The sequence below is a fragment of the Heptranchias perlo genome, chromosome 12 (assembly GCF_035084215.1).
Source record: "Heptranchias perlo isolate sHepPer1 chromosome 12, sHepPer1.hap1, whole genome shotgun sequence".
Taxonomy (NCBI): Eukaryota; Metazoa; Chordata; class Chondrichthyes; order Hexanchiformes; family Hexanchidae; genus Heptranchias; species Heptranchias perlo.
In genome coordinates, this window is record NC_090336.1 from 10,064,776 (window position 1) to 10,136,864 (window position 72,089).

A 72,089-nucleotide genomic window follows, 5' to 3' on the forward strand; every position below is an offset into this window, starting at 1 on the left:
CGGTGGTGGTGTTGGGGGGAAAAAGACTGCTTCACAGACCACAAATGGATTGGCTTCAATCTTGTGCTTTGACTGGCGAATTCGGTTCTACCAACTGGGCTCCTCGCTCACTTCCCGCTTTCCCACATGACCGTTTGGAAACCTGAAAAGTACTACACAGTAACTGGTAAAACCCGAGCTGTCCCCTTCACCAGCTCCAGTATTTACTATTCAGACCTTACGCTAACCACATTTAGATAAAAGAACAAAAGGATTTTGATGTGTTATTAATTATTTTTCTTTTCCGGTCGGACGAACGATTTCAGCAGAAGCGAGCTCCGGGGGCGGGGGCGGGGAGGGAGGGAGGGGGGGTGGGGGGGACTCATGGGTGATGGGACTGGGTGCCTCTCTCTCTCTCCTCAGCTCGCAAGGTTCCATGCTTCCTCCTCACCAATTGTGTAGTCGGCAGCTGTGCCATTGTTGGCCATAGTCACCTGGAAGTAATTATGAGGGAAATCTAACTCAAAGGAGCAAGGCACTTGGGAAAGAAAGAAATATAAGAAAGTGAGAGAGTGAGAACAAACTCGAATTGTGTGCAGAAGGCCCCATTCCGATTGAGGATACTATATATTCAGCCATCATTGGAGTCTTGAGCTAAAGTGGTAATATTGCAGAGAGGACATAAAGACCCTCAATGTTGGGTCTATGGGGGTCATTTTGACCTTGGTTGATAGTGTTAAACAGGCGATAATCAGATCAGCTGCCCATTATACACCTCTCCCGATTTTCAGTTAGGAATGAAAATTGGGAGAGGTCTATAACGGGCCGCTGAATCCCTATAGCCCGTTTTACACTCGGCCAAAGTCAAAATTAGCCCTCACAGATTAAGATAATTTCTCTTTTAAAGTAGCTCTTCTGGAAAAACTCAAATCCACTCACGCTGTGCTACCTTTGCGTTGATGTTTCTTATCCCCGTGTCCTTTTACCCTCGGGGCCTGGATTCAGGCCTCTGCTGTCAGGCACGCGTGCAGCCTGTCGCTCTAATGGATACTCGCCTGGGCCCAAAATGAGGCAGTGAGGTGCACTGCCCATGACAGGCAGGACAGCCCTGTTTTTGATTTTACCCGCTTCCTGGGAAGACGCAGCCTCCAGCTGGCGCAGGTCAGATGAAGAACTGAGGGGATCAGTGGATCGACGGTCAGTCTCGTTCTCTCTCAATCTGTAAACAAGTGCTCAGACCGCTGCACCTCAAACTGTCAAATATTTTCTGTGTGTTAAACGTTCAAGTACATCAATTTGAATAATTTGTCTTCATGAGTTAACACAAACCTGTTTCCAGCCCGATTCTAACTGGGACAACCAGAGCCTGGCCGAGGCTAAGTCGATGAACTGGCTTCAGCTCAGGCTATGGAGTAGAGTGTTCCCTCGGGCAGGCAACTGCTGTAAATTGGCAAGACTGAATGCGCCAGGTCTACTCTAAACCCGACCGCACTGTGGTCGGGGCCCCTGTCTATTTTTGCTGGAACCCAGGTGGCTATTTTTAAACTGAGTCTCCCCCAGTGAACAACACTGACGTTAAAAGCAAGAGGAAGATTTGTGCCTCTGGCAGTGTTGACAGTGCTGAGGTAGGGAGACCACCACAAGCCCAATGGCTGGTCGAGCACCTCCCAAATGCGTTGTATATTGTTCATCTTATGTATAAGACATGGTTAGCTTCTTCAGTCAAGTCAATTTTGTTTTAATTGTGCATTAATGGAGGACTGGAAGGATTTAAGCTGTCTCCTTGTAAGTCAATGATATGTTGCTGAGGAGGTGAAGGGCTGAAATTAGGGCGGGTGGGGTCTTCTGTCAGTTAAAATTCTCAGTCCTGGTGTAGTTAAATGTTCGTGTTCCAGAGGACTTGCTGCTTGAATGAAGTAGAACATTGTATTTATATAGCACCTTTCATGACCTCAGGACGTTCCAAAACGTTTCACAGCCAACAAAGTCCTTTTGAAATGTAGGAAACACGGCAGCCTATTTGGGCACAGCAAGGTCCCACAAACAGCAATGACCAGATAATCTTTCTGGTGATGTTGGTTGAGTGATAAGTATTGGCCAGAACACTGAGGAGAACTCTTCTTCAAAATAGTGCCATGAGATCTTTTACATTCACCTGAGAGTACAGGCAAGGCCTCGGGTTAATGTCTAATTTGAAAGACGGCACCTCCGACAGTGCAGCACTCCCTCAGTACTGCACTGGAATGTCAGTCTAGATTTTGTGCTCAAGTCTCTGGAGTGGGACTTGAACTCGCAACCTTCTGATTCAGAGGTGAGAGTGCCACCCACTGAGCCCAGTCTAACACTTTGACAGGAAGAGAAATCTCTAACTCAAGGTACATTCAGTGGTGTAGTGAAAATACAGCACAAGGTGGCCCAAACCCCATCATGGGATTCAACATCTGAACTGGTTTTACTGGGTTCTGCATATTGATATCAATCTTATGTTTTGGGGAGGAGGGGAGTTAATTCATAGCATTCACCCCTCAGTAACTACAGAATCGATTGCCTGCAAGGCAAATTGAGCTGAAATGGATTTGAGTTTTTTTGAAACAAAAAGTGTTTTTAATTTTTCTTGGCTGAATATGGTACCTAAAGTCCCAGCCTGGTCCTCCTCCATGATGCTCCGAAGCCTACAGTCTAGCGAAGGAAAGCTAGCAAAGACCCTGGGTCATGGCGAGTGCATGCTCAGCCCTCCCGCTCCCAATCATGCTCACGGCCCGAAAACCCCCAGGAGACAGAAAGACTGAACACGTCACGGCAGAATATAAGCATCAATGCATCAGAAACAGTCAGCGGATGAAATGAATAGACAGGACATAGAGTAGTTATACAACTGTCTACATTACAGACACATTAACTCAACAAATGCTTGTGATATACATGATTTATACAACAACAGTCCCTATACCCCAAAACACGAGGCTGGCCAACAGGGCTTCATATGGGCAGGGCATTCAATCACTGACTCTCACCTCTGGGCGTCTCACTTACACTAGATGTGGCGGCACTCATTTTGCAGGAGATTGGAGCCCCTATATTCAGATATCGGTACTGAATCGTTCAGGGCCACAGAGTTCATATCGCTCAGTTTCATTAATTTTGGTAAAAGCTGGTAGACTTTCCCTTGAATCTGCTAATCACTCTTATGCATCTGAGTTTTATAAATCACAAAATGTATATAACAGGTCCCAGTTTATTCACACTCTCTGCTGATTCCCAGTGAACATTACAAAGGTTACAAATAGGTAGGTAACACTTGTTCTGGTCATTTAAAGTATGTGGAAGAACTCCCGGCTCCCTTCTGTCCCTGTCGTAGTCATGTACATCACTATTATTGAACTTCTTCCTCTACTATCACAATATGTAAAGAATCTTACAACACCAGGTTATAGTCCAACAATTTTATTTGAAAATCACAAGCTTTCGGAGATTATCTCCTTCGTCAGGTGAATGTGGGAATCCTTGAACGTTTCGCATTTATAGTCAGAGAACAATACCTGGTGATTACAGATAATCTTTCCAACTGCCCGTTGTCAAGGCAATCAAAGTGTTCAGACAGAGAGGTGTTACCTACAGGACCACTGAATATACAAACGGCCAGAACACAAGACAGAGAGAGAGAGGGAGAAACATCCGAAAGGAAGAGAAAGACAGAGAATGACCCGTTGTATTAAAAACAGATAACTTTTATTCGCTGGTGGGGTTACGTGTAGCGTGACATGAACCCAAGATCCCGGTTGAGGCCGTCCTCATGGGTGCGGAATTTGGCTATCAATTTCTGCTCGACGATTTTGCGTTGTCGTGTGTCTCGAAGGCCGCCTTGGAGAACGCTTACCCGAAGATCGGTGGCTGAATGTCCTTGACTGCTGAAGTGTTCCCCGACTAGGAGGGAACCCTCCTGTCTGGCGATTGTTGCGCGGTGTCCGTTCATCCGTTGTCGCAGTGTCTGCATGGTCTCGCCAATGTACCATGCTCCGGGGCATCCTTTCCTGCAACGTATGAGGTAGACAACGTTGGCCGAGTCACAGGAGTATGAACCATGTACCTGGTGGGTGGTGTCCTCTCGTGTGATGGTGGTATCCGTGTCGATGATCTGGCATGTCTTGCAGAGGTTGCCGTGGCAGTGTTGTGTGGTGTCGTGGACGCTGTTCTCCTGAAAGCTGGGTAATTTGCTGCGAACGATGGTCTGTTTGAGGTTGGGTGGCTGTTTGAAGGCGAGTAGTGGAGGTGTGGGGATGGCCTTAGCGAGGTGTTCGTCGTCATCGATGACATGTTGAAGGCTGCGGAGAACATGGCGTAGTTTCTCCGCTCCAGGGAAGTACTGGACGACGAAGGGTACTCTGTTGGTTGCGTCCCATGTTAGTCTTCTGAGGAGGTCTATGCGATTTTTCGCTGTGGCCCGTCGGAACTGTCGATCAACGAGTCGAGCGTCATATCCCGTTCTTACGAGGGTGTCTTTCAGCGTCTGTAGGTGTCCATCGCGTTCCTCCTCGTCTGAGCAGATCCTGTGTATTCGCAGGGCCTGTCCATAGGGGATGGCCTCTTTGACATGGTTAGGGTGGAAGCTGGAAAAGTGGAGCATCGTGAGGTTGTCCGTGGGCTTGCGGTAGAGTGAGGTGCTGAGGTATAAATGCGAAACGTTCAAGGATTCCCTCATTCACCTGACGAAGGAGATAATCTCCGAAAGCTTGTGATTTTCAAATAAAATTGTTGGACTATAACCTGGTGTTGTAAGATTCTTTACATTCGTCAACCCCAGTCCATCACCGGCATCTCCACATCATCACAATATGTGCCTCAGTAGGACAAACATCGATGTCTCACAGAAGCCTACCATAAGGGCCCAGTGGGGAAGTGAGATGCAAATCCTTCACTTTCAGAAAACGAGGGGGGAGGTTTCCTCAGGTTGCTATGTTAGCAGGATGATTTATGCCAATTTGCTGCACTCGACCCCACTTAAGCTCACTTCGCTGCACTCGACCCCACTTAAGCTCACTTCGCTGCACTCGACCCCACTTATGCCACTTTGCTGCACTCGACCCCACTTGAGCCCACTTCACTGCACTCGAACCTATTTTTCATGAAATTGTAAAAATGTTTGATTTCACTAGATGTAGTGTCCTGTAGAAATCTTCCCCCATATTCACACTGTTTCTAACACCTGGTGTCGTGTGAGAGTTTCCCCAGTATTCACACTGTTTCTAACACCTGGTGTAGTGTGAAAGTTTCCCCGGTATTCACACTGTTTCTAACACCTGGTGTAGTGTGAAAGTTTCCCCGGTATTCACACTGTTTCTAACACCTGGTGTCGTGTGAGAGTTTCCCCAGTATTCACACTGTTTCTAACACCTGGTGTCGTGTGAAAGTTTCCCCCATATTCACACTGTTTCTAACACCTGGTGTCTCAAGCTTGCATTATATCACTAACGGTGCAGGCCCAATATTTGTGCTGCATGATCTTGAGTTACTGCACTGAGAACATACACCAAGTTTTTGATTACAAAGTGGACTCAGACAGTGTACATCTCTTGGTTCCTCACACTGTTACCCAATGAGTGTTCAATGGTGTCAGGCCCAACCCCTGCTCTCTTGACTTGAGAGATACCCTTTTGCTAGTCAGGAGGTGCTACCTGGTTCATCCTGAAAGCGGCTTTAAAATATTTCCTTTCCCTTCTTTTCCGTCCCTAAAAAGAAGCAAAATATGTCAATCAGCATCACACTTAAAGGGGCAGCCACAAATGAACCTCGTTGCGGCTGAAGTCTCTATCCAAATAACCGCCAAGGTCCCAGGATGCTGGCGGGGGTGGGGGTGGGGGTGGGGGGCGGTATTTGCTGCAGGCGGTCAGTGAAATCTGTTCCGGGGATAGATTAGGTTTTGAACCAATTTGCTTGGACGTTCAAGGACTGTACTCTCCCAAGGTCTTTCAGTGTGTCTCAGTTATTGTAGCTCAGTACACTAATGCTCTCAAGCTCAGGAGGAGAACTAGAGGTGAAAAGCAGTGAATGACTCCTGCCATTGTGTTAAGTTGACCTAGAGGCCAGTGTGACCCATATTTACAAGCTCCTGTAATCAAATCCATTGCAATACGGCTTCTCCTTTCGTTCCCATGGACTAATGGGCAAAGGCCCTAGCATTAAGAGTATAAAACAGCTGGATGACTTAACTGGTGTAATTTTCCATCAATTGGTACAAAAATACTTTATAATAAAAGCATTCCACCTATAAATGTACACGGGCCTTTCTCAGAAGGTTGTTGGGGATGTGGTGGTAATATCAGGCAGGCGGGGTCTGGAAAACTCTGAGTGACAAACACCATTGTATTGGAAATTGCTGCTCCCTTTGCCTCTTTTTTGGATTTACTGAATGTTCTAGCCACAGTGACAGTTGGGGTATACATCGACTGCTACAACAAACAGCTGGAAATGGAGACAGCTGGATGCAAACAGGCATGGTTAAATGCAGGACTCGATATCGGTATATGTGATCTGTACCTTGGTGTCTTCCGCTTGCACGGTGTTGTTGCCTGAGTAATTGCCCTGGTTTGAGTTGTTCTCCTGGTAGGTCTTCATGCCATCGTGCATCAAGGGTTCCTTGGACAACTTTTCGTTTTCGAGCCGGGCGTCGATGTCTGCCAGTTCCTCCTTCGACAGGTGGAAGACGATGCCAGCTCCGAACGAGTCGCCGACAACATTCACTGAGGTCCTCATTCGGTCCCTGCAACCAGACGGGCAAAAAAAACAAGGACAGCTACTCTCGGGTCACCAAGGCCACCAGGTCCGAGTTAACACAGTCACCTCACGATGCACATACACACAGGGTGTCGATCATGAGACTGCTGGCACCTGATATGGTGAAGTGCGTCAGGCTGCGACACCCCCACGTTATCAAGTGTGGGGGCACATTCCGCAGCCAGTGCATATTATGCGTCCCGAGGCACAGTAGGCAATTAAAAAGAAAGAAAGACTTGCATTTATATAGTGCCTTTCACCACCGCAGGACATCCCAAAGTGCTTTACAACCAATGAAGTACTTTTGAAGTGTAATCACTGTTGTAATGTAGGAAACATGGCAGCCTATTTCTGCTCAGCAAGGTCCAACAAGCAGCAATGTGATAATTACCAGATAATCTGTTTTTAGGTGTTCGTTGAGGGCTAACTATTGGCCAGGACGAAGAAGAGCAAAGGAACTCCTCTGCTCTTCTTCGAAATAGTGCCATGGAATTTTTTACGTCCACCTAAAAGGGCAGAAGGGGCCTTGGTTTAACATATCATCCGAAAGATGGGACCTCCGATAGTGCAGGACTCCCTCAGTACTGCACTGGAGTGTAAGCCTAGATGATGTGCACAAGTCACTGGAGTGGGACATGAACCCACAACCTTCTGTCCGTAGAGCAGAGAGTGCTACCCACTGAGCCATGACTGACACGACTAAGAGCCTGCGCACGGAGTGTGTGCTCGGCTCATTGTAGCCCGAACATTTATTTAAGTGAGGGTAATATCACGCGCCGCTATCTGACCTCCTCAATCCTGGAAGATGGAAGAATGATGGATCGCAATCTTCTAGTCAGAGTTATTGGGCAGTGGACGAATAAATGAACAGTAACGAGTACAAATTTTACTCGGCTCCTCAGAACGGCAATAACAACAAAGATGCTTCTTCTGCGCTAATAGTCACAATAAAACTGATCCTTGAAGGACGGCCCCCCCTGAGTTTTACCCGGGAGTTTGCTACCATGGAGCCTCTGGCCTGACCCATCACCGTCGGCTTCACACTGCCTACTGAGCGGCAGAATGCCAGCCTCAGATATATCATTTAAAGTCCTCCCGAAGATACACCAGGACAAATCTCATTAAAAATGTATCTCTCGCGACTACATTAGGTGGTCAATCATTCATAGGATTCAAAAGGGTGTTTGCTTCCACAAATACAGCAGGGCACAAGGCTGTTTCTCAGCCTGTCTGTCTGTACCCAACCGAGGGGTCAAACTGATCACATTGAACAGAACCGGAGATGATAGGAGTCAGCAAATGCTTCATAGGAATTATGGGGGTGAAATTCCGCAGGAAATCATGCTGTTTTTCCAGGGTTTCTGCGGCTCTTTGGCAGAAAGTTACGGTGCCCCTGCGGAAATAAAATCCTATTATTTTTAAATTGACTTTTTGCAAAGCAGTCCATAACGTATAGTCTGTGCAGATTGAGGGTGCAGCTGACAGGTACCTAACATTTAAAGTAATGGCCAGGTATTAAGATGTATAGACTTCCTCACAATTAAAAATATGACTGAATCCCACAGGGGGATTCCCAGGTGGGAGTTGAACTCAAGATAGGTCCGACTTGGCAGGAAGGGGACTGAGCTGGGAACTGGAGAATGCCCACGTACCTGGTCGGAAGGCCGAGCCGGGAAGCATGGAGCCATGTGCAGGCCGAGGCCCCTGGGAGCAAACTGGAGGTGGATCTTCCAAAGCTGCGTTGGCCGACCTCAAAACGATTGAGGGAGAGGTCATGACCCCCCCCCCCCCCGCCCCGGCCCCACCAGTGTGACCCCCATAATTGGCTCCGCCACTGGGAGAAACATTTTGCTTCAGGTCCTCTGGCAGCAGGACTTCCTGCAGGTGATCGCTGAGTGCCATTTAAAATGCAGCTTCGAAGGCAGCCAGCAGCCCTTTAAGAACTTCTGGCCCCAAGTAATTCCACCCCCACACTTCAGCCACTCCCAGTGCATTATGCACTTGGAACGCCGTCATAATATGCTGATAAACTGCCCGAGGGTTATGGGGGTGAGGTCAGCTCATTCGTGTGCAGGAATGCAGAGGGCCTGAGGTGCACTGAGACCCCAGCAGTGCTATGTGGAGACCACATTGTTGGCCCGTAGTCACTAGCAGACACTAGGGTTGTTATCTGTTACAGTGGGCTATGCCATCGCATACCACACACGAACTTAACACTCCAAGCTAATGGGGCCATAAATCCACAGCAGCTGCATCCAGTCTGTAAGTGACGGGCTGCACCCCTCTGGGAGCTCTGGCACTGACCCCTCCTGGGTCAGGAGGAGGACCCTTTCATTAGCGTGCCACTAAGGGCACCATTGCAGAGCCCGCCTTCCTCAGAAGACTACCCCTCCACTTCCCTGAAAAGATCTAAAGAATGTCCTCATTGACCCCATTTGCGGGGCCAAGAAATCCTAACTTGCCAGCAGAGCCCTCAGGGGAGTAACCACGCCCCAGGCCTGGAGCCCCTAATGTGGGGCCGACATTCACCATTCAGTGGCCCGGTTTCACCAGGATGTCCAGTGCTCACCGTGCCTCTGAGAAGTCAGCGATGGATTAACTCCCAATATAGGGGAGTCTCCATTCCCAGCCCTGCCTCACAAGGAGACTTGGAAACATCCAAAGCAAGGTGGAGGACTTGGTACATCTGGGTCCCCAGCTAAATTGTGGCCTTTCCACCATGCTCCCATTGGAGTTATGGCAGGACTGCATTGGTCCAGGGATCTTCAGCCCTTAAAAGCCTTAAAAAAACAACTTAGCCCAGATTAAAAGGCACAACTGCAGCCCTTCAAGAAAAGTCCCTCAAGTTTTGGGGCTAAAATTAAGAGAGAAAAAAATTACCCAAAGGATTTGATTCAAATTTTTATTTTACTTACAGCAGCCAGTCAACAGCAACAAGGAGACTGATGTCTTGTGTGGGGAGGCCAACAGCTGTGAGAATCAGTAGCATGGTGACCAGCCCTGCGCTCGGTATACTCGCAGCTCCAATGCTGGCCAGGGTTGCTGTCAAACTGCAAAGCAAACATTAAGGAGAGTCTCTTTATTGGAGAGTTAGGAACGTGGGGCACTGTGGGACCGGAGAACCTCTGTCTCCACTTTTATTCGTTTACGTGATCTTCCCTGATAGCTCCTCAGTTTCAGCCCTCCTGCCCCCATGTTGGCCATTTCGTCATCTTGAAAGATCAGGCCTAATCAGAGGTTTGATTTTTGCCAAGGCCTTTTCAGTGATGACCTTGTTGCCTATGCTCCAGGGTACGATGACCATATCTGCATCCTGAAATCTTAAGGCACTGGAGCGCACCTGGTGCACATTGGTCTAGTTGTTCACAGCCAGATATCGCTTAACCACTTCAAGTAATACTATCTCTCCTACCCAGCCAAACCATTTTATTACTGCAGGATCACCCTGGAGGGTAAGGACAATTCCAAACGTCACCACGAACTGCCTCTTCCAACCCCTCTCCTTACCCTTCCAACTTCATCTCTAATGCCAAGTGTGAAGAGTTCCTGCATTTCTTCATCACCAAAAGTGAGACTATCTGCTCGCTTGCCTCAGTCTCAGAGTTGTTATGACCTGGAATGCATTGTCTGAAAGGGTGGTGGGAGCAGATTCACTGGTAACTTTCAAAAGGGAATTGGATAAATACTTGAAAAGGAAAAATTTGCAGGGCTATGGGGAAAGAGCAGGGGAGTGGGACTAATTGGATAGCTCTTTTAAAGAGTCGGCACAGGCACGATAGGCCGAATGGCCTATTTCTGTGATATATCTTTCTATGTTTCTTCCTCCTTAAGAACGTAAGAAATAGGAGCAGGAGTAGGCCATAGGGCCCCTCGAGCCTGCTCCACCATTCAATCAGATCATGGCTGATCTTCAACCTCAACTCCACTTTCCCGCCTGATCCCCATATCCCTTGATTCCCCGAGAGTCCAAAAATCTATTGATCTCAGTCTTGAATACATTCAATGACTCAGCATCCACAGCCCTCTGGGGTAGAGAATTCCAAAAATTCCTTTTCACCATCTCATTTACCCCTGAACCTCCAGAGCCTCTTCCTACTCCAGGCCTGCAACACTCTTCTCTCCCTTCACCTTAATAGCTCTCATTAGACTCATGCCTTCCATGAGTCCCATTTCCTGCTCCCTGAATCCCCTCCTGACCAGTCAACTCCTGCTCCTTGGCCCAATATCCGCTCACATCACTAACAGTTCTTTCTCCATACTTCCCCTCACTTTTAAAAATCATCACACACTTCCTTAAAAACCTATGTTGACCCATTCTGTCCTCTCTAATATCCCTTTTCTCTCCGAGCTCTTTGAACGCATTCTCACCACCCAGCTCCACACCCACCTCTCTCATTGCTCTCGCTTTAAATCCTTCAGTTTGGTTTCTAAGCTGTCCACAGCACTGAGACTGATCTAGTTAAAGTTGCTGGAATCCAGAACAAGAGGGCACAATCTTACAATTTAGAGCTAGGCCAGTTACAGGTGAAACCAGGAAGCATTTTTCACACAAAGGATTGTGGAAATCTGGAACACTCTCCCCCAAGAGGCTGTGGATGCTGGGTCAATTGAAATTTTCAAGACTGACAACAATAGATTTTTGTTGGGTGAGGATATCAAGGGCTATGGAGCAAAGGTGGGTAAATGGGGTTGAGGTAGAGATCAGCCATGATCTCATTGAATGCTGGAACAGGCTCAAGGGGCTGAATGGCCTACTCCTGTTCCTATGTTTCTGGCAATCTTTGTGCTGCGACCAAGGTGTTTTCTCCCTTCTTCTCTTCTTCGACCTCTCTGCGGTCTTCAATATGGTTGATCATCCCACAGTGTATTGATTTCGAAATGCTCATCCTCACTTGCAAATCTCTCCATGGCCTCAACCCACCTCTACAGCCTCCCGCTGTCCTACACCCTGGCTTCCAACCAAATTTCTTCCAGCTCTGGCTTACTGTGTGTCTCCCCCTCCTTCCACTCGACCATCAGCGACAACCTTCAAGTATCACGGCTCTGCACTCTAGGATTCTCTTCCTTAAACCCTTCCATCTTGACACATCTCTCACATCTTGGCAAAAGAATGAGAGGGGAGATGAGGAGATTTTTTTTAATGCAGCGAGTTGTTATGATCTGGAATGCACTGCCTGAAAGGGTGGTGAATTCAATAGTAACTTTCAAAAGGGAATTGGATAAATACTTGAAAAGGAAAAACGTGCAGGGCTGTGGGGAAAGAGCAGGGGAATGGGACTAATTGGACAGGTCTTTCAAAGAGCCGGCACAGGCATGATGGGCCAAAAGGCCTCCTTCCGTGCTGCATGATTCTGTGATTCTAAAACCTATCTGTGTGAAAGCAGCATGGGATGATTCACTGCATTAAAGGTGCTGTATAATAGTAAGCTGTTGCTGCTGTTGTCTACACAATGATGTTAGAGCATTCATTGCATTTGGGACAATCCCTTTCAAAAAATAGGTTGAATTCTTTTTCCTTCAGAAGCCACTTTCCACAGGACCACGCTGAAGCAGATGGAGTGGTTCTGAATTACTGCAATCTCTCCACTTCAGTGTGAAACCAGGTCACAGCTGATTCTGGTTAACTCACTCACAATCTTTACCAGTTGAGGCAGAGTCGAAACTGATTGGTTGAGAAGTGTTGTTGCTGTGTTACAAGGGACAAGATGTTGATGGTTTAGAACGCACCTCACAGTCACTATCTGTCCGGCATCCAAATGAATATTGTTCATCTGGGCGATAAATATGGCAGCCACAGCCTCGTAGAGAGCCGTTCCGTCCATGTTAATGGTCGCTCCAACTGGAAGAACAAATCGGGTCACTCGCTTGTCAATTCCCAGGTTATCCTCCAGGCAGCGGAATGTAACTGGCAGTGTCCCAGCACTGCAAAGAAACAAACCATATCATCAGCTTCCTTCCCGTCAGCTTCCTCATCATCAGCCCTTCTTTGGGTAATTTTTTTTAAACCTCTTGATCTTCCCTCTTTAGGTCTCTACACCTTTCGTCATAACTCCATCAGGCCAATGAGAAGCAACCACCTGGTCCCAGACACCTGATCCCAGACACCTGCTCCCAGACACCTGCTCCCAGACACCTGATCCCAGCCACCTGCTCCCAGCCACCTGCTCCCAGACACCTGATCCCAGACACCTGCTCCCAGACACCTGCTCCCAATCACCTGCTCCCAGACACCTGCTCCCAATCACCTGCTCCCAGACACCTGCTCCCAGACACCTGCTCCCAATCACCTGCTCCCAGACACCTGCTCCCAGCCACCTGCTCCCAGCAATCTGCTCCCAATCACCTGCTCCCAATCACCTGCTCCCAGCCACCTGCTCCCAGCAATCTGCTCCCAGCCACCTGCTCCCAATCACCTGCTCCCAGCCACCTGCTCCCAGCAATCTGCTCCCAGACACCTGCTCCCAACCACCTGCTCCCAGCAATCTGCTCCCAGCCACCTGCTCCCAATCACCTGTCCCAGCAATCTGCTCCCAGCCACCTGCTCCCAATCACCTGCTCCCAGCAATCTGCTCCCAGCCACCTGCTCCCAGCCACCTGCTCCCAATCACCTGCTCCCAGAAATCTGCTCCCAGCCACCTGCTCCCAATCACCTGCTCCCAGCAATCTGCTCCCAGCCACCTGCTCCTAATCATCTGCTCCCAGACACCTGCTCCCAATCACCTGCTCCTAACCACCTGGTCCCAATCACCTGCTCCCAGCCTCTTGCTCCCAACCACCTGCTCCCAATCACCTGCTTCCAGCCACCTGCTCCCAACCACCTGGACCCAACCATCTGCTCCCAATCACCTGCTCCAAGCCACCTGCTCCCAGCCACCTGCTCCCAATCACTTGCTCCCAACCACCTGCTCCCAATCACCTGCTCCCAGTCACTTGCTCCCAACCACATGGACCCAATCACCTGCTCCCAACCATCTGGTCCCAATCACCTGCTCCCAGCCACCTGCTCCCAGCCACCTGGTCCCAACCACCTGGTCCCAATCACCTGCTCCCAGCCACCTGGTCCCAATCACCTGGTCCCAGCCACCAGCTCCTAACCACCAGGTCCCAATCACCTGCTCCAAGCCACTTGCTCCCAACCACCTGCTCCCAGCCACCTGCTCCCAGCCACCTGCTCCCAATCACCTGCTCCCAGCCACTTGCTCCCAATCACCTGCTCCCAATCACCTGCTCCCAATCACCTGCTCCCAGCCACCTGCTCCCAATCACCTGCTCCCAATCACCTGCTCCCAGCCACCTGCTCCCAATCACCTGCTCCCAATCACCTGCTCCCAGCCACTTGCTCCCAACCACCTGGTCCCAATCACCTGCTCCCAACCACCTGGTCCCAATCACCTGCTCCCAACCACCTGCTCCCAATCACCTGCTCCCAGCCACCTGCTCCCAGCCACCTGCTCCCTGCCACCTGCTCCCAATCACCTGCTCCCAGCCACCTGCTCCCAATCACCTGCTCCCAATCACCTGCTCCCAATCACCTGCTCCCAGCCACCTGCTCCCAATCACCTGCTCCCAATCACCTGCTCCCAGCCACTTGCTCCCAACCACCTGGTCCCAATCACCTGCTCCCAACCACCTGGTCCCAATCACCTGCTCCCAACCACCTGCTCCCAATCACCTGCTCCCAGCCACCTGCTCCCAGCCACCTGCTCCCTGCCACCTGCTCCCAATCACCTGCTCCCAGCCACCTGCTCCCAATCACCTGCTCCCAATCACCTGCTCCCAACCACCTGCTCCCAACCACCTGGTCCCAATCACCTGCTCCCAACCACCTGCTCCCAGCCACCTGCTCCCAACCACCTGCTCCCAGCCACCTGCTCCCAATCACCTGCTCCCAATCACCTGCTCCCAATCACCTGGTCCCAATCACCTGCTCCCAGCCACCTGCTCCCAATCACCTGCTCCCAGCCACCTGCTCCTGGGTTGCTCACAGCAGTGCCCAGGAGATTAATCTTTAATTCTTAGAGACTCCAGGACAATCCTAGAGGGTTGGAAACCCTATTGCAATGTCTCTTGAGACCCTTCCTCCTCCTCATTGAGGACACAGGATCCATTCATTAATGGGTGTGGGAGCACACACTTAAAGTGGCTCAAGGAACTTGTGACTCCTGCTGACTTTTCCTCTTACTCCCGAAAAAAACACAAAAACAAAAGTTGGGATAATACCTGGATGCAGTCCCTAAAGCAGTGATCCAGGCCTGGAAGATGCCTGCAAAGAATGAGAAAGGATTTTTCCTGGTTATCGCAAAATACATCAGCGGCAAGAAGATCCCTCCATGGATGAGGAGCCCAGTGATTACTGTCACCATGTACATGCCCAGTTGCCTAGCAACGACTTCCAAATCTTTAATGGCCACAATCTTTCCACAAATCAGACAGGCGATACCCAGGGGTGAGTACCTTAATAACACAAAAGAAACATCAAAGGTTAGAACTCAGAGAGAAACATCATGGATTAACACTCAGGGTGTAAGGTGTGGCTCAGTGGTAGCACTCTGACCTCTGAGTCAGAGGGTTGTGGATTTAAACCCCACTCCAGACACTTGAGCACATATTCCAGGCTGACATTTCAGTGCAGTACTGAGGGAGTGCTGCACTGTCGGAGGTGCTGTCTTTCGATGACATGTTAAACTGAGGCCCCGTCTGCCCTCAGGTGGACGTAAAAGATCCTATGGCACTATTTCGAAGAAAAGCAGGGGACTTCTCCCCCGTGTCCTCATCAATATTTATCCCTCAACCAATATTACTAAAACAGGTGATCTGGTCACTATCCAATTGTTGTTTGTGGGACCTTGATGTGCGCATGACTGCTGTGTTTGCCAATTTTACAACAGTGACAACACTTGGAAACAGGCGTGAATGGATTTGAGTCCAGCATCTATTTTGAGGCTGTTAAGCTAAAGCCAGCCAGATGCTATTGTACCAATTATTTGACAAAAGCTTGTGATACTTGGGAGTTAAGTAAACCAGTCTGCATGATAGGAAGATGTCCCACTGGATGTCTCTGGCACGAAGCTCAGTGCCCAGGCAGTAACCTATATTCAGCAAACCTACCCCCAATTGTTCAGTTCATCTGAGCTCATTGAGATAGTGATGAATCCCTAAAGTCTCCGTGGTGATTAAGTGAAACCTCAGATACAAGTTATGTTACAGATGCTGGTCCAGGTTTAGTATTATGTAGAGAGCTAGCAAAATGTCAAGTGTTTTAATTTTGTAGCCAAGGAGATACAAGTCAAAAGTTTTATAATCAATTAAATCTGCTGTGCTGACTCTCCACTAATATCTACCATTTATTTTAACTAAGCCTGATTTGTACTTTATAGCATGAGTCAGGCGGCTAATAGTGTTTATTCTTCTGGTATCCAAAGGTCTTGCTGAGCACGAGGGAACTATAACAACGACAACTTGCATGTATATAGTGCCTTTAATGTAGTAAAACATCCCAAGGCGCTTCACAGGAATGTTATTGAACAAAATTTGACACCGAGCCACATAAGGAGATATTAGGGCAGGTGACCAAAAGCTTGGTCAAAGAGGTAGGTTTTAAGGAGCGTCTTAAAGGAGGAGAGTGGTGGAGAGGCGGAGAATTTGGAGAATTTAGGGAGGGAATTCCAGAGCTTAGGGCCTTGGCAGCTGAAGGCACGGCCGTCAATGGTGGAGTGATTAAAATTAGGGATGCGCAAGAGGCAAGAATTGGAGGAGTGCAGTGATCTGGTCAAAGCCGTAAAAACATAACGCAGCCTGTAATCTAATCAAGTGGCTTGTAACGATCACTGAGGTTAGTCTTTAAATAATCATATAGTATGGGTTAGGTTTTGTGAAGCACGCTGTGGAGTTTTGTAGGGGTCAGAGAGGACTTGGGCTGTATCCCATGGGCTATGGATCACTTACACATAACATAGATGAGTTAGAAGAGTTATGAACATAGGAACCCTTGAGCCGACTCCGCCATTAATTAGATCATGGCTGATTTGTACCTTAACTCAATTTATCCGTCTTTGCTCCATATCCCTTGATACCCTTACCTAATAAAAATCTATCAATGAGGGTCTGGAAAATTTCAATTGACCCAGCATCCACAGCCTTTTGAGGGAGAGAGTTCCAGATTTCTACCACCCTTAATATGAAAAAGTGCTTCTTAATTTCACTCCTGTATGGCCTAGCTCTAATTTTATGATAATGGCTAGGATTATGATTAAGGTTACAAACTTCAAGTATCGAACTAACTGGATGCTGCAGATTTAGGGCCGGAGCTAACTCCTTGCTGGATTATTATTCTCAGAAATCTCTAATCCCCTAGTTATTGCATGTTCACCAGCCAGAAAAAGAAAGAAGATATCCCTTTCAAACTCACCGTACTGATATCAGACAGATACATCTTAACACTAATACGGTCTATTAGGTCGATCAAAAATATCAACCAATGGCCAGGGAATCTCTAACATTTATTCACAAGGACGATGCCCCCTTTGTACTAGCTCAGTAAACCCTTCTAATTGAGAGGAAGGTTTCATGAGATGAAGAAGGTCTGTTGAAGTGTCCCTCACTAAATGTGATTGAACTTGTATTGGCCATAAATGGATTAAGATGGATCAAGATAGGGGTCTAGAGCAGGCAGATGTTGATGGCCCTTTGCTGTTGTGGGGAGGGGAGTCGTGGTGACTATACATTGAACGGCTGTTTAAAGGATGAGAGTGATGCTGCGGCTCTTACCACATGATCATCGTCACCAGCTTCATGACAATCTCATTAAGGATGTTGAAGAACTCCACCATCAGCTTCGCCTTCTCCCCCATTTTCCCCATAGCGACACCAAAGGCGATGAAGAACCCAATCATTCCTGCAACGGGGGAAACCACAAGTACCCTGAGACTTTGCGACCGAGTCATCTCCAAACAGTCACCACTGGCCACCAATAAATGACCCAAACATACGGTTCCCACATGTACCCAATCCCAGGGTAGATTTTCAACTTACCGCCCCAACGCAAAACTGGTCTTTGCGGATTGGCTGCCCATTATATAAACCTCCCCTTATATAAACCTCCCCATATATAAACCTCCCCATATATAAACCTCCCCATTATATAAACCTCCCTTTATATAAACCTCCCCATATATAAACCTCCCATTACATAAACCTCCCCTTAAATTAACCTCCCGTTATATAAACCTCCCCTTATATAAACCTCCCCTTATATAAACCTCCCGTTATATAAACCTCCCGTTATATTAACCTCCCCTTAAATTAACCTCCCCTTAAATTAACCTCCCCTTAAATTAACCTCCCCATTATATAAACCTCCCCATTATATAAACTTCCCCATTATATAAACCTCCCCATTATATAAACCTCCCCTTACATAAACCTCCCCGTTATATAAACCTCCCCATTATATAAACCTCCCTTTATATAAACCTCCCCATATATAAACCTCCCATTACATAAACCTCCCCTTAAATTAACCTCCTGTTATATAAACCTCCCCTTATATAAACCTCCCGTTATATTAACCTCCCCTTAAATTAACCTCCCCTTAAATTAACCTCCCCATTATATAAACCTCCCCATTATATAAACTTCCCCATTGTATAAACCTCCTCTTATATAAACTTCCCCATTATATAAACCTCCCCATTATATAAACTTCCCCATTATATAAACCTCCCCTTACATAAACCTCCCCGTTATATAAACCTCCCCATTATATAAACCTCCCCATTATATAAACCTCCCCATTATATAAACCTCCTCTTATATAAACTTCCCCATTATATAAACCTCCCCATTATATAAACCTCCCCATTATATAAACTTCCCCATTATATAAACCTCCCCTTACATAAACCTCCCCGTTATATAAACCTCCCCATTATATAAACCTCCCCTTACATAAACCTCCCCGTTATATAAACCTCCCCATTATATAAACCTCCCCTTACATAAACCTCCCCGTTATATAAACCTCCCCATTATATAAACCTCCCTTTATATAAACCTCCCCGTTATATAAACCTCCCCGTATTTAAGCCTCCCGTTATATAAACTTCCCCATTATATAAACCTCCCCATTATATAAACCTCCCCGTTATATAAACCTCCCCGTTATATAAACCTCCCCTTATTTAAGCCTCCCGTTATATAAACCAGCGCCCCCATTCCTTCACTTCCAGTAGAGAGAGGATCCTTCGCCCAGCAGTTACAGTCCCAATATCTTCACACATTCTTCACCTGCAGCACATGGAGCATTGGCAGGCTATTAAAGGGAAAATACACCTACAATTGGATTCAGCACCCCTGGCCTAGTGAGGGGAGAAAAACAGATAGGGTTCCCGTTTCTGCTGGTAAGTGCAGGTGTGTGGGCTCTGGTCAGAGGACCATCAGACACAGCTGTGGCGCCCTCCACTTTTGAATAGTATGCCAATAATCACACAGTAGGAATGGGAGAATGGACAACGCAAAAGTCAATACGTGCAGGAGAGGCAGGGGCAAACTGGTAACAAAGAGAGGGGCGCATTCGTTAATACTGCCATTGAGTAACTCAATGTCTCTCAGCCCTTCCCATACATAGAGATTTATACACTTACCGATGTCCCTCATTTCTCCCCACTCAGAGAGGTACATGTATATCAGTGTGTCTCAGTCCCCCACTCAGAGAGGTACATGTATATCAGTGTCTCAGTCCCCCACTCAGAGAGGTACATGTATATCAGTGTCTCAGTCCCCCACTCAGAGAGGTACATGTATATCAGTGTCTCAGTCCCCCACTCAGAGAGGTACATGTATATCAGTGTCTCAGTCCCCCACTCAGAGAGGTACATGTATATCAGTGTCTCAGTCCCCCACTCAGAGAGGTACATGTATATCAGTGTCTCAGTCCCCCACTCAGAGAGGTACATGTATATCAGTGTCTCAGTCCCCCACTCAGAGAGGTACATGTATATCAGTGTCTCAGTCCCCCACTCAGAGAGGTACATGTATATCAGTGTCTCAGTCCCCCACTCAGAGAGGTACATGTATGTGTATCATTCCCCCTCAGGAAGGTACATGTACATTAATTAGTGTATCTCAGTGTATCATTCCCCCTCAGGAAGGTACATGTACATTAATTAGTGTATCTCAGTTCCCCTCAGGAAGGCACATGTCTGTGCATCAGTGTTTCATTCCACCTCAGGAAGGTACATGTACGTTCATTAGTGTATCTCAGTTCCCCTCGGGAAGGCACATGTATGTGCAGCAGTGTATCAGTCCCCCTCAGGAAGGTACATGTATGTGTATCAGTCCCCATCAGACGGGTATATACATGTAACAGCGTCTCTCATTGTCCCTTAGGGTTTGCATGTATATGCATCAGTGTCTCTCATTCCTCCTTGGGATGTACGTGTACGTCCATCGGGTGAGTGGGGGGGGGAGGGGATGGTACATGTTCATGTATTGATATCGCTTGCCATCCCTCATATACATGTGCATCAGTGTGACTGAAAACTACCAGGGATGTAAGTATACTGGTGTCTCCCAGTCCCCCTTTGTGAATGTATGTGCACCAGTGTTTGCAGGACAGAGTCTGGCCGGTACTGAAAGGGATAGGTGGAGGAGAAAGTGGAGAGGCCTAGACTATACAGGAGGCTGCTGGATAAGACAAATGTATTTATCCCCATCTGAAAGTTCCTTGTGCTCCATCAGATATAGAAGGATGAACGCTGAGGTGACCCATACCCAACACGTTCATCCCATCCTTGAACTGCAAGCTTTTCGTTATAGTGAAACTGGGTTCTTCCGACTCTCCCAGTGTTTCATTCACCACTTCCAGGATGAGCCCAGTGAGGTTGGAAATGCTCTGCTCCTCAGGGGGATTCTCCACTTTCTTGGTAACTGTTTGTATCTATTGGAGGAGAGAAGGACAGTTAGAGGAGAACTTAGTTACTGTATTCCAGATCTTAAACTTCCCGGCACTAGTAGATTCTGAGACTCAGAGATATTCAGACCAGTGTTCAGGGGCCAGGGTCTGTTCAGTCATGCTGCTATTTCCCCTGATTTTTGTAGGCTGCGTCAATGAACGATGTGATCCCCGGCTGGATTTACTAAGTGAGAGGACATTGTTACTGTTCCACCGTAGGGTTGCCGACTCTGGTTGGACGTATTCCTGGAGGTTTCATCACATGACCTCCTGCCTCCAGCTGCCCCGCCCCCATACTCCCGCCATTGGTCGCCCAACATGTCCATCCTCATAGTGCACCACCTTCCTACGTCAATCGGAGAGTGGATAGACTCCTCATTGCCCGATTGATTGATTCTTCACTGTCAGTCAACAACCCTTATTCCCACGTCTGATGTCTTTATAATTAATAAACAAAAGTGTTCAAAGAAAATTAAAAAAAAACACAATTATTTATTGCCCCTGTGATTTTTCTCCTGGGTTGTTCACAGTAGTGTCCTGGAGATTAGTCTTTAATTCCTGGATACTCCAGAGCAAATTGGAGGGTTGCCAACCCTACTCCACCTGATATTATATGGACACCTGGCCAGCATCCACCCTTCCTGCGGGCGGCCATTTTGAGTGTCAAGGATCTATTGCATCCATGGTCTGATGTGACACGTCCTCCAACAGATCACTGGATCAGGAGTAGGCCATTCACCCCCACGAGCCTGTCCCGCCAGTCAGTCAGATCATGGCTGACCTGTACCTCAACTCCATTCACCCACCTTAACTCCAAATCCCTTGATCCCCTTATCCAATAAAAATCTATCGATCTCAGTCCTGAAAGCTCCAACTGTCCCAGCGACCGCAGCCTCTTAGGGGAGAGAGTTCCAGATTCCATTTTGTGTGAAAAGGTGCTTCCTGATTTCACTCCTGAATGGCCCAGCTCTCATTTTAAGATTATGGCCCCTTGTTCTGCATTTCCCCACCAGAGGAAATAGTTTCTCTGTATCAACCCTATCAAATCCTTTTAAACACCTCGATTATCTCACCCCTCAACCTTCCAAACTCAAGGGAATACAAGCCAAGTTTATACAACCTGTCCTCTTAATTTATCCCTTTAAGCCCCAGTATGATTCTGCTGATGGAGTTTGTGTTGATTAACTTATTTATGCTAAAGTAGTATTAACCAGCGTTAAATAGCCAACTGCTTAAAACCCAACAGATCTGGAGTACAAACTGCTTTAGTTTAAAGGGAACTTTACAGAGTAAGTGTAGGGGGGCAGATATTTACTCTGAGTTGAACTCCAGGTCATTATTTTTTTGGATAATTCATTTCCCAGAGTGCTCGTGCAGTTCCGCCTTCTCTTAATTTAGGGGAGCTGCTTCATGTGGAGATGGGGGAGGGGGAGATACTCTAATGCGCCAAGAGGATCCTCACCAATTACATCCCCCCAGCATTCAAACAAAATCAATTGGCTTGCTATTCCCCACCTCCAGATGTCCCAGCTTCTCCTCCCTTCCTTCTGACTGCTCCTCCCTTCACCAGATGTCCCCTGCCATCTCCTCCCCACTCCCCACCTCCAGTCAGCTTCTCTCCCCTCTCTCCACCAGTCCATCACCCTGCCCCTCCCCACACCAATCACCTGACTGCCCCCCTCCCCATCAGTCCATCACCTGACTGCTCCCCTCCCCCACCCTCAGGACATCACCTGACTGCTCCCCTCCCCCACCCTCAGGACATCACTTGACTGCTCCCTTTCCCCCTCAGGGCATCATCTGATTTCTCTTCTCCTCATCAGCCCTCACCTCCCCTTTCTGTACAGAGTCTGGCTTCTTACAGCGTTGAAAGTACAGTCTTGACATGAGCCCCGTCTCTCAGTGCCCCACAGGGAGGTACATGTTCGCGTATTCGTGAAACAGTGTCCCGATTCGAATGGATCACCCATTTCATTACCTGCTGAAAACAAGCTTGTACCAAATTTTCGGGGAAAAGATTTCGGATAAGGTCCAGAAAGGCATCCAGGCTCGACACCTCATCGTTCTTCTTCCCTTCCCCCAGCTGCTTCTTCAGTGCGGGGTCCCCAGGATGAATGGCAAGCACCAGGATCACTCCGAGCACAGCGGCGATGATAGTGGTAGACATATAGTATATCATGGCTCTGGTTCCCAGGCGCCCACTGGCCTTAGCATCAAGACCAGACAGACCTTAGATGAAAGTCAACAAACATATTTTTGAAACAGTAGATTAAAGCTGAAGGGACATTAATTTATATAGCGTCTAATTCCCAAATGCCAACTTCCAATATTTGGGATCGTCAACTAAACTGTATTTACAAAGGATAAAATAAAGCGCCGAGAACAGGGCATGTAATCGGGCGGGTTGTAAATCGAGCATTCTCGCCAGGCGGGTTAGGTTAAAATCAGGCCTTCTATATTTAAAGAAAGATATTTAAGGTGTCACCTGTGGCTCAGTGGGTAGCACCCTCGTCTCTGAGTCAGAAGGTCATGGGATTAAGCCCCACTCCAGAGATTTGCGCACATAATTCAGGCTGACACTCCAGTGCAGTACTGAGGGAGTGCTGCATTGTTGGAGGTGCCGTCTTTTGGATAAGATGTTAAACCGAGGCCCCCTCTGCCCTCTCAGGTGCATGTAAAAGATCCCACGGCACTATTTCGAAGAAGAGCAGGGGAGTTCTCCCCGGTGTTCTGGCCAATATTTATTGCTCAACCAACATCACAAAAAACAAATTATCTGGTCATTGCTGTTTGTGGGACCTCGCTGTGTGCAAATTGACTGCCATGTTTCCAACATTACAACAGTGACTACACTTCAAAGGTACTTCATTGGCTGCAAAGCACTTTGGGACGTCCTGAGGTCATGAAAGGTGCTATATAAATACAAGCCCTTTCCTTTCGTAAGGGACAGCATGGCGGCATGTGGATTTAAGCCTTATCTGTGCGATTATGGGGAGGTGTGTTTTGTATGGCTGTGTGCAAACCAAAACCTATTGCCATGGAGGACATCTGTAAAGTGGATTGACTATTGAGTTAGAGAATTTACCAAGTATTGAACTTTGTCTTCTATGTATTAGATGGTGTAACAGGGTGCAGTCAGGGGCAGCTGTAACTGATAGAACTTGGTGGAAAACTGCCAGGGTCTAGCAGGCAACCACACTGGCTGAATGAATGGTGCATCAGTGGCTGAGTAGGTGTTGGTTAACTCCATGGAACATGGTTAGTAACTGGAACTCTGGCACAAATTGGGACTGTGCAGTAGTCAGTTAGCGCACTGCCCTCGACATCTGGAAGCTGGCTTCAATCCGACCTAGACCTGATGGGTTGACCATCTCCTATCTCTGCTCAATTGAGTTTGGCCAGTCTCGATTCAGGGCCTATGGCCATGTGTGACTGCTGCACAAAACTGACTAGAACACAGCACACACCAACAATCTCACACAATGATGGCTGGGGTGGAAAACTGACATCACATTAGGGCAGGAGGGGACGCTTTGAGATGGGTTTAGGGCTGGTTAAATAGAATCTACAGCACAGAAACAGGCCATTCGGCCCAACTCGTCTGTGCCGGTGTTTATACTCCACAAAGCACCTCTATTAAATCTCTCCTTAACCTTCTCTGCTCTAAGGAGAACAATCACATCTTCTCCAGTCTCTCCACTTAACTGAAGTCCCTCATCCCTGGTATCATCCTAGTAAACCTCCTCTGCACCCTCTCCAAAGCCTTGACATCCTTCCTAAAGTGTGGTGCCCAGAATTGAACACAATACTCCAGCTGAGGCCTAACCAGTGTTTTATAAAGGTTTAGCATAACTTCCTTGCTTTTGTGTTCTATGCCTCTGTTTATAAAGCCAAGGATCCCATATGATTTTTTAACAGCCTTATCAACTTGTCCTGCCACCTTCAAAGATTTGTGTTTGTGAAAGTGATCCTTGTTAGCTTTTACCCAAATGTGTGTCAGATGCTGACGAGGGAGGTGTGCTTGAAAAGTGACCGCCGCCTCTCACCTGTGATTAAACTAGAGATGATCAAAGGGAGAATCAGCATCTTCAACATCCGCATGAGGATGTCACCTGGAAACGCTATGATCATGACAACATCGGGATGGATGGGACCTGCATATCGCAGCAAACCTCCAGCAAATGCACCAAATACCACGCCTGGAGATAGAAAAAATGGAGATTACACACCAACAATCGCAACTCACATTTACATAGAGCTCATTTACTTAAGAAACCTCCAAGGCACTTCACAAATGAAAACAACCTAGAAGAAGTGTCACCGAACTGTGGAGGGGCAGATTAGGAAGGGTGACCAAAGCTTGATTATAAAGCTGGGTTTCGAGGTGGAGGGCTTTAGGGAGGGAACTCCAGAGAGTAGGACCCAGGCTGCTGAAGGCTTGGCCCCCACCCCCACCCTGGATGTGTCTGAAGACCGGCAGGTGCAGGGAGGGATATTAGGCTGAAGGAGGTCGCAGTAACGGAGCCAGGATAAGGCAACGGAGGGATTTCAAGCCAAGGATTTGAAATGTAATCCAGTGTACCGTCTCCATCGTAATTATATAAAGAATGCACTGTATCCAGTGTATGATCTCCATCGTAATTATATAAAGAATGCACTGTATCCAGTGTATGATCTCCATCGTAATTATATGAAGAATGCACTGTATCCAGTGTATGATCTCCATCGTAATTATATAAAGAATGCACTGTATCCAGTGTATGATCTCCATCGTAATTATATATAGAATGCACTGTATCCAGTGTATGATCGCCATCGTAATTATATAAAGAATGCACTGTATCCAGTGTATGATCTCCATCGTAATTATATAAAGAATGCACTGTATCCAGTGTACCATCTCCATCGTAATTATATAAAGAATGCACTGTATCCAGTGTACCGTCTCCATCGTAATTATCCAAAGAATGCACTGTATCCAGTGTACCGTCTCCATCGTAATTATATAAAGAATGCACTGTATCCAGTGTACCGTCTCCATCGTAATTATCTAAAGAATGCACTGTATCCAGTGTACCGTCTCCATCGTAATTATATAAAGAATGCACTGTATCCAGTGTACCGTCTCCATCGTAATTATCTAAAGAATGCACTGTATCCAGTGTACCGTCTCCATCGTAATTATATAAAGAATGCACTGTATCCAGTGTACCGTCTCCATCGTAATTATCTAAAGAATGCACTGTATCCAGTGTACCGTCTCCATCGTAATTATATAAAGAATGCACTGTATCCAGTGTACCGTCTCCATCGTAATTATCTAAAGAATGCACTGTCTCCAGTGTACCATCTCCATCGTAATTATCTAAAGAATACACTGTATCCAGTGTACCGTCTCCATCGTAATTAGAAAAGGAATGCACTGTATCCAGTGTACCGTCTCCATCGTAATTATATAAAGAATGCACTGTATCCAGTGTACCGTCTCCATCGTAATTATATAAAGAATGCACTGTATCCAGTGTACCGTCTCCATCGTAATTATCTAAAGAATGCACTGTATCCAGTGTACCGTCTCCATCGTAATTATATAAAGAATGCACTGTATCCAGTGAATTACATAGAAATTACAACACGGAAACAGGCCCTTCAGCCCAACCAATCCATATTGATGTTTATCCTCCATACGAGCAGTAGTCCCAATCCCATGTGCCTCCTCAGTATCCCTTCGTCCCCTTTTCCTTCAACCATCTATCTAACCTATTCTTAAATGCTGACATGGTCTCTGCTTTAATCACTAACTCCTGTAGTGCATTCCACATCCTCATAACCCTCTGTGTAAAACGATTTCTCCTACTCTCCAGCCTAAATCTCTTATCTTTAATCACTGGAAACAGTCTGTTTCTATCCACTCTGTCCCATCCCTTCATAATTTTAAACACCTCTATCAAATTGTCCCTTAGTCTCCTCTGTTCTAATGAAAATAGCCCCAATTTTTCAAGGTAACAAAATACAGCGGATGCTGGAAATCTGAAACAGAAACAGAAAATGTTGGAAACACTCAGCAAGTTGAGCAGCGTCTGTACAGAAAGGAAAATGTTGATGTCTCAGGCAGAACCCTTCATCAGAACTGAAAGATAATACAGAGGAACAGCTTATAAGAATCATAGAATCATAGAAGTTACAACATGGAAACAGGCCCTTCGGCCCAACATGTCCATGTCGCCCAGTTTATACCACTAAGCTAGTCCCAATTGCCTGCACTTGGCCCATATCCCTCTATACCCATCTTACCCATGTAACTGTCCAAATGCTTTTTAAAAGACAAAATTGTACCCGCCTCTACTACTGCCTCTGGCAGCTCGTTCCAGACACTCACCACCCTTTGAGTGAAAAAATTGCCCCTCTGGACCCTTTTGTATCTCTCCCCTCTCACCTTAAATCTATGCCCCCTCGTTATAGACTCCCCTACCTTTGGGAAAAGATTTTGACTATCTACCTTATCTATGCCCCTCATTATTTTATAGACTTCTTTAAGATCACCCCTTAACCTCCTACTCTCCAGGGAAAAAAGTCCCAGTCTGTCTAGCCTCTCCCTATAAGTCAAACCATCAAGTCCCGGTAGCATCCTAGTAAATCTTTTCTGCACTCTTTCTAGTTTAATAATATCCTTTCTATAATAGGGTGACCAGAACTGTACACAGTACTCCAAGTGTGGCCTCACCAATGCCCTGTACAACTTCAACAAGACATCCCAACTCCTGTATTCAATGTTCTGACCAATGCAACCAAGCATGCCGAATGCCTTCTTCACCACCCTATCCACCTGTGACTCCACTTTCAAGGAGCTATGAACCTGTACTCCTAGATCTCTTTGTTCTATAACTCTCCCCAACGCCCTACCATTAACGGAGTAGGTCCTGGCCCGATTCGATCTACCAAAATGCATCACCTCACATTTATCTAAATTAAACTCCATCTGCCATTCATCGGCCCACTGGCCCAATTTATCAAGATCCCGTTGCAATCCTAGATAACCTTCTTCACTGTCCACAATGCCACCAATCTTGGTGTCATCTGCAAACTTACTAACCATGCCTCCTAAATTCTCATCCAAATCATTAATATAAATAACAAATAACAGCGGACCCAGCACCGATCCCTGAGGCACACCGCTGGACACAGGCATCCAGTTTGAAAAACAACCCTCTACAACCACCTTCTGTCTTCTGTCGTCAAGGAACAGAGCGAGGGAAAGGGGGAAAGATGCACACACTAGAAAAGAGAAAGAGTGTGGAGCCCAGAATTGCACACAGTACTCCAACTGTGGTCTTACTAAGGTTTTATATAGAGTCATCATTACATCTTTTTTTAAAAATGGCCTTATTCGCTTGAGGTGCTGCTTTTAATGTGAATTCAGGTTCAGGTGACATATTGTGAACCTGAATCCCCAAATCCCTCTGTTCTTCCTCTTCATCCAGATTCTCCCCCACTCAAAGTAGAATTATTATTTTAATTTTTTTAACCAAAATGTTCCACCTCATATTTACTGAAATTCAATTCCATCTGCCACTGTTTTGCCCATTCCACCATCTTATTAATATCCCTTTGCAGCTTCCATTGGTCCTCAGAATTATTTACTATGCCTCCTATTTTAGTATTGTCTGCAAATTTGCACACCACTCCCACTTGCCCTATATCCAAATTATTAATGTACGCAGTAAACAGAAGTGGTTCCAGAAAAAACCCTTGTGGGACACCACTGCCCGCTTCCAGTCACTCAGAGAAACTTCCCCTAACTCCTATTCTCTGTTTCTCCCCTTCCAACTAGTTTCTAATCCAATTCCTACCTTTTCCCTAATTCCACAACACCCCTTAATTCCTTCAAATAGTCTCCTGTGTGGTATCTTGTTAAAGGCTTTCTGAAAGTCCATGTACACCACATCCACTGCATTTCCCCATCCACCATATCTGTCACCTCCTCAAAGAACTCTATCAGGTTTGTGAAGCATGATCGTCCTTTTTAAAATCTGTATTGGCTGTTTCTAATTATTTTCTCCTCATCTCAATATTTAATTATATTTAATTAAAGAGACCCAAATTTTCCCAACCACAGACATTAAACTAACTGGTCTGTTATTAACCCAGATGAGCTCTGTCTCTCTTTTTGAAAATCAATATTATATTAGCCACTTCTGGCACATGTCCACTCGCAAGAGAATCCTGAAATATAATTCCTCTGCTATTTCTTTCCCGATTTCCCTCACGGTCCTTGGATGTATCCCATCAGCTCCTGGCATTTTCTCTTCTTTTAGATTAACTGACTTCTACAGTACTTTTAAAATTTATTTATTACAATATCCCTCATCTCACTTTAACCAATTCAGGATTTATCTCTTCCCCCATATCCTTCTCTTCTGTAATCACTGAAGTGAAGTACTGGATAAGTATTCCCACCAATTTCCACTTAGCCTCTACTAACTCACTAACTTCTCCCCTCAGGGGTTCCAGCTCACATTTAACTATTTTCTTTTTACTGATACTTTATTGTCCTTTTTAATATTTTTTGAGATTCTGTCTTCATACTCTCCCTTGCTTTCCTTATTTCATTACCTTTTTCCTTATTTTCTCATAATTATCTTTTATTTTTATTGTACCTGTAAACCCCATATGCCCTCTTCTTCAATTTTATATGGGCAATGTAATGCATTCACTGTATTATACAAGGCACTATATCCACTGTAATCATAATATACAGAAAGCACTGTATCCATTCTGTTTGTGATGTATAAAAGGTGCTGTATGCACTATATTAATATATACACAGCACCGTATCCACTGTGTTTGTGATATATACAAGGTGCTGTATGTACTATATTAATATATACGCAGCACTGTATCCACTGTGTTTGTGATGTATAAAAGGTGCTGTATGCACTATATTAATATATACACAGCACTGTATCCACTGTGTTTGTGATATATACAAGGTGCTGTATGCACTATATTAATATATACGCAGCACTGTATCCACTGTGTTTGTGATATATACAAGGTGCTGTATGCACTATATTAATATATACGCAGCACTGTATCCACTGTGTTTGTGATATATACAAGGTGCTGTATGCACTATATTAATATATACGCAGCACTGTATCCACTGTGTTTGTGATGTATAAAAGGTGCTGTATGCACTATATTAATATATACGCAGCACTGTATCCACTGTGTTTGTGATATATACAAGGTGCTGTATGCACTATATTAATATATACGCAGCACCGTATCCACTGTGTTTGTGATATATACAAGGTGCTGTATGCACTATATTAATATATACGCAGCACTGTATCCACTGTGTTTGTGATATATACAAGGTGCTGTATGCACTATATTAATATATACGCAGCACTGTATCCACTGTGTTTGTGATATATACAAGGTGCTGTATGCACTATATTAATATATACGCAGCACTGTATCCACTGTGTTTGTGATATATACAAGGTGCTGTATGCACTATATTAATATATACACAGCACTGTATCCACTGTGATTGTAATGGGCCAAATCTTCCCGGAAAAGTAACGTTGTGTTAACGACGCACGCCATTATTAATGCACAAATCGGCCAGCGAGTTCAGGGGATTGAGAGATAGACTGTGAGTTGCGAGTCTCCAAAACGTGCTGGTTGATTGACATCACTCTGCCACTTGCTTCGCACAAACAGCATCTCACCCTTGGCCTCCCCGTTATTTTTAAGAACTTGCTGGATTTGCACATTAATTGCTCATTAAACTCATTGCAGAAAGTCAGGACTCAGAATTAATAGTGTAAGTGCCCTTTTCATGATGTGATAATTGTTAATGCAATACCAATCAATCTCTCTGGTCCAGAAAGGGAACAATTTGAACTGTTGAGTCTCATTCCAGCAGATAATAAATTGTTGTTAGAGATTTTCAAAATGTCAAATATTAAATTACATTTTTTTCCCTACTTTTCCTTTCTGTTTCTTTTTGCTGTCTCTCTTAATCCAATCTTTCTTTACCTCTCTTTCTCATTCTGTACCTGATTTGACTCTAATTCACCCTCTTTCTCCGAGGTCCCTCTGTTTCTTTCTCAATCCTTAAATCTCATTGTTTGGGAGATAGAGTGTCGATCCTGCCGTTCACTATTGTCCCAGATGTCCCGTTGACCTCACCGTGCCTCGGCGACGGTTACGGTGCAAATTATATTCGAGCCAAAGGGCACCGGAAAAAGTCAAACTAATGGTGCACTGCACGAGATGCCCCACTCCAGCAAAACCTGGGCCAATGTGTGAGAGACACTGTATCCACTATATTAATATATAACCAGCCGTGTATCTACTGTTTATATTATATAAAAGACGCTGTATCCACCATATTAATATATACACAGCCGTATATCTACTGTGTTTATAATATATACAAGGCGCTGTATCCGCCATATTAATATATACACAGCCGTGTATCTACTGTGTTTATAATATATACAAAGCACTGCATCCACTATATTAATATATAAGCAGCCATGTATCTACTGTGTTTATAATATATACAAGGTGCTGTTTGCACCATATTAATATATACACAGCCATATATCTACTGTGTTTATAATATATACAAGGTGCTGTTTGCACTATATTAATATTTACACAGCCATATATCTACTGTGTTTATAATATATACAAGGCACTGTACCCACTATATTAATATATAAGCAGCCATGTATCTACTGTGTTTATTATACAAGGCCCTGTATGCACCATATTAATACATAAGCAGCAGGTTAAAATCGCAGGCGGTGCGAAAGGGGCAAGTTATAAACTGGTAACAACCTGCTCCGTTTTAACTGCCAACCCATTCAGATTCCACCAGGTGAGTATGATTAAAATCGACCCCAGACAATGTGGGAAAAGAGAAAAAGGCAGACATGCAGTTTGTTTCCTCATTCTAATTTGATTTCTTTTTTTTAAACAAGTTGAATTTTGAAAGCAAGAAATGCCTCTTTGAGGAAAACAGATAGGGAGTTAGGGCAGTAGCAGGAGGGAAACTGGTTGAAGATGAAGGGGCTTCTGGGCTCTTGCCAGCTCCCTTTGGAGGGATTTGAGTGGGAGTGGGGGTAGATGGAGGGTTACAGGTGAGGTGAATGATAGTAGAATGAGGGGGAAGGGAGGATGGAGGGCTTCTGAAGGTACGTCAAAGAGGAAGAGGTGGGGTAGTGATGGGACTTCAGGTGGGGTAAGAAGAAGAATGGGTAGTGGGAAATTGAAGGGGTACGGAATGCAGTGGGAGCAAAGGCATGGGGGTCCTTTCGCACTGCCTGCGATTTTAACCTGCTGCTTATATATTAATATGGTGCATACAGCGCCTTGTATAATAAACACAGTAGATACATGAGTGTTGGAAACTGAGCCATTGTGAGCCTCATATTCCCCTTAACCCCCACCCCAAATACAACCTGCAATGCCACAGGAGACTTAATGCCTAAAATGTCATTTTCAAAGCTGATGAAGGGACAATTTCAGCGCACAATACTATGACAGCCCACCTCCCATTGAAACATCACAGAATTAATAACAAAAGAACAATAATCTGTACCTTGTAATAACAGCTAATGGCTCAGGTTCAGACACACCATCTGGCTCATCCCTCTAAATCTTTTTATAGTCTGTCTCCCCTTCCTACATTTTGGTGTATGTTTTGTTTTGCACGGGGGGTGGGGTGGGGGTCGATTGATATGTTTAATCTTTGTCTTTTTAATGAAGCAGGTTATTTCCAGAACGCAATGCTGAACTTCATTGAAAGCTGCGTTAACATTTCAAATTGCTAAAATGAATTGGTAGCATAAACCAGACGCAGGGCGCTGAATGACTGTAGGACTATCCTCCTGAGAGGCAGCAGTTACAGTGATGGGGTATCCAGAACAATCTCAGTACCATTTGGCCATTCATTACGTCGAGGATCAATCATGCTGCGGATCGTGCTGAGACTGAATGTTGTTGAGAGAAATGAAATCAATGAGCCGCTGTCTCCCACCAATACAATTAGTGTCCTTTGCTACTCACTGCACTCGGTGGCTGGCGGAGAGAATGTCAGCGCAGCGTGGAGTTAGTTCGGGGCCGGATCAAAGCACCTGTGAATCCCGCGGGTCCAGGGAGTCTCCAACATGAAAGGGTCCAGATGCCGAACTACATATTCCTTACATTGCACCGATTTATCTTTTCAATCTCGCTTAGTTGTTAAGTGACGGGGGATATAGAGGACATGGATCAGGAGTCTGGGAGTGGAGGAGTGTCTTATACAGGACAGTGATCAGGGGTTGGGAGTGTAGCGGGCTATTCTAGATCTGGTAATGTGTAATGAGACAGGATTAATTAATGACCTCATTGTAAAGGAGTCTCTAGGTAGCAGTGATCACAATATGATTGAATTTCACATTCAGTGTGAGGGAGAGAAGAGTAAGTCTAAGACTAGTGTTTTAGACTTAAATAAGGGCAATTATGAGGGCCTGAAGACAGAGCTGGCTAAAGTGAACTGGGAACTTAGGTTAAGGGATAGGTCAGTAGAGATGCAGTGGCAGACATTTAATGAGATATTTCATAACACTCAGCAAAGATACATTCCAGTGAGAAAGAAAGACTCTAGGGGAAGGACGCACCATCCGTGGCTAACTAAGGAAGTTAAAGATAGTATCAAATTGAAAGAAAAAGCATTCAATTCCGTGAAGATTAGTGGCAGGTCAGAAGATTGGACAGAATATAAAAAATAGCAAAGAATGACTAAAAGAATAATAAGGAGGGAGAAATTAGAGTACGAGAGAAAGCTAGCTAGAAATATAAAAACAGATAGTAAGAGTTTCTACAGGTATTTAGAAAGGAAAAGAGTAATTAAAGTGAGCATTGGTCCTCTAGAGAGTGAGTCTGGGGAATTAATGGTGGAGAATAAGGAAATGGTGGATGAATTGAACAGATAGTTTGCGTCCGTCTTCACTGTAGAGGATACAAATAACATGCCAGAAATAATTGTGAATCAAGAGGTGAAAGGGAGGGAGGAACTTAAAACATTTACAATCAGCAGGGAAAGGGTTCTGAAAAAAATATTAGAACTAAAAGCTGACAAGTCCCCAGGTCCTGATGGACTTCATCCTAGGGTCTTTAAAAAAGTGGCTGCAGAGATAGTAGATGCATTGGTATTAATTTTCCAAAATTCCCTACATTCTGGAAGGATCCCATCAGATTTCTATTCAAGAAAGGAGGGAGACAGAAAGCAGGAAACTACAGGCCAGTTAGCTTAACATCTGTCATAGGGAAAATGCTAGAATCTATTATTAAGGAGGTTATAGCAGGGCAAAGGAAATCATGTTTGACTAATTTATTAGAGTTCTTTGAGGAAGCAATGTGGATAAAGGGGATCCTGTGGATATGGTGTACTTGGATTTCCAGAAGGCTTTTGACAAGGTGCCACATTAAAGGCTACTACACAAAATAAGAACTCATGGTGTAGGGGGTAACATATTAGCATGGATAAAGAATTGGTTAGCTAACAGGAAACAGAGAGTAGGCATAAATGGGTCATTTTCAGTTTGGAAAGATGTAACGAGTGGAGTGCCACAGGGATCAGTGCTTGGGCCTCAACTATTTACAATCAATATCAATGATTTAGATGAAGGGACCGAATGTATGGTTGCTAAATTTGCTGATGAGACAAAGGTAGGTAGGAAAGTAAGTTGTGAGGAAGACATAAGGAGTCTGCAAAGGGATATAGATAGGTTAAGTGAGAGGGCAAAAATTTGCAGATGGGGTATAATGTGGGAAAATGTGAACTTGTCCACTTTGGCAGGAGGAATAGAAAAGCAGTATGTTATTTAAATGGAGAGAGATTGCAGAACTCTGAGGTACAGAGGGATCTGGGTGTCCTGGTACATGAATCACAAAAAGTTAGTATGCAGGTACAGCAAGTGATTAGGAAGGCAAATGGAATGTTGTAATTTATTGCAAGGGGAATGGAATATAAAAGTAGAGACGTTTTGCTACAGTTGTACAGGGCACTGGTGAGACCACATCTAGAATACTGTGTGCAGTTTTGGTCTCCTCATTTAAGAAAGGACATCATTGCTCTGGAGGCAGTTCAGAGAAGGTTCACTCGAGTGATTCCTGGGATGAGGGGGTTATCTTATGAGGAAAGGTTGGACAAGTTGGGCCTGTATACACTGGAGTTTAGAAGAATGAGAGGTGATCTTATTGAAACATATAAGATCCTGAGGAGTCGAGAAGGGGTAGATGCTGAGAGGATGTTTCCCCCTGTGGGAGAGACGAGAATTAGGGGCTATAGTTTAAAAATAAGGGGTCTCCTATTTAAGAAGGAGATGAGGAAATTTTTTCTCTCAGAGGGTCGTGAGTCTGTGGAACTCCCTTTGCCAGAGAGCGGTGGAGGCAGGGTCATGGAATATTTTTAAGGCTGAGTTAGATAGATTCCTGATTATCAAGGGAATCAAAGGTTATAGTAGGTAGACGGGAAAGTAGGGTTGAGTTCGTAATCAGATCAGCCATGATCTTATCAAATGGCAGAAAAGGCTTGAGGGGCCGAATGGCCTACTCCTGCTCTTAATTCGTACGTACGTACGTTCATATGTAAATCAGGGGTCTGGGAGTGTAGAAGTGTCTGATACAGGACACAGATCAGTGGTGTGGGAGTGTAGAAATGTTTATACAGGACACGGATCAGGGGTCTGGGAGTGTAGAAGTGTCTTATACAGGAAAAGAATCAGGGGTTTGGGAGTGTAGAAGTGTCTTATACAGGACACGGATCAGTGGTGTGGGAGTGTAGAAATGTTTTATACAGGACACGGATCAGGGGTCTGGGAGTGTAGAAGTGTCTTATACAGGAAAAGAATCAGGGGTTTGGGAGTGTAGAAGTGTCTTATACAGGACACGGATCAGTGGTGTGGGAGTGTAGAAATGTTTTATACAGGACACAGATCAGGGGTCTGGGAGTGTAGAAGTGTTTTATTCAGGAAAAGAATCAGGGGTTTGGGAGTTTAGAAATGTCTTATACAGGACACAAATCAGGGGTGTGGGAGTGTGGAAGTATTTTATACAGGACACAGATCAGGGGTCTGGGAGCGGTGGAGTGGCTTATCCAGGACATGGTTCAGTTATTTAGGGGTCTGGGGTTGTAGAAGTGTCTTATACAGGACACTGATTAGGTGTCTGGGAGTGGTGAAGTGGCTTATCCAGGACACGGATCAGTTATTTAGGGGTCTTGGAGTGGAGGAGTGTCTTGTACAGGACACGGGTCTGCGATCTGTGAGTGTAGAAGTGTCTGATACAGGACACGGGTCAGGGGTCTGTGAGTGTAGAAGTGTCTGATACAGGACACGGGTCAGGGGTCTGGGAGTGTAGAAGTGTCTGATACAGGACACGGGTCAGGGGTCTGTGAGTGTAGAAGTGTCTGATACAGGACACGGGTCAGGGGTCTGGGAGTGTAGAAGTGTCTGATACAGGACACGGGTCAGGGGTCTGTGAGTGTAGAAGTGTCTGATACAGGACACGGGTAAGAGGTCTGGGAGTGTAGAAATGTCTGATACAGGACACGGGTCAGGGGTCTGGGAGTGTAGAAGTGTCTGATACAGGACACGGGTCAGGGGTCTGGGAGTGTAGAAGTGTCTGATACAGGACACGGGTAAGGGGTCTGGGAGTGTAGAAGTGTCTGATACAGGACACGGGTCAGGGGTCTGGGAGTGTAGAAGTGTCTGATACAGGACACGGGTCAGGGGTCTGGGAGTGTAGAAGTGTCTGATACAGGACACGGGTAAGGGGTCTGGGAGTGTAGAAGTGTCTGATACAGGACACGGGTCAGGGGTCTGGGAGTGTAGAAGTGTCTTATACAGGTCACGGGTCAGGGGCCTGGGAGTGTAGAAGTGTCTGATACAGGACACGGGTCAGGGGTCTGGGAGTGTAGAAGTGTCTGATACAGGACACGGGTCAGGGGTCTGGGAGTGTAGAAGTGTCTGATACAGGACACGGGTCAGGGGTCTGGGAGTGTAGAAGTGTCTGATACAGGACACGGGTCAGGGGTCTGGGAGTGTAGAAGTGTCTGATACAGGACACGGGTAAGGGGTCTGGGAGTGTAGAAGTGTCTGATACAGGACACGGGTCAGGGGTCTGGGAGTGTAGAAGTGTCTGATACAGGACACGGGTCAGGGGTCTGGGAGTGTAGAAGTGTCTGATACAGGACACGGGTCAGGGGTCTGGGAGTGTAGAAGTGTCTTATACAGGTCACGGGTCAGGGGCCTGGGAGTGTAGAAGTGTCTGATACAGGACACGGGTCAGGGGTCTGGGAGTGTAGAAGTGTCTGATACAGGACACGGGTCAGGGGTCTGGGAGTGTAGAAGTGTCTGATACAGGACACGGGTCAGGGGTCTGGGAGTGTAGAAGTGTCTGATACAGGACACTGGTCAGGGGTCTGGGAGTGTAGAAGTGTCTGATACAGGACACGGGTCAGGGGTCTGGGAGTGTAGAAGTGTCTTATAGAGGACACGTATCAGGGGTCTGGGAGTGGAGGACTATTTTATACAGGACATGGATCAGCTGTTCAGGGGTCCAGGAGTTTTAAGCATATTATGAAGAACGCTGCTTATGTCGACTTTCTCAATTAAGCGGAGAAAGAAAGAGGCAGAATAAAATGTACTGGGAAAAAGTATCATGGGAAAAGCAGAAAGATGGAGTCTTACAGGTACTGGGAGAGAGAAAGATGGAGAGTAATATTTATTGTGAGAGAGTAACAGAGAGAAAACACAGAAAGATGGAGAGTAAGATACACTGGGTGGAGTAAATGCATGGGAGAAAAACACAGAAATAAAGGAGGATAACACACTGGCGGTTTTTGAATCAATGGTACCTGGCGGTTTTTAAACCAATGGTAACTAGCGGTTTTCAAATCAATGGTTATGCTGGTAAATTGGGTACAGCAATAAAAACGGTGAACCTGCAGGATAAAGAATGTACGTAAGGGTTAGGGTTCATTTTTACAGGTTGAAAACATCCATGGTTTTTACTGAATGGATTTTACCCTGTTGAGATTCCGTGTGTTAAATATCACATTATTATTTGCGGCATTCTTTGTGTGAGTAGGAAAGTCTGACTGTTCTTCATTAACCAGCCCCCCAGACCCTTGCTGGTGGGGTGGGGACGGTGGGAGTTGCACTCACCAAACACTGTGAGGGTCAGCAGTAGATTCTTCCTCAGGTTCTTCCCCAGCCTTTTCCACAGTGGGAGTTTGCTCTGAAGTTTCTTGGGAGCCAGGTTCCCCTCATCCATCCTCACTTCCACTTGTTTCAGCATTTTGATAGCGCTGGGTGAGAATGGAAACAAATACTTGGTCACAATCAGAAGAAACACCAACCAAAGCTACCCGTGATCGAGGGTCTTTCAGGGAAATGCCTCATGTCCATGATCAGCACACCACTGAAGCACTGTTGTACCCACAGATACTGGGCATTACAAGTCCAGCTGCTCCTGTTTTCAAGCACCAGCGCTCTGTTACAGTAAAAATACAGTTTACCCAGTTTATGGGATAGGTGCACAGTGAGACTAGACATCGGTGAGCCTTACAGTACCAGACACCAGCAAACCACCCTTGCCCCCACAGCAGAATATATCCCCCTAATCATTCCTGATTTGATATTTGTGATTAAATGTTATTAACACGCAACAAAAAAACAGACCCAGCATATCCCCGCTGTCATAGTCTCACAGTCCTCTTGACATGTGGGGGATTTGTCACGTCTCAGCTGATTGATGTGTGTATATTGGATTGTGCAGCTACTCTCAAAGTGCCAGGTAATTGCACAGACCAGGGGCAGTGAAAATCAATTACTTTCAATGATGATTGACAATCACTTGTCCTGTACTGTGGGACTGCTCTGCAATGGAAAAGGGATGCTCGTCAGGCTGCTCTGTACTGGGACACTGAGGACAGGCAGACTGCTCTGTACTGGGACACTGAGGATAGGCAGACTGTTCTGTACTGGAACACTGAGGATAGGCAGACTGCTCTGCACTGGGACACTGAGGACAGGCAGACTGCTCTGTACTGGGACACTGAGGATAGGCAGACTGTTCTGTACTGGGACACTTAGGATAGGCAGACTGCTCTGTACTGGGACACTGAGGACAGGCAGACTGCTCTGTACTGGGACACTGAGGATAGGCAGACTGTTCTGTACTGGGACACTGAGGATAGGCAGACTGTTCTGTACTGGGACACTGAGGATAGGCAGACTGTTCTGTACTGGGACACGGAGGATCGGCAGACTGCTCTGTACTGGGACACTGAGGATAGGCAGACTGCTCTGTACTGGGACACTGAGGATAGGCAGACTGCTCTGTACTGGGACACTGAGGACAGGCAGACTGCTCTGTACTGGGACACTGAGGATAGGCAGACTGTTCTGTACTGGGACACTGAGGATAGGCAGACTGTTCTGTACTGGGACACTGAGGATAGGCAGACTGTTCTGTACTGGGACACGGAGGATAGGCAGACTGCTCTGTACTGGGACACTGAGGCTAGGCAGACTGCTCTGTACTGGGACACTGAGGATAGGCAGACTGTTCTGTACTGGAACACTGAGGATAGGCAGACTGCTCTGTACTGGGACACTGAGGATAGGCAGACTGTTCTGTACTGGGACACTGAGGATAGGCAGACTGTTCTGTACAGGGACACTGAGGATAGGCAGACTGTTCTGTACTGGGACACTGAGGACAGGCAGACTGCTCTGTACTGGGACACTGAGGATAGGCAGACTGCTCTGTACTGGGACACTGAGGATAGGCAGACTGTTCTGTACTGGGACACTGAGGATAGGCAGACTGTTCTGTACTGGGACACTGAGGACAGGCAGACTGCTCTGTACTGGGACACTGAGGATAGGCAGACTGCTCTGTACTGGGACACTGAGGATAGGCAGACTGCTCTGTACTGGGACACTGAGGACAGGCAGACTGTTCTGTACTGGAACACTGAGGAGAGGCAGACTGCTCTGTACTGGGACACTGAGGATAGGCAGACTGTTCTGTACTGGGACACTGAGGATAGGCAGACTGTTCTGTACAGGGACACTGAGGATAGGCAGACTGTTCTGTACTGGGACACTGAGGACAGGCAGACTGCTCTGTACTGGGACACTGAGGATAGGCAGACTGCTCTGTACTGGGACACTGAGGATAGGCAGACTGTTCTGTACTGGGACACTGAGGATAGGCAGACTGTTCTGTACTGGGACACTGAGGATAGGCAGACTGTTCTGTACAGGGACACTGAGGATAGGCAGACTGTTCTGTACTGGGACACTGAGGACAGGCAGACTGCTCTGTACTGGGACACTGAGGATAGGCAGACTGCTCTGTACTGGGACACTGAGGATAGGCAGACTGCTCTGTACTGGGACACTGAGGATAGGCAGACTGTTCTGTACTGGGACACTGAGGATAGGCAGACTGTTCTGTACTGGGACACTGAGGACAGGCAGACTGCTCTGTACTGGGACACTGAGGATAGGCAGACTGCTCTGTACTGGGACACTGAGGATAGGCAGACTGCTCTGTACTGGGACACTGAGGATAGGCAGACTGTTCTGTACTGGAACACTGAGGATAGGCAGACTGCTCTGTACTGGGACACTGAGGATAGGCAGACTGTTCTGTACTGGGACACTGAGGATAGGCAGACTGTTCTGTACAGGGACACTGAGGATAGGCAGACTGTTCTGTACTGGGACACTGAGGACAGGCAGACTGCTCTGTACTGGGACACTGAGGATAGGCAGACTGCTCTGTACTGGGACACTGAGGATAGGCAGACTGTTCTGTACTGGGACACTGAGGATAGGCAGACTGTTCTGTACTGGGACACTGAGGACAGGCAGACTGCTCTGTACTGGGACACTGAGGATAGGCAGACTGCTCTGTACTGGGACACTGAGGATAGGCAGACTGCTCTGTACTGGGACACTGAGGACAGGCAGACTGCTCTGTACTGGGACACTGAGGATAGGCAGACTGTTCTGTACTGGGACACTGAGGATAGGCAGACTGTTCTGTACTGGGACACTGAGGATAGGCAGACTGTTCTGTACTGGGACACGGAGGATAGGCAGACTGCTCTGTACTGGGACACTGAGGATAGGCAGACTGCTCTGTACTGGGACACTGAGGATAGGCAGACTGTTCTGTACTGGGACACTGAGGATAGGCAGACTGCTCTGTACTGGGACACTGAGGATAGGCAGACTGTTCTGTACTGGGACACTGAGGATAGGCAGACTGCTCTGTACTGGGACACTGAGGATAGGCAGACTGTTCTGTACTGGGACACTGAGGATAGGCAGACTGTTCTGTACTGGGACACTGAGGATAGGCAGACTGTTCTGTACTGGGACACTGAGGACAGGCAGACTGCTCTGTACTGGGACACTGAGGATAGGCAGACTGCTCTGTACTGGGACACTGAGGATAGGCAGACTGCTCTGTACTGGGACACTGAGGATAGGCAGACTGTTCTGTACTGGGACACTGAGGACAGGCAGACTGCTCTGTACTGGGACACTGAGGATAGGCAGACTGTTCTGTACTGGGACACTGAGTATAGGCAGACTGCTCTGTACTGGGACACTAAGGACAGGCAGACTGCTCTGTACTGGGACACTGAGGATAGGCAGACTGTTCTGTACTGGGACACTGAGGATAGGCAGACTGTTCTGTACTGGGACACTGAGGATAGGCAGACTGTTCTGTACTGGGACACGGAGGATAGGCAGACTGCTCTGTACTGGGACACTGAGGATAGGCAGACTGCTCTGTACTGGGACACTGAGGATAGGCAGACTGTTCTGTACTGGGACACTGAGGATAGGCAGACTGCTCTGTACTGGGACACTGAGGATAGGCAGACTGTTCTGTACTGGGACACTGAGGATAGGCAGACTGCTCTGTACTGGGACACTGAGGATAGGCAGACTGTTCTGTACTGGGACACTGAGGATAGGCAGACTGTTCTGTACTGGGACACTGAGGATCGGCAGACTGCTCTGTACTGGGACACTGAGGATAGGCAGACTGTTCTGTACTGGGACACTGAGGATAGGCAGACTGTTCTGTACTGGGACACTGAGGATAGGCAGACTGTTCTGTACTGGGACACTGAGGATAGGCAGACTGTTCTGTACTGGGACACTGAGGATAGGCAGACTGCTCTGTACTGGGACACTGAGGATAGGCAGACTGTTCTGTACTGGGACACGGAGGATAGGCAGACTGCTCTGTACTGGGACACTGAGGATAGGCAGACTGCTCTGTACTGGGACACTGAGGATAGGCAGACTGTTCTGTACTGGAACACTGAGGATAGGCAGACTGCTCTGTACTGGGACACTGAGGATAGGCAGACTGTTCTGTACTGGGACACTGAGGATAGGCAGACTGTTCTGTACTGGGACACTGAGGATAGGCAGACTGTTCTGTACTGGGACACTGATGACAGGCAGACTGCTCTGTACTGGGACACTGAGGATAGGCAGACTGCTCTGTACTGGGACACTGAGGATAGGCAGACTGCTCTGTACTGGGACACTGAGGATAGGCAGACTGCTCTGTACTGGGACACTGAGGATAGGCAGACTGCTCTGTACTGGGACACTGAGGATAGGCAGACTGTTCTGTACTGGGACACTGAGGATAGGCAGACTGCTCTGTACTGGGACACTGAGGATAGGCAGACTGTTCTGTACTGGGACACTGAGGATAGGCAGACTGCTCTGTACTGGGACACTGAGGATAGGCAGACTGTTCTGTACTGGGACACTGAGGATAGGCAGACTGTTCTGTACTGGGACACTGAGGATAGGCAGACTGTTCTGTACTGGGACACTGAGGATAGGCAGACTGCTCTGTACTGGGACACTGAGGATAGGCAGACTGTTCTGTACTGGGACACTGAGGACAGGCAGACTGCTCTGTACTGGGACACTGAGGATAGGCAGACTGCTCTGTACTGGGACACTGAGGATAGGCAGACTGCTCTGTACTGGGACACTGAGGACAGGCAGACTGCTCTGTACTGGGACACTGAGGATAGGCAGACTGCTCTGTACTGGGACACTGAGGATAGGCAGACTGTTCTGTACTGGGACACTGAGGATAGGCAGACTGTTCTGTACTGGGACACGGAGGATAGGCAGACTGCTCTGTACTGGGACACTGAGGATAGGCAGACTGCTCTGTACTGGGACACTGAGGATAGGCAGACTGTTCTGTACTGGGACACTGAGGATAGGCAGACTGCTCTGTACTGGGACACTGAGGATAGGCAGACTGTTCTGTACTGGGACACTGAGGACAGGCAGACTGCTCTGTACTGGGACACTGAGGATAGGCAGACTGTTCTGTACTGGGACACTGAGGATAGGCAGACTGCTCTGTACTGGGACACTGAGGACAGGCAGACTGCTCTGTATTGGGACACTGAGGATAGGCTGAATGTTCTGTACTGGGACACATAGGATAGGCAGACTGTTCTGTACTGGGACACTGAGGATAGGCAGACTGTTCTGTACTGGGACACGGAGGATAGGCAGACTGCTCTGTACTGGGACACTGAGGATAGGCAGACTGCTCTGTACTGGGACACTGAGGATAGGCAGACTGTTCTGTACTGGGACACTGAGGATAGGCAGACTGCTCTGTACTGGGACACTGAGGATAGGCAGACTGTTCTGTACTGGGACACTGAGGATAGGCAGACTGCTCTGTACTGGGACACTGAGGATAGGCAGACTGTTCTGTACTGGGACACTGAGGATAGGCAGACTGTTCTGTACTGGGACACTGAGGATCGGCAGACTGCTCTGTACTGGGACACTGAGGATAGGCAGACTGTTCTGTACTGGGACACTGAGGATAGGCAGACTGTTCTGTACTGGGACACTGAGGATAGGCAGACTGTTCTGTACTGGGACACTGAGGATAGGCAGACTGTTCTGTACTGGGACACTGAGGATAGGCAGACTGCTCTGTACTGGGACACTGAGGATAGGCAGACTGTTCTGTACTGGGACACTGAGGATAGGCAGACTGCTCTGTACTGGGACACTGAGGATAGGCAGACTGCTCTGTACTGGGACACTGAGGATAGGCAGACTGTTCTGTACTGGGACACTGAGGATAGGCAGACTGTTCTGTACTGGGACACTGAGGATAGGCAGACTGCTCTGTACTGGGACACTGAGGATAGGCAGACTGTTCTGTACTGGGACACTGAGGATAGGCAGACTGTTCTGTACTGGGACACTGAGGATAGGCAGACTGCTCTGTACTGGGACACTGAGGACAGGCTGTTGTCAACTAGTACCTGTGCTACTTGTTTTATTCCCCTGTGTACGATCTGGGCTTTTGGAGGAGGTGTAGCCATTCTCACCATTTGATCGTAATGTAGTATACATACAGTCTGATAGTAATGAAGTCGGCAAGGAAGGTAAGGCACTTAACAGAAGGTAACATTAATGCAACCAGGCTGACTGTTAGATTATGCAGGTGTGCGTTATAAGTATAATAAATATCAAGGAATGGTTTTATGCACTGTATGTACTATGAAATACATTTAACTGTAGCTACATGCTGTATAAATCATAAGCCTGTAACTTGGGGCTGGTCCAGGAACAGCTGCAGACACCCAGTATTTTTGAAGTGATTAGTCTGGAAAATGTGTTTTGTGGGGACACCGCTCATCCTTTGTTCAAGATATTAGGGATAGGCGAGCCGCCCATCTCATATGGATGAGGCTGAATACCTGACCATTGTCCCATGTCGTTAATAACATCAACATATTGGTGAGGGGATATTCAGCCATCCCCTCTTGATGAGGCTAAAAGGCTTTGCCATTGTCTCGGCTCCCAGAGAGATGTTAGCATCACTAGCCATCTCCTCGTGATGAGGTTGAGCACCTCGCCATTGTCCCAGCAAGTCGATGATGTCAGCCTGGTGCTCGCAAGTGAGATTCTTGTGTCAAGCTGATGCACTACGTCTGGCATCATCAATTGTGCTGAGGATCTTTAGTCAGCTGAGCACAGGACTTCCTGCTAAACAGTGTAAAAAACACAGCTCAACCAAGAATCTTTGTCTGGGATCCCTCAAGAAGCAGCAGACGAGTTGTTAAGGAGGACGGAGTGGCAGGAGCCCAGCGCCCGTGTAGAAAGAAGGATGAGGTCTGCAAAAGGCAGGATCCGCGGGATCCATGAAGGTAGGGGCCCTGAAGATCGCGAGAGGCCAAGGCCTGAGCCCTACCCAGAGTGGAAGTGGGTAATACTAGTTTCCATCCTGTAAACTGTTGCTTAAATACTGAGTGTATTAAACTGTTCTTTATAATAAAGTACGTGCCACCGTAACCAATTGGTGTCAACTCGAACCTTTCGGACCTGGGAAGTGGGTAGCGGAGCAGAGGCTATCTATATATTCCCAATAAATTGGTGAGTGCAGGCAGGAGTTGACCAATAGTCGTTTACAGTACCTTGTTGGGGGAATAGTACTTTGTTGTGAAGACAGGATGAGGACTTTTTCGCCTAGCTAGTGAAGGGTCTAAGCAGGGAACCGAAAGGGTGTGTGGGCAACAATTGTTACTCACCAGCAGTATTAACGGCGAGATGGCGGACGCCACGCCAGAAGTCATGACACGCCGCGAGAAGTTGTTGAATATAGGAAAATTCAAGCAGATTGTGTGCATACAGAAACGTTATCAGCGGGAAATTAAGAAAATAAAGCAGGAACGAGCCAAAGATAAGGAGGAGGCTCAGCATTATATAACCTGCCTAGTCACCCAATTACAGGCAGGAGCGGCTACTGCCGCTACCCAGAGGTTGGGAGCTCAACAAATGAAGCAAAGATACAAGTTTAAGAAAGGGTTTTTCCTACACGAGAGTTTAAATTGGGACAAATTTGGCTTAAGTAGCAAACTTTGAAAATTTAAACTTGGTCAGAGAGAAAATGGATAAATTAATTGTGATGGAATACAGGAGAGAAGGAAATATTGGGTTCTTCTTCTACGTGATGTTTGTTTACACAGAGCTAAAGAAGTTTAACTCTGGATGTCTTTGATATTAAGTGTAATATAAACAAGTGCTGTTTTATGTTTGTTTTCTCTGTGTTTGTGTGTGAGCATGTTATTTTTGAGATATTGAGTCCTCGTGTTTTTGATTTTGAACTGATTTGGAGTAATTGATTGAATGTTTCATTAAATTATCAAATGATGAAACTGGTTCTCTGTGGCTGGCCATTACAGACAGCCAGTTATTTAAATTATGTGAATATTCCTTGGGCTCGAGACTTGGGATTATATCACATAAAATTTGGCACTCTCTGAATTCATAACCCATTACAGGACTCAATACTTTAAGGTGTATGAGTGTGTGATATAGGTGTATGAAATACGTTAATTTTGACTTGATTTAGTGCCTTCAAAATCTTTCAGGTGACTTTGTTTAAAATTACTAAAATAGCGGTCGGGAGGCTGTCTGCGGTGGGAAACAAAAACGATCAGAGTCAAAATAAAAATGATTTAATGAAATTTATTTGGGTTTTTAGTCTAAATTACACAAGTCCAGAAGAAAACCACTCGTTTGACTTAAAATGGACAAGTTGAAATTCTAAAGATTGTGTTTAAAGTTAATCACTCCCTTATCTTCCTCAGAGTCTGAGAAGCCAAGAGGTGATGAGCATTTTAATGCTGCACCATTGCAGGATTATTTCTTTTTAAGTATCAGGTTTAATTTGAGAGGTCATTTACAAATGCATTTCTTTAACCCACCCAAGGCTCTTGAGGCAGGCCAAGGTGGATCATTCTTTGTTTCTTTTTTTAAACAGATGACCAAGGATTTCGGGATCACTTCAGTGGTCCTGGCGTAATATTTCTTTTAAATGAAAGTAGCTCCACAGAATTACAGAGCAACCTTCAGTGGAAAGGTGTTGGTAGAAGAAGATCAACTGGTGTTAATTTAAATTCAGATATCCGGTTCACTCATGCAATCACTGTCATTCTCTGCAAAAGGAAACCTTGAGCCATCTGTAAATGAGCACAGGAGCAGACCCAGATTTACTCAGCTCCAACTGCAGATACTCTTTAACTCTCCTACCTGGCAGCTATTCCAGTGCACTCTCTAATACTGTTACATTAAATCCCATTACCTCAGTAAATCGCCCACCTAAGACACAAACATTTGAACATTAGTCACTTATAAACTGAAATTCTTAAATTTTCCATCGTTTTAAGATTTTAAATCAACGCTGTGATCAAAACTAGATGATCTTGCGAAGAGATCTTCTGTAGTCTAATATATCAACAGCTACTTGCAATTATATAGCACAATTAACGTAGAAAGACATCCCAAGGAGCTTCACAGAGGTGTAACTTTTATAAAATGGAATGTCAAGCCAAAGAAAGAGATATTATGAGGGGTGACCAAAAGCTTGGTCAAAGAGGTGAGTTTTAAGGAAGGTCAAAGGATGAGAGAGGGATGGAGAGGTTTAGAGAGGGAACGGAGCATAGCAAGCTGAGGGCACAGCCACCAATGATAGGGTGAAGGGAGTGGGGAGGTGCATAAAAGGCCAGAGTTGGCAGAACGGAGTGTTCTGGGGGGGAGGGGGGGGTTAAGGGGTAGAGGAGGTTACAGGCATAGGAAAGGTCGAGGCTGTGGAGGAATGTAAAGATGAGAGGATGAGACGTTCCAAGTTTGACCTGATTTTCAATAGCACAATGAGTACATTGCTGCACTTTAGCTGGAGGAGTGAGAGAATGAGCCCTCTTCAGGAACCTCGATGAACCTCAGCTATGAACTGACCCCAGAGATGCGGCTCTACTTTTAAATAGACAGACCAGCGGACGAAGCAAGACTTGGAGAACAAATACACAACACACTGACCTGTGATCTTCCATGCACATTCAGAGAAATTGCTCCTTTAATGCTATTGTACACGTTCAGACTGACTACCATCAGGCTTCCCAGTACCAACAATATTCCCAAGTAGAACATTTCCCAATTAAATATGAGGGAAAAATGAAATCTGTCATCCAAGTCTGCCTGCTGAACAGTGCAGAGAATAGGAAGCTCTCGCACCAAGATTAGCGTGGCTGCACATTAGCTTCAAACCAGACTGTTGGACTCAGGTCTAGTCACCCAGTGACTTTGTCTGGAAATGTCTGATTTTCCACTTGGTGTATGTCCGAGCTGACCCATTTCATATTCAGACATGTCCGAGCTGACCCATTTCATATTCAGACATGTCCGAGCTGACCCATTTCATATTCAGACATGTCCGAGCTGACCCATTTCATATTCAGACATGTCCGAGCTGACCCATTTCATATTCATACATGTCCGAGCTGACCCATTTCATATACAGACATGTCCGAGCTGACCCATTTCATATACATGTCCGAGCTGACCCATTTCATACACAGACATGTCCGAGCTGACCCATTTCATATACATGTCCGAGCTGACCCATTTCATACACAGACATGTCCGAGCTGACCCATTTCATATTCATACATGTCCGAGCTGACCCATTTCATATACAGACATGTCCGAGCTGACCCATTTCATATACATGTCCGAGCTGACCCATTTCATATTCAGACATGTCCGAGCTGACCCATTTCATATTCAGACATGTCCGAGCTGACCCATTTCATATTCATACATGTCCGAGCTGACTCATTTCATATACAGACATGTCCGAGCTGACCCATTTCATACACATACATGTCCGAGCTGACCCATTTCATATTCAGACATGTCCGAGCTGACCCATTTCATATTCATACATGTCCGAGCTGACTCATTTCATATACAGACATGTCCGAGCTGACCCATTTCATACACATACATGTCCGAGCTGACCCATTTCATATTCATACATGTCCGAGCTGACCCATTTCATACACATACATGTCCGAGCTGACCCATTTCATATTCAGACATGTCCGAGCTGACCCATTCCTTATACATGTCCGAGCTGACCCATTTCATATAGATGTCCGAGCTGACCCATTTCATATACATGTCCGAGCTGACCCATTTCCTGTTCATACATGTCCGAGCTGACCCATTCCATATACATGTCCGAGCTGACCCATTTCATATAGATGTCCGAGCTGACCCATTTCATATACATGTCCGAGCTGACCCATTTCCTGTTCATACATGTCCGAGCTGACCCATTTCATATACATGTCCGAGCTGACCCATTTCCTGTTCATACATATCCGAGCTGACCCATTCCATATACATGTCCGAGCTGACCCATTTCATATACATGTCCGAGCTGACCCATTTCCTGTTCATACATGTCCGAGCTGACCCATTCCATATACATGTCCGAGCTGACCCATTTCCTGTTCATACATGTCCGAGCTGACCCATTTCATATACATGTCCGAGCTGACCCATTTCCTGTTCATACATGTCCGAGCTGACCCATTTCATATTCAGACATGTCCGAGCTGACCCATTTCATATACATGTCCGAGCTGACCCATTTCCTGTTCATATATGTCCGAGCTGACCCATTTCCCATTATTACACATCTGAGCAGACCCATTTCATGTTCATGCTGCCTACTTCATATTCCCACACGTGTGAACGAACCAATGTGTGCACCGGAGCTGTTTTTTCTTAACAGGCAAACTTTATCCCTAAAGTTCATCCCGTTCCCAAGCCCTGCTCTCTTTGGCTGATTTTAGACTGAGCAAACCCTAAATGTATTTGCTGTTTTTATCTTCCTCAGTCTGAACTTTCTCCCAGTTTTGTCTTTAATTTACGATTGAGCACAGTTTGTGCGGAACATCCCTGCCGTCTGCCACCCCCCCCCCCCCCACCCACCTCTTCCCGCATGACACATGCTCCCTGCAGCCTGTGAAAGACACCCACCGCCTGGAAGGCCTGTTAAAGGGGTACTGTACTAGAGAGGTCCCACAGCCCCGCATTACAAATAGCTCAGTGTCTTCTACTCAAAACACTGTTGCATAAATCCACATCAGCCCGAATCACCAAACTTTCCATTACCAGCTAACTTATCGGCAGAATTTCCATTTTTAGTTGCCCTCATTAACTTTTCCCAGTTGTTTTAACATCCCAGTTTTCCTCCTTTCTTTCCTTATTCCGTGCCCACTGACATTCCCCATCACTCTTCACTGACACTCCCTGCCAGGAAATGTGGGATATTTTGTGGCTCAACTCCTTCACAGCTCGGGGCTGATTCAAAATGCTCGACAGGAGCTAGGAATTCAGCCACGTGAGGGGCCTGGCAAAATGCTTATCACAGAAGTTAAAGGCCATAGAAGCTAGAATAAAGAAGCACACACACAGAATGGGTACCTGGTAAGGGCTGGAGAGCTCGAAGATGGATGTGTCAACACCTCTATGCCTGCAGGAAATAGTGATGATGTGGAGATGCCGGTGATGGACTGGGGTTAACAATTGTAAACAATTTTACAGCACCAAGTTATAGTCCAACAATTTTATTTTTAAGGGGAAGGGGAAAGCCCCCGAAAGCTTGTGGGATTAAAAATAAAATTGTTGGACTATAACTTGGTGTTGTAAAATTGTTTACAATTGCAGGAAATAGGGCAGAAGCATTTTCTAGCTGGAGCCTAACTGCTTAAATTTGCCAGTCAAACTCTATCAGAGCGGTTCGTTCAAAGTTGAAGTATGGGATGCATTATCGTAAGTGGCTGTTGAATCACTGGCTGGACTGAAAAGGATCATTTCAAATGAATATTCCAGCACATTATAATGTTCTTTTCCTGTGAGCTTTATGGATAACAGGGTACGTCCATCGGGAGAGACAGTGACAGCCCAACTCCTGCTCCATCCTGACTTGGACATATATCGCCGTTCCTTCATCGTTGCTGGGTCAAAATCGCCCCACCTAACACCATTGTGGGAGTGCCTTCACCACATGGACTCCAGGGGTTCAAGCAGAAGTTCCACCACCACCTTCTCAGTTCAATAGGGATGGTCAATAAAAAATCAGGCCTTTTCCACCATTACTCGCATCCCACAAACAAATTTTAAAAAGGGCTAGTACCCATTGCTGCTCTTTTTACCGTCCCCTAATCTTTCATACACTCAGCCACTCTGTCAATCCAAATCTAGCAGTCACCAACACATCACAGTATGGCACACCTTGGTAGGTCCCGTTTGTTCCAAGGAGTGTGTCATAAATATCGTTTAATGCTTGTTCCTCTTGTGTTCCCACAGGTGTCCCGAGACGAATTTGTAAATCATTATCAGTGTCCCCTGAAAGAAAGACCTTCCTAGCCCTCATCTTCCACCTGCTGCGTGGGGACTCCTCTTCTCAGAATATGATTATGCAGCACACTATATCATCTTGCATACTTTCTGGTGATTGAGGCACAGCCCAGAATTACGTTTCTAGGGATCTGACTTTTCTACATAATTGTAAGTGGCCCATTCACTGAGTTGTGACTTGTGTATCTGGCCTCCAGCTCCAAAAGGTTGGAATGTCTGGTATGTAAAACACTTAAAGTTTGATCAATGAGACCCTGCCCCAATGACCATGACAGACTGAGCTGCCCATTGTGCAGCTAATTCCTCTGTCTCCCGCTCAGCCTCCTCATCCTCTACTTCTTGTTGCTGCCTTTGTGCTCCTGACTGTCCACTTTGAAGCGCCATCCCTGTGCCAGACTTGGGGGATTTAATTTTAACGTAATCCGCCCGTCGAGATCGGGTTCATTGATTGACTTTGGTGTACAGTAAAATCGGGCGGGAGGCCGATCCCATCCCCTCAGTTTTCCACCGACTGAGTTACATTAAACAGCATGGATTACAGCTCCCACTGTAACACTGATATAACAGCATGGATTGCAACTCCCTCTGTAACAGCATGGATTACAACTCCCTCTGTAACACTGATATAACAGCATGGATTGCAACTCCCTCTGTAACAGCATGGATTACAACTCCCTCTGTAACACTGAAATAACAGCATGGATTACAAGTCCCTGTGTAACATCATGGATTACAACTCCCTCTGTAACACTGATAAAACAGCATGGATTGCAACTCCCTCTGTAACAGCATGGATTACAGCTCCCCTTGTAACACTGATATAACAGCATGGATTGCAACTCCCTCTGTAACAGCATGGATTACAGCTCCCCCTGTAACACTGATATAACAGCATGGATTGCAACTCCCTCTGTAAAATCATGGATTACAACTCCCTCTGTAACATCATGGATTACAACTCCATCTGTAACACTGATAAAACAGCATGGATTGCAACTCCCTCTGTAAAATCATGGATTACAACTCCCTCTGTAACACTGATATAACAGCATGGATTGCAACTCCCTCTGTAACAGCATGGATTACAACTCCCTCTGTAACACTGAAATAACAGCATGGATTACAAGTCCCTGTGTAACATCATGGATTACAACTCCCTCTGTAACACTGATAAAACAGCATGGATTGCAACTCCCTCTGTAACAGCATGGATTACAGCTCCCCTTGTAACACTGATATAACAGCATGGATTGCAACTCCCTCTGTAACAGCATGGATTACAGCTCCCCCTGTAACACTGATATAACAGCATGGATTGCAACTCCCTCTGTAAAATCATGGATTACAACTCCCTCTGTAACATCATGGATTACAACTCCATCTGTAACACTGATAAAACAGCATGGATTGCAACTCCCTCTGTAAAATCATGGATTACAACTCCCCCTGTAACACTGATATAACAGCATGGATTGCAACTCCCTCTGTAACATCATGGATTACAACTCCCTCTGTAACACTGATATAACAGCATGGATTGCAACTCCCTCTGTAAAATCATGGATTACAACTCCCCCTGTAACACTGATATAACAGCATGGATTGCAACTCCCTCTGTAACACTGATATAACAGCATGGATTACAGCTCCCTGTGTAATATTCTTTGATACAACAGCAAGGATTACAGTTCCCTGTGTAATATTCTTTGATACAACAGCAAGGATTACAGCTCCCTCTGTAACAATCTCTGATATAACATCATATATTACAGGTCCCTCTGTAACACTCTCTGACAAAACCAGTATGGTTTACAGCTCCTTCTATTATATCTCTAATATAACAGCTTGGATTACAGCTCCCTCTGTAACAATCTCTGATATAACAACAACAACTTGTGCCTTTAACGTAGCAAAACATCCCAAGGCGCTTCAAAATTTGATACCGTGCCACATAACGAGATATGGTGACCAAAGGCTTGGTCAAAGAGGTAGGTTTTAAAGAGCATCTTAAAGGAGTAGAAAGGTAGAGAGGTAGAGGTTTAGGGAGGGAATTCCAGAGCATAGGGCCTAGGCAGCTGAAGGCACGGCCGTCAATGGTGGAGCGATTAAAATTGGGGATGTGCAAGAGACAAGAATTGGAGGAGCAGAGATCTCGGAGGGTTGTAGGGCTGGAGGAGGTTACAGAGTTAGGGAGGGGCGAGGCCTTGGAGGGATTTGAAAACAAGGATGATAATTTTAAAACCGAGGCATTGCTGGACCGGGAGCCAATGTAGGTCAGCGAGCACAGGGGTGATGGATGAACGGGACTTGGTGCAAGTTAGGATATGGGCAGAAGAATTTTGGATGAGTTCAAGTTTGTGGAGTGTGGAAATGGAAGGCCGGCCAGGAGAGTATTGGAATAGTCAAATAGGAGGTAACAAAGCCATGGATGAGGGTTTCAGCAACAGATGAGCTGAGGCAGGGGCGGAGACAGGTAATGTTACAGGGATGGAAGTAGGCAGTCTTGGTGATGGAACAGATGTGTGGTCAGATGCTTATCTCAGGGTCAAATAGGATGCCAAGGTTGCGAAACGTCTGGTTCAGTCTCAGACAGTGGCCAGGGAGAGGGATGGAGTTTGTGGCAGGTTCCCAATATTTAGTTGGGGGAAATTTTTGCTAATCAAGTAGTGGACGTCGGACAAGCTGCGTGACAAATCAGAGACAGTGGTGGGGTCGAGAGAGATGGTGGTGAGGTAGAGCTGGGTGTTGACGGCATGCATGTGGAACCTGACATCGTGTTTTCGGATGATGTCGCCGAGGGGCAACATGCAAATGAGAAATAGGAGGGGGGCTAAGGATAGATCCTTGGGGGACTCCAGAGGTAACGGTGCAGGAGCAGGAAGAGAAGCCATTGCAGGTGATTCTCTGGCTATGACTAGATAGATAAGAATGGAACCAGGAGAGTACAGTCCCACCCAGCTGAACGACGGAGGAGAGGCGTTGGAGGAGGATGGTGTGGTCAACCCTGTCAAAGGTTGCAGACAGGTCGAGAAGGATGAGGAGGGATAGTTTACCACGGTCACAGTCACATAGGATGTCATTTGCGACTTTAATAAGGGCTGTTTCAGTACTGTGACAGGGGCGGAAACCTGATTGGAGGGGTTCAAACATGGAGTTGCGGGAAAGGTGAGCACGGATTTGGGCGGCGACAACATGTGCAAGGACTTGAGAGGAAAGCGAGGCTGGAGATGGGGCTGTAGTTTGCAAGGACAGAGGGGGTAATGGTGTTTTTTTTGAGGCGGGGGATGATGATGGCAGATTTGAAGGGGAGGGGGACAGTACCTGAGGAGACGGAACGATTAACAAAAACGGCTAACCTGGGGGCCAGGAAGGGAAGTTGGGTGGGTCAGCAGTTTGGTGGGAATAGGGTCGAGGGAGCAGGAGGTGGGTCTCATGGTCAAGGTGAGCTCGGCGAGGGCATAAGGGGAAATAGAAGAGAAACTGGAGAAAGATGCAAGTTCAGGGCTAGGGCAGGGGGGAACCGTAGGGGAAGTTTGGCTTGGTGGGCTCAGGGAAGGGAGGGAAGCGGCAGAGGCAGCTGAACGGATGGTCTCAATCTTAGTGACAAAGTAGTGCATGAGCTCCTCATACTTGTTGTTGGAGGTGAGGGTGGAGGAGACAGAGGGGAGAGGGGATTAAGAAGATGGACTGTAGTGGTGAAGAGAAGCCGGGAGTTATCTTTGCATTGCAGGATGATCCTGGAATATTGAGCAGTTTTGGCAGAGGAGAGCAGGCACGAATAGTACTTTACATGGTCCAGCCAGATCTGGTGATGAATGGCTAAACCAGTTGTCTCCATAAACGTTCAAATCCATGTCCCTTGGACTTAAGGGAGTGGAGATGAGGGCCGTACCATGGGGGATGACCAGGGTAAGAGAGAGTAATGGTTTTAATGGAGACAAGGGTATCAAAGGTAGAGGTGAGGATGTGATTGAGCAGATCGGTAGCTGCAGAAATGTTGTGGTGAATGGAGGGCCAAAGGCTAGAAGTTGGGAATTTGAAAGTGTCGTAAATGACTTGGGGGAGAGTTTTCTCCAGGTGCGGACACAGAAGGAAGTGGATTGAGAGGGGGATGTGGGTGGAGAGCGTGACAAGGAAGTGATCAGAGATGGAAAATCTGTGATTGACACAATGGGAGCAGAGAGGTCGAGAGGGTGGCCATGAATATGGGGAGGGGAGTTTATATGAAGGGAGAGAATAAGGAAGGATAGGAGGGCAATGAACTCACAGGAGAGAGGGCATGATGAGTTCAGATGGAGATTGAAATTACCGAGGATAAGAAGTCGCTCGAAGCAGAGGCTGAGGGAGGAAAGCAATGACGATATCAATGAGAAACTTGTCATGGTACTCGGGTGCGCGATAGAGAACGAGGATTTTAAAGGAGAGGCGAGAGGGATAGAACAAGGAGAGATGCTCATAGGAGGAGAAAGTGCCAGAGCAGTAGGGGGAGAGACCAAGATGTGATTGGTGATAAGGACCATACCACCACCATGGCGGTGTGAATGGAGCAAGTGCTGGAAGGTGATATAACATCATGGATTACATCTCCCTCTGTCACACTCTGAGAAAACAGTATGTTCGACACATCCCTCGGTCACACTCTGATATAACAGTATGTTCCACAGATCCCTCTGTCACTCTCTGATATAACAGTATGTTCCACAGATCCCTCTGTCACTCTCTGATATAACAGTATGTTCCACAGATCCCTCTGTCACTCTCTGATATAACAGTATGTTCTACAGATCCCTCTGTCACTCTCTGATATAACAGTATGTTCTACAGATCCCTCTGTCACTCTCTGATATGATGTGGAGATGCCGGTGATGGACTGGGGTTGACAATTGTAAACAATTTTACAACACCAAGTTATAGTCCAGCAATTTTATTTTAAATTCACAAGCTTTCGGAGACTTCCTCCTTCCTCAGGTAAATGTTCAGGAGCTCCTGAACATTTACCTGAGGAAGGAGGAAGTCTCCGAAAGCTTGTGAATTTAAAATAAAATTGCTGGACTATAACTTGGTGTTGTAAAATTGTTTACAACACTCTGATATAACAGTATGTTCTACAGATCCCTCTGTCACACTCTGATATAACAGTATGTTCGACAGATCCCTCTGTCACACTCTGATATAACAGTACGTTCTACAGATCACTCTGTCACACTCTCTGATACAACAGTATGTTCCACAGATCCCTCTGTCACACTCTCTGATACAACAGTATGTTCTACAGAACCCTCTGTCACACTCTCTGATACAACAGTATGTTCCACAGATCCCTCTGTCACACTCTCTGATACAACAGTATGTTCTACAGATCCCTCTGTCACACTCTCTGATAGAACAGTATGTTCCACAGATCCCTCTGTCACACTCTCTGATATAACAGTATGTTCTCAATCTCCCTCTGCCACACTCTCTGATATAACAGTCTGTTCTACAGATCACTCTGTCACACTCTGATATAACAGTATGTTCTACAGATCCCTCTGTAACTCTCTGATATAACAGTCTGTTCTACAGATCCCTCTGTCACACTCTCTGATACAACAGTATGTTCTACAGATCCCTCTGTCACTCTCTGATACAACAGTATGTTCTACAGATCCCTCCGTCCCTCTCTGATATAACAGCATGTTCCACAGATCCCTCTGTCATTCTCTGATATAACAGGATGTTCCACAGATCCCTCTGTCACTCTCTGATATAACAGTATGTTCTCAATCTCCCTCTGTCACACTCTCTGATATAACAGTCTGTTCTACAGATCACTCTGTCACACTCAGATATAACAGTATGTTCTACAGATCCCTCTGTAACTCTCTGAAAAAACAGTCTGTTCTACAGATCCCTCTGTCACTCTCTGATATAACAGTCTGGTCTACAGATCACTCTGTCACACTCTGATATAACAGTATGTTCTCCAGATCGCTCTGTCACTCTCTGATATAACAGTATGTTCTCCAGATCGCTCTGTCACACTCTGATATAACAGTATGTTCTACAGATCCCTCTGTCACTCTCTGATATAACACTATGTTCTACAGATCCCTCTGTCACACTCTCTGATACAACAGTATGTTCTACAGATCCCTCTGTCACACTCTGCTATAACATTATGTTCTACAGATCCCTCTACAAAAATCTCTGAAACAACAGTATGTTCTAATGATCCCTCTGTCACTCTCTGATATAACAGTATGTTTTCCATCTCCCTCTGTCTCATTCTCTGATATAACAGTATGTTCTACAGATCACTCTGTCACTCTCTGATGTAACAGTCTGTTCTACAAATCCCTCTGTCATTCTCTGATATAACAGTATGTTCTACAGATCCCTCTGTCACACTCTGATATGTAGAGAATCCTACAACACCAGGTTATAGTCCAACAATTTTATTTGAAAATCACAAGCTTTCGGAGGCTTTCTCCTCCGTCAGGTCTCCTTCGTCTCCTTCTTCACCTGATGAAGGAGAAAGCCTCCAAAAGCTTGTGATTTTCAAATAAAATTGTTGGACTTTTACCTGGTGTTGTAAGATTCTCTACATTTGTCAACCCCAGTCCATCACCGGCATCTCCACATCACACTCTGATATAACAGTCTGTTCTGCAGATCCCTCTGTCACTCTCTGATATAACAGTATGATCTACAGATCACTCTATCACACTCTCTGATATAACAGTGTGCTCTACAGATCCAGTTGTCACTCTCTGATATAACAGTATCTTCTACAGATCCCTCTGTCACACTCTTTGATATAACAGGATGTTCTACAGATCCCCGTCACTCTCTGAGAAAACAGTATGTTCCACATATCCGTCTGTCACTCTCTGATATAACAGTATGATCTACTGATCCATCTGTCACTCTCTGATATAACAGCATGTTCTCCATCTCCCACTGTCACTCTCTGATGTAACAGTATGTTCTACAGATCCCCCTGTCACTCTCTGATGTAACAATATGTTCTACAGATCACTCTGTCACTCTCTGATATAACAGTATGTTCTACAGATCACTCTGTCACTCTCTGATATAACAGTATGTTCTACAGATCCCTCTGTCTCATTCTCTGATATAACAGTATGTTCTACAGATCCCCCTGTCACTCTCTGATATAACAGTATGTTCGACAGATCACTCTGTCACTCTCTGATGTAACAGTATGTTCTACAGATCACTCTGTCACTCTCTGATGTAACAGTATGTTCTACAGATCCCCCTGTCACTCTCTGATATAACAGTATGTTCCACAGATCCCTCTGTCACACTCTGATATAACAGTATGTTCTACAGATCCCTCTGTCACTCTCTGATATAACAGTATGTTCCACAGATCCGTCTGTCACTCTCTGATATAACAGTATGTTCGACAGATCCCTCTGTCATTCTCTGATGTAACAGTATGTTCTACAGATCCCTCTGTCTCATTCTCTGATATAACAGTATGTTCTACAGATCCCTCTGTCATTCTCTGATATAACAGTATGTTCTACAGATCCCTCTGTCATTCTCTGATATAACAGTCTGTTCGACAGATCCCTCTGTCTCATTCTCTGATATAACAGTATGTTCTACAGATCCCTCTGTCATTCTCTGATATAACAGTATGTTCTACAGATCACTCTGTCACTCTCTGATGTAACAGTATGTTCTACAGATCCCTCTGTCATTCTCTGATGTAACAGTATGTTCTACAGATCCCTCTGTCATTCTCTGATATAACAGTATGTTCTACAGATCACTCTGTCACTCTCTGATGTAACAGTATGTTCTACAGATCCCTCTGTCATTCTCTGATATAACAGTATGTTCTACAGATCCCTCTGTCATTCTCTGATACAACAGTATGTTCTACAGATCCCTCCGTCCCTCTCTGATATAACAGCATGTTCCACAGAACCCTCTGTCATTCTCTGATATAACAGGATGTTCCACAGATCCCTCTGTCACTCTCTGATATAACAGTATGTTCTCAATCTCCCTCTGTCACACACTCAGATATAACAGTATGTTCTACAGATCCCTCTGTAACTCTCTGAAAAAACAGTCTGTTCTACAGATCCCTCTGTCACTCTCTGATATAACAGTCTGGTCTACTGATCACTCTGTCACACTCTGATATAACAGTATGTTCTCCAGATCGCTCTGTCACTCTCTGATATAACAGTATGTTCTCCAGATCGCTCTGTCACACTCTGATATAACAGTATGTTCTACAGATCCCTCTGTCACTCTCTGATATAACACTATGTTCTACAGATCCCTCTGTCACACTCTCTGATACAACAGTATGTTCTACAGATCCCTCTGTCACACTCTGCTATAACATTATGTTCTACAGATCCCTCTACAAAAATCTCTGAAACAACAGTATGTTCTAATGATCCCTCTGTCACTCTCTGATATAACAGTATGTTTTCCATCTCCCTCTGTCTCATTCTCTGATATAACAGTATGTTCTACAGATCACTCTGTCACTCTCTGATGTAACAGTCTGTTCTACAAATCCCTCTGTCATTCTCTGATATAACAGTATGTTCTACAGATCCCTCTGTCACACTCTGATATGTAGAGAATCCTACAACACCAGGTTATAGTCCAACAATTTTATTTGAAAATCACAAGCTTTCGGAGGCTTTCTCCTCCGTCAGGTCTCCTTCGTCTCCTTCTTCACCTGATGAAGGAGAAAGCCTCCAAAAGCTTGTGATTTTCAAATAAAATTGTTGGACTTTTACCTGGTGTTGTAAGATTCTCTACATTTGTCAACCCCAGTCCATCACCGGCATCTCCACATCACACTCTGATATAACAGTCTGTTCTGCAGATCCCTCTGTCACTCTCTGATATAACAGTATGATCTACAGATCACTCTATCACACTCTCTGATATAACAGTGTGCTCTACAGATCCAGTTGTCACTCTCTGATATAACAGTATCTTCTACAGATCCCTCTGTCACACTCTTTGATATAACAGGATGTTCTACAGATCCCCGTCACTCTCTGAGAAAACAGTATGTTCCACATATCCGTCTGTCACTCTCTGATATAACAGTATGATCTACTGATCCATCTGTCACTCTCTGATATAACAGCATGTTCTCCATCTCCCACTGTCACTCTCTGATGTAACAGTATGTTCTACAGATCCCCCTGTCACTCTCTGATGTAACAGTATGTTCTACAGATCCCCCTGTCACTCTCTGATGTAACAGTATGTTCTACAGATCACTCTGTCACTCTCTGATATAACAGTATGTTCTACAGATCACTCTGTCACTCTCTGATATAACAGTATGTTCTACAGATCCCTCTGTCTCATTCTCTGATATAACAGTATGTTCTACAGATCCCCCTGTCACTCTCTGATATAACAGTATGTTCGACAGATCAATCTGTCACTCTCTGATGTAACAGTATGTTCTACAGATCACTCTGTCACTCTCTGATGTAACAGTATGTTCTACAGATCCCCCTGTCACTCTCTGATATAACAGTATGTTCCACAGATCCCTCTGTCACACTCTGATATAACAGTATGTTCTACAGATCCCTCTGTCACTCCCTGATATAACAGTATGTTCCACAGATCCCTCTGTCACTCTCTGATATAACAGTATGTTCTACAGATCCCTCTGTCATTCTCTGATGTAACAGTATGTTCTACAGATCCCTCTGACTCATTCTCTGATATAACAGTATGTTCTACAGATCCCTCTGTCATTCTCTGATAGAACAGTATGTTCTACAGATCCCTCTGTCATTCTCTGATATAACAGTATGTTCTACAGATCGCTCTGTCATTCTCTGATCTAACAGTATGTTCTACAGATCGCTCTGTCATTCTCTGATATAACAGTATGTTCTACAGATCCCTCTGTCACTCTCTGATGTAACAGTCTGTTCGACAGATCCCTCTGTCTCATTCTCTGATATAACAGTATGTTCTACAGATCCCTCTGTCATTCTCTGATATAACAGTATGTTCTACAGATCACTCTGTCACTCTCTGATGTAACAGTATGTTCTACAGATCCCTCTGTCATTCTCTGATATAACAGTATGTTCTACAGATCCCTCTGTCACTCTCTGATGTAACAGTATGTTCTACAGATCCCTCTGTCATTCTCTGATATAACAGTATGTTCTACAGATCACTCTGTCACTCTCTGATGTAACAGTATGTTCTACAGATCCCTCTGTCATTCTCTGATATAACAGTATGTTCTACAGATCCCTCTGTCACTCTCTGATGTAACAGTATGTTCTACAGATCCCTCTGTCATTCTCTGATATAACAGTATGTTCCACAGATCCCTCTGTCATTCTCTGATGTAACAGTCTGTTCTACAGATCCCTCTGTCTCACTCTCTGATATAACAGTATGTTCTACAGATCCCTCTGTCACTCTCTGATGTAACAGTATGTTCTACAGATCCCTCTGTCATTCTCTGATGTAACAGTATGTTCTACAGATCCCCCTGTCACTCTCTGATATAACAGTATGTTCCACAGATCACTCTGTCACTCTCTGATATAACAGTATGTTGTACAGATCCCTCTGTCACTCTCTGATATAACAGTATGTTCCACAGATCCCTCTGTCACTCTCTGATATAACAGAATGTTCTTCAGATCCCTCTGTCACACTCTCTGATATAACAGTCTGTTCTTCAGATCGCTCTGTCACACTCTCTGATATAACAGTATGTTGTACAGATCCCTCTGTCACTCTCTGATGTAACAGTATTTTCTTCAGATCCCTCTGTCTCACTCTCTGATATGACAGTATGTTCCACATATCCCTCTGTCACTCTCTGATGTAACAGTATGTTCTACAGATCCCCCTGTCACTCTCTGATGTAACAGTATGTTCTTCAGATCCCTCTGTCTCATTCTCTGATATAACAGTATGTTCTACAGAACTCTCTGTCACTCTCTGATATAACAGTATGTTCTACAGATCCCTCTGTCACTCTCTGATGTAACAGTATGTTCTACAGATCCCCCTGTCACTCTCTGATGTAACAGTATGATCTACAGATCCCCCTGTCACTCTCTGATGTAACAGTATGTTCTACAGATCCCCCTGTCACTCTCTGATGTAACAGTATGTTCTACAGATCCCCCTGTCACTCTCTGATGTAACAGTATGTTCTACAGATCACTCTGTCACTCTCTGATATAACAGTATGTTCTACAGATCCCTCTGTCTCATTCTCTGATCTAACAGTATGTTCTACAGATCCCCCTCTCACTCTCTGATATAACAGTATGTTCTACAGATCACTCTGTCACTCTCTGATGTAACAGTATGTTCTACAGATCCCTCTGTCACTCTCTGATATAACAGTATGTTCTCCAGATCAATCTGTCTCATTCTCTGATATAACAGTATGTTCTACAGATCCCCCTGTCACTCTCTGATGTAACAGTCTGTTCTACAGATCACTCTGTCACACTCTGATATAACAGTATGTTCTACAGATCCCTCTGTCACTCTCTGATGTAACAGTATGTTCTACAGATCCCTCTGTCACTCTCTGATGTAACAGTATGTTCTACAGATCCCTCTGTCTCATTCTCTGATATAACAGTATGTTCAACAGATCCCTCTGTCACTCTCTGATGTAACAGTATGTTCTACAGATCCCCCTGTCACTCTCTGATGTAACAGTCTGTTCGACAGATCACTCTGTCACACTCTGATATAACAGTATGTTCAACAGATCCCCCTGTCACTCTCTGATGTAATAGTCTGTTCTACAGATCACTCTGTCACACTCTGATATAACAGTATGTTCTACAGATCCCTCTGTCACTCTCTGATGTAACAGTATGTTCTACAGATCCCTCTGTCACTCTCTGATGTAACAGTATGTTCTACAGATCCCTCTGTCTCATTCTCTGATATAACAGTATGTTCAACAGATCCCTCTGTCTCATTCTCTGATATAACAGTCTGTTCTACAGATCCCTCTGTCACTCTCTGATATAACAGTATGTTCTACTGATCCCTCTGTCACTCTCTGATGTAACAGTATGTTCTACAGATCCCTTTGTCATTCTCTGATATAACAGTATGTTCTACAAATCCCCCTGTCACTCTCTGATATAACAGTATGTTCTACAGATCCCTCTGTCACTCTCTGATATAACAGTATGTTCCACAGATCCCTCTGTCACACTCTCTGATATAACAGTATGTTCTACTGATCCCTCTGTCACTCTCTGATATAACAGTATGTTCTACAGATCCCTCTGTCACACTCTCTGATATAACAGTATGTTCTACAGATCCCTCTGTCACTCTCTGATATAACAGTATGTTCGACAGATCCCCCTGTCTCTCTCTGATATAACAGTATGTTCTACAGATCCCTCTGTCACTCTCTGATATAACAGTATGTTCCACAGATCCCTCTGTCACACTCTCTGATATAACAGTATGTTCTACTGATCCCTCTGTCACTCTCTGATATAACAGTATGTTCTACAGATCCCTCTGTCACACTCTCTGATATAACAGTATGTTCTACAGATCCCTCTGTCACTCTCTGATATAACAGTATGTTCTACAGATCCCTCTGTCACACTCTCTGATATAACAGTATGTTCTACAGATCCCCCTTTCACTCTCTGATATAACAGTATGTTCGACAGATCCCTCTGTCTCACTCTCTGATGTAACAGTATGTTCGACAGATCCCTCTGTCTCACTCTCTGATGTAACAGTATGTTCTACTGATCCCTCTATCACACTCTCTGATATAACAGTATGTTCGACAGATCCCCCTTTGACTCTCTGGTATAACAGTATGTTCGACAGATCCCTCTGTCTCACTCTCTGATGTAACAGTATGTTCGACAGATCCCTCTGTCTCATTCTCTGATATAACAGTATGTTCCACAGATCCCTCTGTCACTCTCTGATGTAACAGTATGTTCTACAGATCCCCCTGTCACTTTCTGATATGACAGTATGTTCTACAGATCCCCCTGTCACTCTCTGATGTAACAGTATGTTCTACAGATCCCTCTGTCACTCTCTGATGTAGCAGTATGTTCTACAGATCCCTCTGTCTCATTCTCTGATGTAACAGTATGTTCTACAGATCCCTCTGTCACTCTCTGATGTAGCAGTATGTTCTACAGATCCCTCTGTCTCATTCTCTGATGTAACAGTATGTTCTACTGATCCCTCTGTCACTCTCTGATATAACAGTATGTTCCACAGATCCCCCTGTCTCTCTCTGATATAACAGTATGTTCTACAGATCCCTCTGTCTCATTCTCTGATGTAACAGTATGTTCTACTGATCCCTCTGTCACTCTCTGATATAACAGTATGTTCTACAGATCCCCCTGTCACTCTCTGATATAACAGTATGCTCAACAGATCCCTCTGTCACTCTCTGATGTAACAGTATGTTCTACAGATCCCCCTGTCACTCTCTGATGTAACAGTATGTTCTACAGATCCCCCTGTCACTCTCTGATATAACAGTATGTTCTACAGATCCCCCTGTCACTCTCTGATGTAACAGTATGTTCTACAGATCCCTCTGTCACACTCTGATATAACAGTATGTTCTACAGATCCCCCTGTCACTCTCTGATATAACAGTATGTTCTCCAGATCACTCTGTCTCATTCTCTGATATAACAGTATGTTTTACAGATCCCCCTGTCACTCTCTGATATAACAGTATGTTCTACAGATCACTCTGTCACTCTCTGATGTAACAGTCTGTTCTACAGATCCCTCTGTCACTCTCTGATATAACAGTATGTTCTACAGATCACTCTGTCACTCTCTGATGTAACAGTATGTTCTACAGATCCCCCTGTCACTCTCTGATATCACAGTATGTTCTACAGATCACTCTGTCACTCTTTGATGTAACAGTCTGTTCTACAGATCCCTCTTTCACTCTCTGATATAACAGTATGTTCTACTGATCCCTCTGTCACTCTCTGATATAACAGTATGTTCTACTGATCCCTCTGTCACTCTCTGATATAACAGTATGTCCTACTGATCCCTATGTCACTCTCTGATATAACAGTATGTTCTACTGATCCCTCTGTCACTCTCTGATTTAACAGTATGTTCTACAGATCCGTCTGTCACTCTCTGATATAACAGTATGTTCGAGTGATCCCTCTGTCACTCTCTGATATAACAGTATGTTCTACTGATCCCTCTGTCACTCTCTGATATAACAGTATGTTCTATTGATCCCTCTGTCACTCTCTGATATAACAGTATGTTCTACTGATCCCTCTGTCACTCTCTGATATAACAGTATGTTCTACAGATCCCTCTGTCACTCTCTGATATAACAGTATGTTCTACTGATTCCTCTGTCACTCTCTAATACAACAGTATGTTCTACAGATCCCTCTGTCACTCTCTGATATAACAGTATGTTCTACTGATTCCTCTGTCACTCTCTAATACAACAGTATGTTCTACAGATCCCTCTGTCACTCTCTGATATAACAGTATGTTCTATTGATCCCTCTGTCACTCTCTGATATAACAGTATGTTCTACTGATCCCTCTGTCACTCTCTGATATAACAGTATGTTCTACAGATCCCTCTGTCACTCTCTGATATAACAGTATGTTCTACTGATTCCTCTGTCACTCTCTAATGCAACAGTATGTTCTACAGATCCCTCTGTCACTCTCTGATATAACAGTATGTTCTACTGATTCCTCTGTCACTCTCTAATATAACAGTGTAAGAACATAAGAACATAAGAAACAGGAGCAGGAGTAGGGCAATCGGCCCCTCGAGCCTGCTCCGCCATTCAATAAGATCATGGCTGATCTGATCCTAACCTCAAATCTAAAGAACACAAGAAGTCGGAGCAGGACCCGGCCACTCAGCCCCTGGGCCCGCTCCGCCACCCACAGGGCATTGACCGATACAAACTCAGCTTCATGTCCAATTTCCTGCCCGCTCCCCGTAACCCCTAATTCCCTTTACTTCTAGGAAACTGTCTATTTCTGTTTTAAATTTATTTAATGATGTAGCTTCCACAGCTTCCTGGGGCAGCAAATTCCACAGACCTACTACCCTCTGAGTGAAGAAGTTTCCCCTCATCTCAGTTTTGAAAGAGCAGCCACTTATTCTAAGATTATGCCCCCTAGTTCTAGTTTCACCCATCTTTGGGAACATCCTTACCGCATCCACCCGATCAAGCCCCTTCACAATCTTATATGTTTCAGTAAGATCGTCTCCCATTCATCTGAACTCCAATGAGTCGAGTCCCACTTTACTCAACCTCTCCTCATATGTCCACCCCCTCATCCCCGGGATTAACCAAGTGAACCTTCTTTGTACTGCCTCGAGAGCAAGTATGTCTTTTCTTAAGTATTGACACCAAAACTGTTTGCAGTATTCCAGGTGCGGTCTCACCAATACCTTATATAACTGCAGCAATAACTCCCTGTTTTTATATTCTATCCCCCTAGCAATAAAAGCCAACATTCCGTTGGCCTTCTTGATCACCTGCTGCACCTGCATACCAACTTTTTGATTTTCTTGCACTAGGACCCCCAGATCCCTTTGTACTGCAGTACTTTCCAACTACTCGCCATTAAGATAATAACTTGCTCTCTGATTTTTCCTGCCAAAGTGCATAACCTCACATTTTCCAATATTGTATTGCATCTGCCAAATCTCCGCCCACTCACCCAGCCTGTCCATATCCCCTTGGAGGTTTTTTATGTCCTCCTCACTCTCTACTTTCCCTCCCATCTTTGTATCATCTGCAAACTTTGATATGTTACACTCGGTCCCCTCCTCCAAATCGTGAATATAGATTGTAAAGAATTGGGGACCCAGCACCGACCCCTGCGGAACACCACTGGCTGCTGGTTGCCAGTCCGAGAATGAACCATTTATCCCAACTCTCTGCTTCCTGTTAGATAACCAATCCTCCACCCATGCCTGAATATTACCCCCAATCCAGTGATTCACACTCTCTGATATAACAGCATGTTCTCCAGATCCTCCGTCACACTCTCTGATATAACAGTACGCACTACAGATCGCCCTGTCACACTCTCTGATATAACAGTATCTTCGACAGATCCCTCTATCACTCTCTGATCTAACAGTATGTTCTACAAATCCCTCTCTCACTCTGTGAAAAAACAGTATGATCTACTGATCCATCTGTCACTCTCTGATATAACAGCATGTTCTCCATCTCCCTCTGTCACTCTCTGACATAACAGTATGTTCTCCAGATCGCTCTGTCACACTCTCTGATATAACAGTATGTTCTACAAATCCCTCTCTCACTCTGTGAAAAAACAGTATGATCTACTGATCCATCTGTCACTCTCTGATATAACAGCATGTTCTCCATCTCCCTCTGTCACTCTCTGACAGAACAGTATGTTCTCCAGATCGCTCTGTCACACTCTCTGATATAACAGTATGTTCTACAGATCCCTCTGTCACTCCCTCTGATTTAACAGCATGTTCTCCATCTCCATCTGTCACTCTCTGATATAACAGTATGTTCCACATCTCCCTCTGTCACTCTCTGATATAACAGTATGTTCGACAGATCCCTCTGTCAAACTCTCTGATAAAACAGTAAGTTCTACAGTTCCCTCTGTCACACTCTCTGATATAACAGTATGTTCTCCATCTGCCTCCGTCACTCTCTCTGACATACCAGTATGTTCTACAGATCCCTCTGTCACACTCTCTGATATAACAGTATGTTCTACATCTCCCTCTGTCACTCTCTCTGAGATAACAGTATGTTCTGCAGATCCCTCTGTCACATTCTGATTTTACAGTGTGTTCCACAGAATAAAGTTGAGAGCAGCAAGAGAGGGGAAGACCCAGGAGAAATCTACAATACAAATAGTACAAACAATTGTTCAAGAACAAGTGAAAGGGAAAAACGTAGAGCAGCAGAAAGAAAGTGTACTTTAGGCACGGCAGATAAAATAAAAACTAGAAGGCGCAAGGCGATTAACCCAGCATCAAATCTGTGGCAGAGGGTTGGGAACCTGAGCAGGGAGACAGAGGAAAGCGTGTCAGGAAGGGACAGAAGGTATGGAGTAAAAGGTAAAGTGTTAAAAAAGGAAAAAGCAGGAACTAAGCGTCACAAAACAGATTTGAAAGTTCTTTATCTGAATGCACGTAGCATTCGTAACAAAATGGACGAGTTAACGGCACAAATAACTACGTATGGGTATGATCTTGTGGCCATTACAGAAACATGGCTGCAGGGTGACAATGACTGGGAATTAAATATGCCAGGGTATTTAACAATCAGGAAGGACAGGCAGAAAGGAAGGGGAGGTGGGGTGGCTATGTTAATAAAGGAAGGAATCACTGTAATACAGAGAAATGATATTGGGACAAAAGATCAGGACAATGAAACAGTTTGGGTAGAGATAAGGAATAATAAGGGGAAAAAAACACTAGTGGGCGTAGTATATAGGCCTCCTAATAGTTGCAACTCTGCTGGAAGAAGTATTAATCAGGAAATAGTCGGGGCATGTAATAAGGGAACAGCTATAATTATGGGGGATTTTAACTATCAAATTGGGCAGGGCAGCCTTGAGGAAGAGTTTATTGAGTGTATTAGGGATGGATTTCTTGAGCAGTATGTAACTGATCCTACAAGGGGGCAGGCAACCTTGGACCTGGTCCTGTGTAATGAGCCAGGATTAATTAATAATGTCCTAGTTAAGGATCCCCTTGGAATGAGTGACCATAACATGGTTACATTCCATATCCAATTAGAGGGTGAGAAGGTTGGTTCTCAAACAAGCGTACTGAGCTTGAATAAAGGAGACTATGATGGTATGAGAGTGGAATTGATTAAAGTGGACTGGGAAAATAGATTAAGGGGTAAGACAGTACATGAGCAGTGGTGTTCATTTAAGGAGTTATTTTACAACTTTCAAAAAATATATATTCCACTGAGGAAAAAAGGGTGTAAAAGAAATGACAGCCATCTGTGGCTAAGTAAAGAAATTAAGGATAGTATCTGACTAAAAACAAGGACATATAAGGTAGCCAAACTTAGTGGGAGGATAGAAGATTGGGAAGACTTCAAAAGACAGCAAAAAAGTAACTAAAGGATTGATTAAGAAAGGGAAGATAGATTATGAAAATAAATTAGCAAAAAATATAAAAACAGATAGCAAGAGTTTCTACAGTTATATAAAAAGAAAAAGGGTGGCTAAGGCAAACGTAGGTCCCTTAGAGGGTGAGACCGGGAAATTAATGGTGGGAAACATGGAGATGGCAAAAATGCTTTACAAATATTTTGTTTGAGTCTTTACGGTAGAGGACACTAAGAATATCCCAACACTGGACAAACAGGGGAGGAGCTTAATATGATTAAAATCACTAGGGGGGGGGAGGAGCTTAATATGATTAAAATCACTAAGGAATTGGTACTCAGTAAATTAATGGGACTCAAGGCGGATAAATCCCCTGGACCTGATGGCTTACATCCTAGGGTCTTGCGGCAAGTGGCAGTAGGGATTGTGGATGCATTGGTAATAATTTTCCAAAATTCTCTGGACTCGGCAAAGGTCCCGGCAGACTGGAAAACTGCTAATGTAACACCCTTATTTAAAAAGGGTAGTAGGCAGAAGGCTGGAAATTATAGACCAGTTAGCCTAACATCTGTGGTGGGTAAAATTTTGGAATCTATTATCAAGGAAACAGTAGCGGAACATTTGGATAAACATAATTTAATAGGACAAAGTCAGCATGGCTTTATGAAGGGGAAGTCATGTCTGACGAATTTGCTTGAGTTCTTTGAGGACATAACGTACAGGGTGGATAAAGGGGAACCAGTGGACGTAGTGTATTTAGACTTCCAGAAGGCATTCGACAAGGTGCCACATAAAAGATTATTGCTCAAGATAAAGAATCACTGCATTGGGGTTGATATTCTGGCATGGGTGGAGGATTGGTTATCAAACAGGAAGCAGAGAGTTGGGATAAATGGTTCATTCTCGGACTGGCAACCAGTAGCCAGTGGTGTTCCGCAGGGGTCGGTGCTGGGTCCCCAACTCTTTACAATCTATATTAACGATTTGGAGGAGGGGACCGAGTGTAACGTATCAAAGTTTGCAGATGATACAAAGATGGGAGGGAAAGTAGAGAGTGAGGAGGACATAAAAAACCTACAAGGGGATATAGACAGGCTGGGTGAGTGGGCGGAGATTTGGCAGATGCAATACAATATTAGAAAATGTGAAGTTATGCACTTTGGCAGGAAAAATCAGAGAGCAAGTTATTATCTTAATGGCGAGAAACTGGAAAGTACTGCAGTACAAAGGGATCTGGGGGTCCGAGTGCAAGAAAATCAAAAAGTTAGTATGCAGGTGCAGCAGGTGATCAAGAAGGCCAACGGAATGTTGGCTTTTATTGCTAGGGGGATAGAATATAAAAACAGGGAGGTATTGCTGCAGTTATATAAGGTATTGGTGAGACCGCACCTGGAATACTGCATACAGTTTTGGTCTCCATACTTAAGAAAAGACATACTTGCTCTCGAGGCAGTACAAAGAAGGTTCACTCGGTTAATCCCGGGGTGGACATATGAGGAGAGGTTGAATAAATTGGGACTCTACTCATTGGAGTTCAGAAGAATGAGAGGCAATCTTATTGAAACATATAAGATTGTGAAGGGGCTTGATCGGGTGGATTACAGTTCCCTCTGTGACAGTCTCTGATGTCACAGTATGGATTACAGTTCCCTCTGTAACAGTCTATCATGTCACAGTATGGATTACAGTTCCCTCTGTGACAGTCTATGATGTAACAGTATGGATTACAGCTCCCTCTGTGACAGTCTATGATGTCACAGTATGGATTACAGCTCCCTCTGTGACAGTCTATGATGTCACAGTATGGATTACAGCTCCCTCTGTGACAGTCTATGATGTCACAGTATGGATTACAGCTCCCTCTGTGACAGTCTATGATGTCACAGTAGGATTACAGTTCCCTCTGTGACAGTCTATGATGTAACAGTATGGATTACAGCTCCCTCTGTGACAGTCTATGATGTCACAGTATGGATTACAGTTCCCTCTGTGACAGTCTATGATGTAACAGTATGCTTTACAGGTCCCTTGAAGAGATAGGGCGAACAACCCCTTGGACGATTGTGAATTTAAAATACCTGGACATTTGGACATTACATTTGAAAGAAAGGGTTAACTTGCCCTTTTGGATATTACATTTGAACATTTGAGCAGCATCAATTTAAAAGTGCAAAGACAGCACTTTGAAGAAATCTTAACCAGCACAAAATAGGACTGATAAACTGAGAACAAAGTGGTTCTGCAAACTTGGAGTTTCCTATCAGGCTGGCAAATAAAATTTGACATGACTGAGCAAAGCAAAGCTTTAAGGACAATACCGAACTAATAAAATGAGAAACAATGTGGTCAAAGCAAGACTTGCAAAGAGGTTGGACACTGATAAGGGAGGCCTATGTAGTCCATGGTCTGCAACAAGTGAGATAAGAGATAGATAGTGGTTGATGGATGAGATATGGTTCAACATCCAAGGAAGTTGAGTGATGCACAACAGACACAGCAACGGTGGGTGATTGGCCAAAATGGAACTTCTCCTGACTTTTATTTTAACCCCAAATGGCAAAAACAATATAAATATGGGACATCAGGGCAGATTCTTCACTGCAGGCGACGGAGTCTGAAGAAGCTTTGCCTACAGGAAGGACGTCCAACAACAACAACAACAAGATGACCTCAAGATTCAAAGAGCTGATCACCCCGCATGCCCTGAAGCAAAAATCCTTGGTTTAAGGTTGTTTGTGTTGTTTGTTTTGCCTGATGCTTGTGTGAATTGGTTAAATCATTAAATGATTACGTTGCAAAGCATATAACGGGTAGAATAAGGTTCTACGCATTGCTTGATTTGC

The 72,089-nt window shown here is 45.3% G+C and overlaps 1 protein-coding gene across 1 annotated transcript; it reads right to left on the reverse strand.

Moving 5' to 3' along the window:
• Positions 1 to 398: 398 nt before the first annotated feature.
• LOC137328132 (excitatory amino acid transporter 2-like) lies at positions 399 to 38,068 on the reverse strand. Its single transcript, XM_067994312.1, has 10 exons — positions 37,936 to 38,068; positions 24,748 to 24,900; positions 22,680 to 22,930; positions 20,521 to 20,686; positions 17,518 to 17,644; positions 14,971 to 15,204; positions 12,478 to 12,672; positions 9,666 to 9,800; positions 6,514 to 6,736; positions 399 to 473 (listed from the first exon to the last, which is right to left on the reverse strand). The coding sequence occupies exons 1-10, from the start codon at positions 38,066 to 38,068 to the stop codon at positions 399 to 401; spliced, it is 1,692 nt and encodes a 563-aa protein (XP_067850413.1).
• Between the last annotated feature and the right edge of the window lie 34,021 nt (positions 38,069 to 72,089).

What these genes read in the sequence shown, in the direction of transcription:
- LOC137328132 (XM_067994312.1), bottom strand. Translation starts at nt 38,068, where the DNA reads ATGCTGAAACAAGTGGAAGTGAGGATGGATGAGGGGAACCTGGCTCCC. An exon ending in GTTGCTGTTGACTGGCTGCT is followed by an intron (nt 6,737 to 9,665) that starts GTAAGTAAAATA and finishes GTCTGGTTGCAG; the next exon opens with GGACCGAATGAGGACCTCAG. An exon ending in TGCAAGCGGAAGACACCAAG is followed by an intron (nt 474 to 6,513) that starts GTACAGATCACA and finishes AATTACTTCCAG; the next exon opens with GTGACTATGGCCAACAATGG.